The sequence below is a fragment of the Rhinatrema bivittatum genome, chromosome 12 (genome assembly GCF_901001135.1).
Source record: "Rhinatrema bivittatum chromosome 12, aRhiBiv1.1, whole genome shotgun sequence".
Taxonomy (NCBI): domain Eukaryota; kingdom Metazoa; phylum Chordata; class Amphibia; order Gymnophiona; family Rhinatrematidae; genus Rhinatrema; species Rhinatrema bivittatum.
In genome coordinates this window covers 20,639,912-20,700,859 of record NC_042626.1, presented here as the reverse complement: position 1 = coordinate 20,700,859, position 60,948 = coordinate 20,639,912, and the positions used below count along the sequence as shown (strand labels likewise).

The 60,948-nt window shown below is 44.9% G+C and overlaps 2 protein-coding genes across 2 annotated transcripts; both read left to right on the top strand.

The window, feature by feature from the left end:
• The first annotated feature begins 11,466 nt into the window (after positions 1–11,466).
• On the top strand, positions 11,467–34,904 carry TRIM29 (tripartite motif containing 29). The gene is made up of 10 exons (XM_029572812.1): positions 11,467–12,561; positions 14,924–15,019; positions 17,295–17,528; positions 18,101–18,290; positions 19,941–20,030; positions 22,067–22,150; positions 24,121–24,207; positions 28,988–29,077; positions 30,566–30,642; positions 31,444–34,904. The coding sequence occupies exons 1-10, from the start codon at positions 11,698–11,700 to the stop codon at positions 31,504–31,506; spliced, it is 1,875 nt and encodes a 624-aa protein (XP_029428672.1). The 5' UTR covers positions 11,467–11,697; the 3' UTR covers positions 31,507–34,904.
• On the top strand, positions 20,063–22,033 carry LOC115073883. Its single transcript, XM_029572813.1, has 2 exons — positions 20,063–20,184; positions 20,236–22,033. Exons 1-2 carry the CDS (start codon positions 20,098–20,100, stop codon positions 21,259–21,261), a joined length of 1,113 nt encoding a protein of 370 aa, XP_029428673.1. The 5' UTR covers positions 20,063–20,097; the 3' UTR covers positions 21,262–22,033.
• Positions 34,905–60,948: the final 26,044 nt, after the last annotated feature.

Genomic DNA, 60,948 nt, shown 5'->3' with positions numbered 1-60,948 from the left:
CACCTCAGTTATAAGCGCAAACTTGCAAGAGAATGAGTGTAAGATTATGATATTATGTGGGTAGTAGCTGCCAGCGGACAGGATTCCCCGTCTGCTCCCAGATGCTATGGACAAACCGGAGGAACGTTTAACTCCTAATTGATGGAAGTGCCCTAAATTAAATAAAGAATGAATGGATAAGTACACAGTTGTGATCCCCCTTAGCACGCCTGGTTCGTCGTAAGCAGAAAATAAGTGTGTTTAAATAAATAAATAAATACGGCCCTTTTGGGAAAAGAGAGTTAATTGAATTTTGACCATCATCGGCCTCCCCGTGCAGTGCAATGCTCCTGGTGTTGCAGAATCCTCTGCGTTAAAAGCAAGGGAAGCAAAGCACAGCAACGCAATAAAGCAGAAAGAAAAAGAGCAATCGGCCCTGCAGTCTGCCCAGGGACAGAGAAGTTTGACTGCCTGAGAGCTATTGCACCTTATCCAGGTCAGCTGCTTTTTTTTTTTTTTTTTCCTTATTGGTTCTCTACCCTCTCGAGTGGATGAGGGTATAAAATCCCATTGCTTAATCCAACAACCTGTCTCCCACCCACCGAGTCTGACCCACATGCTGTGCAACAATTGAATCAGCTACCAAAACCGGTGAGGCTGGGGGAAAGCGGTCAGAGAGCTGCTGAATGTCTTCTGCAGGCTCCCCTGTCAATAAATGATTGGGCTGCACAGAGGGGGGAAAACGCACCGCATTTCAAAATAATAGGCTCCAGGCTTTTGAAACAATTCAGAGTGCATTTATAATTAGGCCGATGCAGAAGGCATATTATTTATTAATCAGGAATGAAGGGGGGGAGGCACGCGACACTCTGAATAATGAGGCTGAGGACGAAAATCTCGGCACCTCAAAGTTTTCAGTCACAAGGCGCAGCATTCTCAAGTTCTTTTTGCTGAAAAAGCCACGACTTTTACGGTCCGGGGTACTGATACGTAGACATTAGGGGAAAAGTGCAGGACTGCTTCTACTGCCAAATCCGAGAGCAAAGCACGTTCAAGCAGCAGCAGCGTTGTACGAATTATCAGGAAGGCTGCTCACCCTGTAAAAAGGTTGCTGGCAGTAATTTTGCTATGGGTTTGAGAGTGCTTGGTTTTGAATGTTAATATTGCCAGCGTTGGGGGTAACCAGCACGGAGCAGCACTTACCGTCATAGGAAACTTGCTGGGCAGACTGGATGGACCGTTTGGTCTTTTTCTGCCGTCATTACTATGTTACTTTGTAAGGTGGTGGGCTTCATGAGGGTATTTGATAGTGCCGAGTATCCTGAGGGCGCAGTGCTGGCTCTGTATAGATATTTGAAGACACTACTTATTAAGCCGGTACATATACAGATTTGAATTACAAAATGTATATGTGAATGGCATGTTTTTCCGGATGTTCCGGCCTGGCTGTTTGTCCCGGGCCTTCTCCTCGGTTCCTCGGCAGAGACTTTCTGCTCTAGGACCTGACTGCCATGACCTTTCATCAAAGACCACAACCGCAGACACCACTAGGCTTTCCTACTCGGGAATCTTACTTCGAATGTGTTGGGTGCCTGCCTTATTGTAAAATGCATCTCTGCTCTTGCACCTGTCGCTAAATTTTTGAGCGCCACTCGCCACAATAGATCTTTGATTATCCACGCCGGGTACCACCAGTACCTATAGATAACTACGCACAATCTACCTCGCCCCCTTAACTTTTTCCACTGCTGCAACCCTGACTTCATTTTCACAAATGCCCATCCTTCGTATTCCAATTTCTTTGAAAATTGTAAGGCTGCTGTAGCTGTAATCTTGATTACAGTCCTTGTGGAGACTCATGTCACTGTAACTTTCGTTTCACTTTGATTGTAATCCGCCTTGAGGCTGATCCTGAGAAAAGGCAGAATATCAAATGTTTATAAATAATAAACACCTAACTGCTCATCCAATAGATTAATATTTCATGATTTCCATGTACTCTTTGTTTAAAAAAAAAAAAAGAATTACTGTAATGAGAAGATGTTTATGTAGGTTAGACTGTGGTCGTGGCAGTTCAATAATTCAATAAAATATATATTTAAAAAAAAAAAAAAAGGTATCACCTCATTTTCAGTTGATTTATGTCTGCCCATTTAACGTCTTGGGAAACCCAAAATAACATTCGGAGATCAATTTATCTGTGCAGTGCTGACATCTAGTGGCTGGAAAGGCAAATTATAGGTATGAATTTTCCGCTCGGGAAATCCAGTGCGAAGATCCCAGAGCCCTAGTTCTTAAGGAGAGAAATGATGCAGGTTCATGGCTTTTAGATCAGGGCAGAAACTCCTAAACCCCTGCACTACCCCATCCCCACGCAAACGAATTACCTCCTCAACCTGACGTGACTTGCGTCCAGCCTCCTCCATCGCAAAGGAAACTCTGTGACGCTCGTTTTCCACAATGCGTTGTGCGGTTAAGTCCCTACAGGTAACAGGAATGGTAACGGTAATTGCTCTGCACTTAAACAAAATATGCTTGCATAACTCCACAGTCAGGGAACCCCCCACCCCCGAAACTCACCTACTGTTTGTAGCAACAGGGCGCACCAAAGGCCGTGGAGCCTGAAGCACTGGCTGAGAGGAAATTATTGTGTTGGGGATGGAGTTACCATGGCGGTCACTCCTGGTTTGCACGTCCCCAAGGGCAGTCCTGCATGTCAGCCAGGATAACCCAACGTTTTACTCACTTTGAACTCCCTGGGTTTGAAAAGTGAGTGATAAATGTAAACAGAATTGATGATTACGATAATCAGAACCAAAATCACCCTCCACTGCTCAAGGTTTTCTCTCGTCTCCCATTTTCATTTTCATCCCCCTTTGCCTTTTTCCGTTTTCTTCTCTTGTTTTCTCTGCATGTTTTTCCAATATCACTCACTTTTCACTATCTTTATCTTTTTCCTTTTTTTTTTTTAGCCTGGCAGTTTTCTCTGCTTCCTTGGACTTCTGGCTACATCTCTGGCACCAGTCTCTGGCACCAGAAATCTTCCTCTGTAACTACCCAGGGTGTCTGCCCTGGTCTTATAACCTTCCATCGCAGAGATGTCACAGCGAGAGGCCTCATAGTGGCTCCTTCCAGAAATCGGTTTGTGCGCATCCTAGTACCGACCAGTAGAGGTCACCATTTAGAAATGGCTGAGACTCCCTCAGACCTGGCTGGCCTAGGGAGCAAAAACCAAGTACAGGAATCAACCCTGAGCCTTCTGAGATCTGAATGCATGGGGCCCTGCACGGTTCAGATCTGAAAGCGAGTTTGGCAGAGGAAGAGGCAGATGCAGGTAAGAAGCGCTGCGTTCCTCCTGCCAGTGGGAGGGGATTACTGGGTAAGCTAGGGGGAGGATCACACTGGGGCGGCAGGGGGGGTTGAGAAGATGGATGAGGCTGTTGGTCGCTGCAGACCTGCAGCACCACAAGGAAGTGTGTACAGGTTGCATATCCCAAAAGCTGGTCCTTTTCCCGAGTGATACATAAACATTTAAGTCCATATATTACAAAAATGGTGAATCTGCCTTCCAGCTTGCCTTAGGGTTGTCCCCTATTAAAAAAAACAACAAACATCTCTGGATATAAAATAATATAGCAACAGTAGGGCAATTTCTTCTCTGCCTCTTCTGGCAAAGGTTTTGGAATTTGTCGTCTTGAACCAGCTGGAAGACATTTTGCCACAGCATGAAGTTCTGGATCAATTTCAATTTTGATTCAGGAAATTGTTTAATATTGAATTACTTTTGTTATCTGGCATGAACATGATCCGGAGAGGTTTCAATAAGGGCACCAGTTACATAATGGTTTTATTAAACTTTATAAGCTGCATATGATATGATCAATCATAATATCCTGCTTCAACGTTTGAGGGACATCAGAATTTCTGGAGCTGTTTTTCAATGGTTCTCGTCATATTTCACCAATAGAGCCTAACAGGCCACCGTAGCAAATATCGCTTCAGGCTGGCAGGCGTTCCTCAAGGCTCGGCGTTATCTGTGCAACTTATTAACAAGATACATCGTATGTGGATGATATCCAGCTTTTTGTTTTTCTGTTTCAGATCCTTGGTCTGATATAAGAGAACTGTTGGGCATCTATCTGGCGACTACCAGAGCATGGCTTAATTACAACCGCCTTGCACTAAATGTTGAAAACACAGAAATTTTGATTTTGAGCAGATTACCCTTAGATAATGTTCCTCCACTGAGAATTTACAAATTCCAGTTTCCTCAAATGTCCATAATCTGGGAGTGATCCTTGATTCTGAACTTTCTATGAAATATCATGTAAAGATGGTACTTATATCTTCCTTTTTCAAACTCCATACGCTAGGTAGACTAAGGCCTTGGTTGCTGGATGAACATTTTTGCTCTGCTGTACAAGCTTTAATTTTACTGCAACGCTCAGTTAATTGTCTTACCAGCTAATACTTTGAGGGCTCTGCAGATGGTATAGAATTTGGCTGTTAGGGTTTTGACCAGGATTAGCATTCGAGAGCCTATATTACCAGTACTGCAAACTTTGTATTGGCTACCAATGCGCATTAGGTATAAGGTTTTAGTGATCGCTTTTAAATTAGTGAATAACCGGATCGCTCCATGGACCAAATCAATGCTATGCTTTTATATTCCAGCTCGCTTGCTGTGGCCGTCTAATGCTGGCCTCCTCCATATTCCATCGTTTCCAGTAGTTCATTTACATGAAACATGTGACCGAGCCTTCTCGATGGCCAGGCCTGACCTTTGGCATACTCTCCCTGGTTCTATTAGGATTTTGACTTGTACCACAACGTTCAGGAAGACAATAAAAACTTATTCATTTTGCCAGGCTTTTGGGGAGAGCTAAGTCAGGGTCCTCCATGGCGATTAGGGTTGAGATGTTTTGAAGAATAAGGATTACCATTTTCATCTTGAGATGAATTTATTTGTTTGTTCCAGATTGACGGTATATAAAACAATCTCGACGGTGTACACTCTATTATATAGTAAACACTATATAAGAACACAATAAAACTCAATAATAATACAATAAAAGCATAAAAAGCAAAAGCGTAATATAATAAAAGCATAAAATAGTGTATGACCAACATAATACAAAACAATCAAAATAACAAAATAAAGCAAGATGTTACAGCTTTAAAACAATAAGAAATAACCAGTAAAAGGATTGCACAGACACATTGAATTGTTTACCCAGCTTCCAAATCCTTGCATATGGCACTGATGATGAATGTCGATCTTTTTTTTATAGATCTGTTGTTGCTGTCAGTATTATATTTATTGGAATTTTAGTTTTTGTGTTGTTATTTTGTTGGGCTTTATGTATAATGCTTTAGTTGGTTATGTTTTATATATTACCCTGAATGATTTTATGTATGTTTTTAATGTAACCCGTCTGGAACACTTGGAGATGAGTGGGCTATAAATGTTGTAAATAGATAAATAATTGGATCTCAGCATCATGTGCAAGCAGTTGGGATTTTTTCCCCCTATGTGTGTCACTTTGCACATGTCCACATTAAAGTTCATCTGCCATTTAGATGCTCAGTTCCTCAGTTTCACAGTCTGCTTGTGTTTTAAGTGCTTTCAATAACTTTGTGTTGTTTGCAAATTAACCTGGTTTTCGGATCAAATATATGCAGATCTGCCTGATGAATATTCATTGTGGAAATTCTGCTGGCCACCCCCTGGAGGACTGGATTTATGCACCTCTAGGCTATTTGCTTGCAGTGGGGCTAAAATCATACCCGGATCAGCCTGGCCTGGGAACACGGAGGCGGTTGGTAATGACTTATGCTGCAGTGCATGGAGGCAAAATGCCGTCATAGCTGCAGATGCATGGTGTTTCCTACGTAAAGGAATCTTATTGCTGAAAACCATTTTGGAGGCGAGACCACTGGAATAAATATGGTCGGAATGCTGAGACGGGAAGGAAGCCTCAGGTGTGGGAGGTCGGTAGATGACTGAGTTAAGGGGAGAGGGCAGTGACTGACGCAATGCCGAAAAGAGAGGAGAACTGAGAGGATGGGGGAGGGGCAATGAATTGGAATACATCATACCATGGAGGCTGGGTTTACATTTCACACATTAAAATTATCTGGAGAGGCCCATAAAAAGGTATTTGGAGTGTGCAAGTGGCAGAGCCCACCTCTGCATTTCATTAACAGGATCTGCTCAGACTCCAGCTCCACCCCCAAAGGGTGATTTATCCATCTAGATATACAGGCTTTATTCATCCCCACTCTGTCAGAGCTGGAGTAAGTCTGTGGGGGCTTTCTTTATGGCTGTGTAGGGCCCCATTATTTCCTATAGAAGGAAAAATTAAATGTTTTGTTTCTTTTCCTCCTGATGGAAAATCATGGGAGCTATGTTGTGCCACCCTCTTTCCTTTTATTCTATTCAGTTCCTTGCTGAGGCTTTGGTGGGTTTTTTTCCTAGCGCGTAGACAGATGGACCCAAGACCAGTGGGTTTATGCTCCCCTGCCAGGAGATGGAGACGGAGCAAGCTGACGTCACAGTATTTATAGCCCTGCAGTGACCCCAGCCTGCCAGTGTTCTCCGTCTCCACACATGAGTGTGTCAGTTGTGGGGCTCTGGGTCCCAAGGGATTACTGGTAAGTGTTCAACCAGTCCCTAGCTTGGGGGACCTAGAATCTTATGTGAGTTCAGGGTTTATGGTTGGTTGAGTACAGTTCTAGTTACCTGTTTTTAATCAAGCTTTTTTTCTAGCCTGTTCACTGTTGCTTTTGAAGAGAATACTGGCAGGCTGGGGTCACTGCAGGAGTATATGTACTGTGACGTCAGCTTGCTCTGTCTCCATCTGCTGGAATAGGAGCATAAAGCCACTGGTCCTGAATCACAAAATGATCAGGTAAGTAATTTTTCCATTTTTCCTCACTGTAAGAAGCAGTTTATGATGTGTGGAAGCACTGAGGATTTCCCCATTAAGTCCTAAGGAGCTGGGGTGAATAAGTATTTCAGACAGCATGCAAGGATTATGCTGTGTACACTGAAGGGCAGGCTGGTGTTTTTGGCTTCTTGCTGTCGATTTGTGCTGAAGTCACTATCCATGCATGCTCAGTGTAGCTTTTTGTGCCTTTTTCTATAGCAGACTGCCATTATTTGGGCAAGTTTGCAGACCATAAAAGAAATAGTCAGGCTCATGCATTTTGTAAAGAAGCTGATGACGTATTCTGCTGTTTGGAGCCAAGTGGCCTCAAATGTTTCATTATATAGAAACATAGAAATGATGGCAGAAGAAGACCAAACGGCCCATCCAGTCTGCCCAGCAAGCTTTCACACTTTGTTTTTTTTCTCATACTTATCTGTTACTCTTGGCCCTTATTAGTAACTTTTTGGTTCTAGTTACCTTCCACCCCTGCCACTGATGTGGAGAGCAGTGCTGGAGCTGCATCTAAATGAAGTATCTAGCTTAATTGGTTAGGGGTAGTAACTGCTGCAATAAGCAAGCTACTCCCTTGCTTAATTGTTTACCCAGCCTGTGCCATTCAGTCCTTGTTGGTTGTTGTCTGAATATACATCCTCTTTTCTTTATCCCCCCCTGCCGTTGAAGCAGTGAGTTGTGCTGGATATGTATTCCAAGTGAAGTATCAGGCTTAATTGATTCGGGGTAGTAACCGCCATAACAAGCAAGCTATACCCATAATTATTTGTTTACCCAGACTATGTAATTCAGTCCTTGTTGGTTATTGCCTGAATATTTATTATTTATTTATTTATTTATTTAATGGTTTTTATATACTGCCACTCATCAGAGATATCATGTCGGTGTACATAGAACAAAAATCCGCAATTGCGTTGTACATAAAACAGTAAGAAAACAACTGAGAAACTATACATTAAAACAGTTAAATGCATTAACAAAAAACAGGTTATAAAGATATATATAGATATATAGCGATAATATTATATGGATTAGTTGTAATATTACAATTTATTATAGAATCAAGGGAGAATTGTCGGGGGGGAAAAGGAGTGAGGGGGTATGAGTTTAAATAGGGGAAAAAAGAGAATAAGGTAAAGGAGGAAGGGATTATATACATGTAAGGCTGTTAAATACAGCAAATATAAATCCTCTCTTCCTCTTCCCCCCCTGCCGTTGAAGCAGAGAGCTATGCTGGATATGCATTGAAAGTGAAGTATCAGACTTATTTGGTTTGGGGGAGTAACCGCCACAACAAGCAAGCTACTCCCCAGTTTTTTTTGTGAATGCATATCCTTTTTACCACATTTCCTCTTGCCACTGAAGCATAGAGCAATGCTGGAGTCGCATTGACAGTGAGTATGTTTATTGAATAACGGTATTAATCTCCAGGTAGTAGCTGTCATTCCCACAAGCCACCCCCATGCCTCTTCTCTTCGTTCACATCCTCTATATGCTAATTATCACCCAGGTCACTGCTATCCAGCCTATCACACAACTGTTCTGGCTTCAAATAGCAATTATTTTATTTGTGGGTCTTCTGGAACAGCTCTTTGCCACAGCTTCCCTTCCAGACTCAAAAACGGGAGAATTAAATCTGAAAACAATAGCTAGTTCCACATCACAAATTTTGGTAGCTGTCAATTCCTTTGGTTTTACCATGAACTACAATGATGGCTTTTCATGCCCATTGCTTACTACTCAGTCTTTTGGCTCACATCAAGAATGACCACTAAGTCATGATCTGAGGAAGGAGCAGCCTTCAAATCCCACTTAAAACTGGCTCTAGGCCGAGTGGTGCCTTCCTGTTCAGGAGTGGGGATTCCCCCTGGGAATTTATGCCTCGGGGGGGGGGGGGGAGTTTACTCAAAGAGCAGACGTTCCCCTCAGAACCCCTCCTAGAACGTGGGAACCAGTACCTGTTCAGCACGCTGGCACCCAGGCAGTACATCTCCAAGACCAGCTCTGCCCTCACTGACATTTTATGTGATTGTGGGCAAGTCATTTTATCTCTCATTGCCTCAGATACTCAGTTAAAGCTCTTTGGGACAGGGAATTGTCATAGCTGAATACGTATCATCATGTTATAGCACTACATATGTTCAATAGTACTATAAAAAGGATAAGCATTATTAATATTGGCCTTTTGACTGAGATTGAAAATCTGTATATGAGGGTTAACACCCTTCAGCTTGATTCCATTGTGGGCATTACAACTTTTTGGACCCTGCCCAAAAAAAAAAAGAATCTGACTGGAAGTTGGGTTGGGACTCAGCGCCATCCAGCACAGGTGTGAAAGGGAAGAGGTGATTGAAAGAGTTAACAGGTAAACTCTGCCTGCATAGATTCTCAGTGGGCATGCGTAGCAAAAGTCAAACAGAGGCCCACAAACACCGCTTCAGTGGCGGGGTCTGAGGCTTGTTTACCTGGCTTGCTCGGTTACATTTTGTGTGAGAACGTTACATAGAATATGATAGCAAACAAAAGATCGTACGGGCCATCTAGTCAACCCGATTTTATTCCTGGTGCAATGCCACAGACATAGGTTTGATCTCTGGTTTTCTCGGCCCTTCTTTGCAACCACTCTAAGGTTATCCCAGGCTTTCTTGAACTCTGTTACTGTTTTCACCTTCACCACCTCCACTGGGAGGCCCGTCCACCCATCCTCAATAAAACAACTTTCCCAAGGAGACCAAAATCAAGTAAAAAGCCAAATTATTGAACACCGATAGATAATACAAAACCTTTGGAAAAAAATAGCTTACTAATGAGAGCCCAAATATTCCAACAAACAAGGCAAAACATTTAGAGAAATGTTTGTGAAAAAAGGAAGGGAAGAACATCAGACAGCCCACACCAAAGTTTATTAATCATCAGGTGTTCCATACAGACTTACCATACCATCATAAGTAAAAAAAAAACAAAAAACCTGATGGCGTGGTAAACCTGTATTTGAACACCTGATGATTAATGATCTTTGGTGTGGGTTGTCTGAGGTTTTTCCTTCCTTTTTCATAAAAATGTCTCAGCGCATTTTTTTTGCCTTCCATCCACCCACTACGTTTTCCATGAAGACATTTTATCAGATGTTGCTCCTTTGACTTTGGTTCGCTTTACTTTGTGTGGGAATGATGAAGGCTCAGCCTGCTATATTTTGTCTGGGGGAAGGTTGTAGGCCCGGCCCACTGTACTTTGTATGGGAAGGTTTTAGGCTCGATCTGCTGTACTTTGTGTGGGAATGATGAAGCCTCAGGTTGCTGTATTTTGTGTGGGGATGGTTGTAGGCCTGGTCGCTGTACTTTGTGTGGGACTGTTGAAGGCTCAGCCTGCTGTATTTTGTCTGGGGGAAGGTTGTAGGCCCAGCCCACTGTACTTTGTGTGGGAAGGTTGTAGACCCGATTTGCTGTACTTTGTGTGGGAATGATGAAGCCTCAGGTTGCTGTATTTTGTGTGGGGATGGTTGTAGGCCTGGTCGCTGTACTTTGTGTGGGACTGTTGAAGGCTCAGCCTGCTGTATTTTGTCTGGGGAAGGTTGTAGGCCTGGCCCGCTGTGCTTCATTTGGGAATGTTATAGGCTCGGCCTGCTGCTTTTTGTGCAGGTATTGTTGTAGGCTTGGCCTGCTGTACGTTATGTGGGAGTGTTGTACTCCACCCAAGGAGGTGCTTTAATTACCTTCATGACGCAAAGTCGCTGAAGCTGATGTTGCAAATCATTATGTCCTTAACAATGAAAGCTTGAGGTGAAATCTCATCTCTCATCTTTAACAAGAAGAGACACAACAAAGAGATCAAAATCCAACAGGAGATCATTTTCAATATGTGATATTTTTAATCTAATAGAACTGATTGCACTTTATTTATTTCTTGATTTTCTGACACATCTTTCTAACTTACAGTCAAGATGGCTTACAAGGTTACACTGTAACAATAATACACTACTAGCATCCACAGGAAAACATATAGATAAACATATAGATAAAATCTGGCACTTCCCTCATTGATAGCAAGCTGCACACACTACTTCATGAGACAGCACTGTCACCACTGATTTTATGTTTATTTTACTCTGCATTTGTACTGCACTTTCAGATTTTTGAATTGCAATGTGCAACAAATAGATTGATAAACTTTCAATATATACATAACATCCAATAATATAAAATTTGGGCACCCAACCAGCTCTCATATTTTAGTTCCTCCTGTCACTTCGGAATACCCCCACCTAAACCCTTTCCTACAGATGCAGCAAATCCCCACGACTCTGCAGCCTAAGTGAATCAGTCAACTCCCTCCAATTAGCTCTGTAAGCGGCAAAGGAAAAAATGTTCCTGTCCTTGCTAAAGAAACTATTAGGTATGCTAAAATGTCAAGCAGAAAAACAGGTTTTCTGTGCCTCCAAAAATAATTAAAATAAATTTTCTGTTCGGCGTAAGTGGGCGAGGCAGGAATGTTCCTGAACTTCCTGGGTGTGGTGCTGCTTGTGCAATGTAAAATCTCTTTATCTGTCGCTGCAGTTTTCACTACCAGGAGTTAACCAGGTGTCCTCCCTAAAATCCCTGCAGGGCGCAGCTGAGCTGGATTTTCTCCGGGACTCTTGCCTTCATTCACGCCGAGGAAGCAACTGAGAAGGTTCCCTACAGCCAGAGGAGCTCTACCACCCACAGCAGCGCACGGAAGGCTATAGCCATAAGAGAGAGATTACAGAGAGAAAACCGTGTGCTTAGACTATTGCAGGATGGAGGCAGGAGATGTGAAGACAGCAATTGGGGCTCCCACAGAACCAGAGGCAACGAAGACACCAAACTGTGTTGTAACTGAGCCAGAGGATGGGAAGTTAGCCAATGGTTCTAGCAAAGAGTCAGGAGAGGTGAATGGCTCTGGTCCTGAAGCAGGGCACGAGAATTCAGAGAGCGCATCTTTGGAGTCGGGGGACGTGAAGGTCCAGCACGTTACCAACGAGCCTCAAGAGGCGACCAGAAGAAGTGTCTCTAGGTCAGAGTCAGAGGATGGCAAGTTGAACCGATTTACTCTGGACATAGATGCGAAGAGGCCGCTCCGCCCTGGTATAGAAACAGGAGACTTAAAGAAAATGAACCGTTTCAATATCGAGACGGGGAGTTTTAAGACAGCAACCCCTTCCAGGATAGAGCCAGGAGATGGAAAGGTAAAAGGCCTCTCTATCCTGGAGCCAGGGGGTACCAAGCTCACTAACCGTCCGGTCCTGGAGCCTGTTGATACCACGAAAGCAAATCGCTTTACCCTGGAGTCAGGAGGTTCTCCAAGACCCCAGATGGTTTCAGAGGATGTTCTGTGTGACTCCTGCATTGATGGCAAGAAGAAAGCTGTGAAGTCGTGCCTCGTCTGTCAGACATCGTTCTGTGACATCCACTTGAAGCCCCATCTGGAGGGAGCTGCTTTTCGAGACCACAAGTTGCTGGATCCCATCAGAGACTTTGAGGCAAGGAAGTGCCAGCTTCATTTCAAGACCATGGAGCTGTTCTGCCAGACGGACCAGAGCTGCATCTGCTATCTTTGCATGTTTCAGGAACACAAGAACCATAGCACCGTCACTGTGGAGGCCGAGAAATACATCAAAGAGGTGAGTCCCAAGCCCCGCTGACCCCCGGCTCTGGGTCATTTCCAGCACGTTGTACATGTAATGAGGCGGCATTTAGACGTAGCTGTACAGCCCTGAAAGGTCTAATCTGGTAGAGGAAAGGCACTGTTGGGAGGGAAGCTCACCCATTTGCAGTCCCTGTTAACATTAGAAACATAAAAGCACAGGAGAAGGTAATAAGTCTGCCCGGTTGTGCTTGCCCACTGCACGCAGATCCTACGGTTCTGGCTTCTATAATAAGCTCCATTGGAAGTCTGTCCCAGGGTCACTGCCTTCTCGATGGAGGAAAGGTTTTTTGAGCCACCCTCTTTCCTTCAGCTTCATATGAGCTTTTAACGCTATGGAAAATGCTTCCTTCTGGTGCTTGCTAGATATTTCAATGTTTATCATATTTCCCCTTTCTTTAGCCTTCAGTATCTGCCCCCTGCACTTGAACTGCTGCCGCCTTTTAATAGGGGAGGGCATCCATAAACAATTTTCTTTTAGTTTCATTGTGGTTTTCCTCCCCCGCCCCTTTTTGCTTTGTTTTTGTTAGATTTTCTATTGTTTTTTTATTTTTTGTTTACTGTGCTCCATTTTGATTTAATGCACAATTTGATTTAATGCACACTATTTGAATTGTAATAGTGCACACTCAACGGAAATGTAAAAAACGTGAACCTTTGTGAATTTTTTTTATTGCTTCAGTTTAAAAACAATATGAAACGAAATGGGCAATGCCGTTTAAAAACGAAAGCACATCCCTACCTTCTGACTGACTTTTTGTAGATGTGGTCTCCAGAACTGACTACAGTTCTGAAGGTGGGGGTCTTGCTAGAGACCTGTGCAGAGGTAAAAATAATTTCATTCTTTCTTCTAGGGCAGGGGTTTCAAACTATAGACCTCAAAGGCTGCAAACCTGGCTTTCAGGCTGTATCTGATGTCTCTGAATGAGATGTAATTGCATGCACTTGTATGGAACTATATCTCATGCATATTCATTAGGGGAATCCTGAAAACCAGGCCAGTTTGGCACCCTTGTGGTACCTCTCTTATGCACCCAGTCATAATATTGGCTTTGTAACACTGTCTGGCTAGCTTGAGATCATCAGAGATGATGACACCCAGGTCTCTTTCCTGTTTGGTGACTGCTAGTTTTTCCCCTCCCAAATGGTATTAAACTGGGTGCTGCTGGGAAAGGGGTGCAACCAGCTGCAGGCCTACTTTGCATTAGTGGGGCAGCATTAGGAGCAGCTCTTACGGAGGGTCCTAACTAGCAATAATACACACTGCTGAAGCGCTGCTCATTTTGCGCGTTGTCTTGTTGTTAAGAATGATCACCATGCAGTGAACAAAGTTATTCCCATTCCACAGTGGTTGGTTTGACGTGTAGCTGTTTAAACAAGAGCTTTCTTGTTTGTACAGATCTCCAGCTGCCAGTTCAGACTGGATACATACAAGAAATTTGATCTGAATGCCTATGCTGTATTACAGTCTGGATTCTGTGATGGGATCACACAAACAAGTAACAAGCCTGATATTTGTGACCTAAAACCAAAATAATGACCCAAACAGTAGAATAGACATTTACCGAACCTACAGGGGTCTGGTTCGGGCTTAAAAAATTCCCATGGCCTGCGCTTTAATGCTGTTGGACAACTTGTCCATCCAACTGGTAAAGCCTTTCCAACCTGCCAGAAGCTGGTTCAGTTGAGTAATTAAAAGAACTAAAAAGTAAACGTGCCAGCCCAATGGCCCAGTACAGGACTTTAGTGAATGTCCTGTAAACTTGGGTTTAAGTCCCAGACAAAGGCCCTCCTTAAAAATGGGGAACTACCCCAGGTAGCCATAAGGATAGGAAGAAATTGAGGCAGGCTGCTGGGCCAAGAAAAAAAAAAAAGTAAAATGAAAACGATTCTGCTTTCTTGTTTGAACACAGCCCAGGTGAGGGTGTCTCCCCTGTTCCAAGAGTTGAATGTCATTCCTCGGTAATATTAAATCTGTGATTGTTGGAGACACACCCTGGGCTGTGCCTGTGCAGCAGCGCTCACACAGGGCTTTCGCCTCCAGCTAACTACCACGATAGGATCAAAGAAGACAACGACCTCATTCGTAACGCCGCCCACCGCGCCAAGAGGAGACAGTTTTGCACATGTCGGCGGCGGGAGGGTGCCTCTTCTCCCTGCAGTGCATGCACCTGGAGGGAGAGAGGGAGGGGGGGGGGGGTAAGGCAGCAGGCTGGCAGGTGATGTCTGCTGCTGACAAGAGCATTAAAAAATAGGCCCTGAGCGGGCTCCTGGTACTCTGGGACTCAATGGAGCAGGCTGTGCAGGTAAATTCCCCATCTCTTCTTCTCCTGTGAAAGGCAGAGCTGTCCGAGCGGCAAGAGCAGCTGCACCTGGAGATTATGAACGTGGGAGATGAAATGGAGAAGTGGCAGAAAGAAAAGGATCGCATCAGGGTGAGAACAAACTCCAATCCCCTCTTTTCTCTTACTCCTTCCTGTCTTTCAGTTCCTTCTTCTCTCACTTCTCAGGGTTCCCTGCTGAGTCTCTCCTTTTAAGCCAAAACATTCAGGGAGCAGTTTTTTGTTACCTTTTTTTTTTTTTCCCCCTTTTTTTATCCACGGGCATCCTTTGGCTTTGAAATTTGCCATGGGAGCACAAAGTGCGCACCGTCGCGTGCACCTGTTTTTTGACACGGGCAAAATTTTGCTGGCAAAGCGCACGAAAAGATTTGAAAACGCCATCTATGTGCACACTTTTCCTCAGCCCGACCCTTGGGTACGCCTCCTCTGAACGTGGCTGATAGCATGCGCGTTGTGGAATACTGCGCTGACTCTTAGCCATTGGAGTTAATTTTCAAAGGAGTTACGTGCGTAAATGTAACCTACTATCGTGGCAATTTTCAAAAGCCATTTACTCGATTAAAGTGCACTTACTGGAGTAAAACCGAGTTTTATTCAAGTAAATGCTTTTTGAAATCAGGCCCTTATTGAGGGAAAGCGATGAATAGGGTAATAAGCCCTTCGTACATACAAATTGCGGTAAAAATTGCCCCCTCAGTGCAAACTTTGCAAATGTTCCAGCAGAGCAGATGGTGTCTTAACATCCAGGAAAGATGCAGCAGGTTCCCATTCAGAGCTGGGGAGGTGGGTGTGAGTCAAGGTTGCAAAATGGCGCTCCTTGGATATAGTCGTATGGACCATACTGGTGGGGCATGGAAGAGCAAATGTCCTCCCAGGCCTCTTCTGGAAGAGACAACCAAACTGTCCCTGGTTTTCAACCAAAAATTACATGTCTCAACATGCCCAAGGGGCGTTCGGATTGCCCAATCTCTTTGAGGGCAATGTTCAAAGCCAGTTGCCCAGATAAAGTGGCCTGTCCAAAACTTGCCGCCTTCTGCCGGGCTAAAATTATGTTTTGGCTTCTATAGTTGCGTGCACTTGTGGCCACCGTAAGAAGTGGCGCTCCCGTGGGCTTGTTTGAGTCGCAGGTTGAAAAAGGGCAGGTGCGCTGTGCTCACACCAACTTGGCCAGCCGCACAGATAGCAGGCGGGAAGAATGCGGGCGCTTTTGGCACACGATTCCTGGCTGCTGCTGTTCAGAGGGAAATAGTGCCCCATGCACACTGAGCAGAATGTGGGCTATTCAAAATGGCTCCTGTTAAGCCTAAAAGGGGAAGGTGGGCTATCAGAAGCTAGGCATCGGGAAACGTGGCACATTATGTTTTGGGGTTTTGGTTTTTTTTTTATTTGTGAATATTTGTAAAGATAGATCCAAATAAATCTCCAGAGCATTAAATGTAATAAAAGAGTTAAGATATTGCACTAGTATATACTCCAACTGTAGTTTTTATTTGCTTTATTTCATTCAGTGAATATCTCTCTAGAAAACCCACCCATTATTTAATTTAATGTAGCAAATCCTCTTGTTGAATCCCATACAACCTGCAAAGTTTTAGCAACCAACATGACACACACCTCAGAATCTAAAACCTTGAAATGTAAATTAAATAGCCTTATAAAATAATTGTTTCTGATTCATTCGAGATCCTGCTGCTGATCCCAGCTGCATAGTATCAGATCATATCATGTCGTAAGACGTGTGCCGAACCTCAGCAGGCATTTTCTTTACTCACACGCTAATGCAGTGGGAGTGTAATAAAAATAAAAAGCATGCCAGGCCAAAAATGTGTGCACAAAACATGATTTATGCTCATAAACTGTTTGCTGCACAGAAAGCATTGCACATAAATCCAGGTTCATCTTTATAGACTGACGCTGGCCCCAGAAACTTTACTCCACCTCTGACCAGGAGTTACATTTTGCAGTGTAAGCCTATGCACTTCTCTGCTCTGAGGAGTAATAGCTATTGCCTCGATTAACCTGGGATTTGCATGGAGGAGGGCTGTTTTGTGCACTAAACTCTGTTAAATCTGGAGTAAGGCTGTGCACATAAAAAAAAGGTGCACACAATTGTGCAGGAACCCATGTGCACAGCTTATTTACATCGGCTTTCTAGTAAAAGAGGGCAGATAAAGGGCAACCTGTCAACTCCCTCATGTGTCCCACGTATGCCCCAAATCAGTTACAATCATGGCCTGCCACAATGCGGTCATCCCACTGCTGTTTTGGGTTGAACTGCTGCTCTGTGCAGGTTACCCCAGTGCATCCTTTTGCCACTAGGGATCCTCTGGGCTTATTCTATACTCTTCCACCATCATCCCTTCCACAGAACTACACAACTAACCAGAAGGCAGCTGTGGACAGTGCCTTCAAAGACATAATAAATGAGCTGCAGCGACAGCGAGATGAGGTGAAGATGGGCTTAGAGCAGAAGGAGCGAGCAGCCATGGAGCAGGTCGAGCAAGCCCTGAAGGATCTGCAGGGGAGACGGGAAGAGCTGCAGGACCGGCAGCAAGATGGAGATAAGCTGCTGCACACTACCGATGCCGTGCTCTTCCTGCAGGTAATGCCACGCCGTCCTGTGGGGGAGGGGCCCCCTCCCCCCTGAAGTCACCAGTCATTCAGAGCCACAGTCCACGCAGGGCTCAGTGGAAGCAGAACTTTGCCCAAGCCACTGCATGAAGGGCCTGCCCAGACAAAGGAAATGTAGGGTAATGAGTGGAGTGGGTCATTAATGGTAGTGCCTAGAGGAACTGGGTGGAGTTTGGAGAGTCAGACCTAAGATTAGTGGATATAAGCTCAAGATCCGGCTTTAGTTTTTAAAATTATTAAGTACAATTCATGAGCTCTGTCTCAGATTCTGAAAAGTACTGCATGTAATACTTAAGAAGTGCCATGCTGGGTCAGCCCAAGGTCCATTGAGCCCAGCATCCTGTCTCAGACAATGGCCAGGTCGGGTCACTAGTACCCGGCCGATCCCCAATAATTGATGTGTTTCTTGTGTCTCACTCCCAGGTGTAAGCAGTGGCTTTCCCAAGGCTGCTTGGCTAGTAACTGTTTATTGACTCCAGTCCCAGGGATTTAACCGGATGAAATGAAAACAGTTTTTTAACTTTTGCAAATTATTTCCTGCAGGAATTTCAGGAAGTGATCAGAAATGCTCCTATTCTCCCTCCCCTCCCAAGCTACACTGTTACGCTGGAGGGCGAGAAGCTGACCCAAGCTATGATGAGCCTCAGGGATGATCTGGCAGGACTTTGCAAGAAACACGTGGAGAAAGTCTGCAGGAATGACTTCAGCAGGAATATTGTTGAGAGGGCTAATGGTATGCAACAGCCATTGCTGTCCCAACCTTAAAAATCACGCACTTCCATTTCCTACTCTTCCTAAATCTCAGCCCCAGAGAATTGAGAGAGAATGCCCAACCCACAAAGATAAGAGCTGCAGGGCTTAAATAGGGAGTGAGGGGATGGAGAGGGGAATAGACTGGCACTCCCTCCAGACCTTCATACAGAATTTGCAAACTGAATTGGCGAACATATACAACTTCTTTATGAGGTTACAGCATGATCTAATTTGCTTAGCTGGACTTTCTGCGTATGGTGCAAATTAAATTCACTTTCTCTGGCTTAATTCCTGAGGCACCTAGAGCTTCCACTTCTAAGAAAAGTTCTATATATGAGATACTGCTTTAAATAATGAACTGACAGACTCCGTGGGTGATTGGGCTCTGGAGGGTTATAGCATTTCAGTAGTTTTGCATTCCATGCCCTGAACTATAAACTGAGATATACGATGCTTGTGTAGGATTACCATATGGCTCCATGTCTGCACAGAGAAGCTGGATTGATTCTCATTGTGTGCATGGTTTGCAGTTCCAGAAACTGGAAATACAAATCGATGCATGCACAGGGTGGAAAACCAGGACTGGATTAGACCGTTCCTAAAGATATGCTGCTCCATGGTAATTGTATTTATGTCTGTGTTTATAGAGAGGTGTGATGGGTGGGTTTGCCCCCCCCCCCCCCCCCCCCCCCCGCCTGTGCTTCCATTAGGCAAACGAGGCGGTCACCTGGAGTGTCATACTTTTGGGGCTGACAAAATCCCACCAGAAAAAGGCCCAGAAGGGGAGAACCAATACTGCCAAAGCACAGTGCTGGAGCTACTGCCACTAGGTGGGAGGAGTAGGACTGAAGGTTTGCCGAGGGCGCCAAATACTCTTCTGCCAGACCTGGTTTGCCCAGATGTGTGATGGGTGGGTTTTGATTAAACATGTGTTGGTTGTCGTCATTAAGGTGTGCAGTAGGTGGGTTTTGTCAAGAAGTGTGTTGAATGTGCTTGCCCGGATATGTGGTAGGTATGGTTGCCAAAATGTGTGATGGGTAGCTTTTGCCCAGGTGAGTGCTGGATCTCTTTGCCAGGGTGTGCAATGGGTGGATTTTGCCCTGATGCGCATTAGGTGTGTTTGCCAAGATGTACGATGGGTGTGTTTGCTGAGATGTGTGTGGCAAGGGTTTTGCTGGGGTGAGCATTAGGTGAGTTTTGCCCGTATGTGCAATGGGTGAATTTATTTCCTTGCAATCTTTTCCTTCAAGTTTGTTGCAAACAGCTCTCGCTACTGGTGAGGGGGTGAACCATGAAATCTGCAGATCAAAGATAAGAGAGGTTGATTCCTAGCCAATAGGCAGAGCTACTAATGTCAGATCAGAAGGTTCCTAGCTCCATTGTGGTACTGGGGGCTGCATCCTCTGCATTCATGATCATTTAATCCCTAATCATTTTTCATTTCTCTTTGTGCCCCCCCCCTGTATGTATGGTTCCTTCTTTTCACATTATGTCAGTGATTCAATCTATGGGGAAAGGAAGAAGGGTTGAAATCTTCTATCCTGAGCTTAAACACTTGTCTTTCTCTACTGCCTCATGTAATTGCTTTAGCGTTCAGCTTCCCTGATCCTTCTCTTTCTTCACACCACAGCTGAAAACCGATTTATGATGAAAGATTACGCTTCCGAATGGAACCAGCCAGACAGCTTCAGAAGGTTTAGTTCTCTTCTGTCTGGGAAAGGTATGAAAGTTACTTCTGTCTCAGTAGGTTGGATGCACCCCCTCCTCTTCCTGTCCGTCTCCTCTAAATGTCTCAAACCTGCCCCTGCTGTGCTGGAATCAGGGGGCGTGAGAGGTGGGTGCTGGAATCTAGAGGAGTGGGAGATGAAACCCAGGTGATGATAACCTGGGTGCTGGAATCTAGAGGAGTGGGAGATGATACCCAGGTGATGATAACCTGGGTGCTGGAATCTAGAGGAGTGGGAGATGATACCCAGGTGGTGATAACCTGGGTGCTGGAATCTAGAGGAGTGGGAGATGAAACCCAGGTGGTGATAACCTGGGTGCTGGAATCTAGAGGAGTGGGAGATGAAACCCAGGTGATGATAACCTGGGTGCTGGAATCTAGAGGAGTGGGAGATGAAACCCAGGTGATGATAACCTGGGTGCTGGAATCTAGAGGAGTGGGAGATGATACCCAGGTGGTGATAACCTGGGTGCTGGAATCTAGAGGAGTGGGAGATGAAACCCAGGTGATGATAACCTGGGTGCTGGAATCTAGAGGAGTGGGAGATGATACCCAGGTGGTGATAACCTGGGTGCTGGAATCTAGAGGAGTGGGAGATGAAACCCAGGTGATGATAACCTGGGTGCTGGAATCTAGAGGAGTGGGAGATGAAACCCAGGTGATGATAACCTGGGTGCTGGAATCTAGAGGAGTGGGAGATGATACCCAGGTGGTGATAACCTGGGTGCTGGAATCTAGAGGAGTGGGAGATGAAACCCAGGTGATGATAACCTGGGTGCTGGAATCTAGAGGAGTGGGAGATGAAACCCAGGTGATGATAACCTGGGTGCTGGAATCTAGAGGAGTGGGAGATGATACCCAGGTGGTGATAACCTGGGTGCTGGAATCTAGAGGAGTGGGAGATGAAACCCAGGTGATGATAACCTGGGTGCTGGAATCTAGAGGAGTGGGAGATGAAACCCAGGTGATGATAACCTGGGTGCTGGAATCTAGAGGAGTGGGAGATGATACCCAGGTGGTGATAACCTGGGTGCTGGAATCTAGAGGAGTGGGAGATGATACCCAGGTGGTGATAACCTGGGTGCTGGAATCTAGAGGAGTGGGAGATGAAACCCAGGTGATGATAACCTGGGTGCTGGAATCTAGAGGAGTGGGAGATGATACCCAGGTGATGATAACCTGGGTCTGGAATCTAGAGGAGTGGGAGATGATACCCAGGTGGTGATAACCTGGGTGCTGGAATGCAGAGGAGTGGGAGATGATACCCAGGTGATGATAACCTGGGTGCTGGAATGCAGAGGAGTGGGAGATGATACCCAGGTGATGATAACCTGGGTGCTGGAATGCAGAGGAGTGGGAGATGAAACCCAGGTGGTGATAACCTGGGTGCTGGAACGCAGAGGAGTGGGAGATGAAACCCAGGTGATGATAACCTGGGTGCTGGAATGCAGAGGAGTGGGAGATGATACCCAGGTGGTGATAACCTGGGTGCTGGAATCTAGAGGAGTGGGAGATGATACCCAGGTGGTGATAACCTGGGTGCTGGAATGCAGAGGAGTGGGAGATGATACCCAGGTGATGATAACCTGGGTGCTGGAATGCAGAGGAGTGGGAGATGATACCCAGGTGGTGATAACCTGGGTGCTGGAACGCAGAGGAGTGGGAGATGATACCCAGGTGGTGATAACCTGGGTGCTGGAATCTAGAGGAGTGGGAGATGATACCCAGGTGATGATAACCTGGGTGCTGGAATCTAGAGGAGTGGGAGATGATACCCAGGTGGTGATAACCTGGGTGCTGGAACGCAGAGGAGTGGGAGATGATACCCAGGTGGTGATAACCTGGGTGCTGGAACGCAGAGGAGTGGGAAATGACTGCCTGTGTTGCTGAGCTGGATTTCCTTGCTTCTATGACTGTGGATGGATGGAGGCTGATTTCTCTTGCAGCCGAGCCAGAAAGGTTAGGGCTTGCTATTAAAAAAAAAAGAGTGCAATAAACTCAGTTGTGCAAAATGCCATCTTTCTTCCCAGGTGCTAACAGGACTTCATATCAAACTTCAGGTCGGCCAATGATGGACAGCACACAGAGTCTTAGCGGTCTCTATGGCACAAAAGGTATGAAGTGCACTTGCTCACGTTCTCACCAGAGAGAAAAGCTTTGTTACAGACCAGGAGAATCGTATGAGGTCAGCAGCCAGGCTGGAGCCCAGTGCTAGGCAATCGTCACAGGGTGGCTCATTATTACAGGTGCATGGCTTTGCATGTTAAACACGGGACAGGTATTGGTTTTATTTGCAAACTAAAAATCTGTGGCACTAATACGAAGGGCAATTTTCAGAGCGATTTGCACAGGTAAGAAAGGTTTCACCTCTGTAAATCGGACATCTGAAGATTGCCTCTCCCCGTATGCAGGCAAAAGTAAGCACCTAATTCCACAATCCCCATTCGGGGGGTAGGTCAGGGCTGCGGGGGTGTCAGGGGAGGGATGCAGATCCCTGCAGGTATGTGGGACAGTTTTCCAAGCTGATAAGTCACCCTGAACTTGGCATAAGCTGTTGATAATTTTAAGTGTTAAATAGAGGTCCAACGGCTGGGGCCCATGTCCTCCTGCATGATATTGCTTCAAAGGGTTTGGAAGGAGAACAAAGTCAAGGGGGTGTGAATATCAGTAGCAAGGACCCCTCTTTCTGGATCATCAGAGTCACTGACCCCCCACTGAGGGGCCGCTGCAATAAAGTGCGCTTAACCCAGCGCACAGGTTCAGGTGCGGTTGGACGCGCTAGCATAACACCCGACGCGATGAGGGGATTAGCGCATCCAAAATGCACGTCCAAGCAAATGCGTAGCCAGTAGCACTCATCACATATAAATTCCACGTAGATGAGGCTATTAAGCCATTTCCTCCACGATGCAGAAATTCCCTGGGCACCCAATGTACACTTTTTAACCCAGCAAATTTGGTTCCTCCACAGAGAACAGTAGATCTACTAAAGAAATAATGAAATGGATCGATTACAAAAAAAACATTTCTGGACGAGCAATATGCACGCTCCAGGCCAGTTTCGCTCTTGCTGTTGTGCATGTATATTGTGCATTCAGAAAAGCTTCTATTTCTTGAGCGCCCATAGCAATAAGCGCACAGCCATGTCTCCTGGGTGCTAGGGACGCACCATTTCTCCCTTTTAATGCACCGGCTCATTGAAATATAGCATCAGGTGCCCAGGAGAGGTGGCTGAGGGCATGTTAAAAAGACGGGCGCCCAGTTTGGACACATGATCTTATTGCATTGGCCTGTGAGGAGGAGTATCCCACGAAGCCCAGTATCCCGTTTCCAGCTGGGGCCAATCCAGGGTCACAAGTACCTGGCAGGATCCCGAAGGATTGACGGATTCCAAGCCGCTTACCTCAGGGTGAAGCAGTGGATTTCCCCAAGTCCACTTTAATAATGGTTTATGGACTTTTCCTCCGGGAACTCGTCCTAACATATTTAAAATCCACTTGCACGAACAGAAATCCCATTCCCAAATACACTTAGGTCCAGGCCCTGGACCAGTTGGGTGACTTTAGCTTAGACAAAACTTATGCCACTCCTGTGGATGCTGCACAGAGCATCTTGAACCCAGAGCTCAACTTAAAGCAGACCCAGAGGCCAATGTACTGAGGTGTGAATGGCTTTGCAAAAGCAAAATTCATTGCGGAAACTGGTCAAATAGCGCTCATAATTGTGCTGGCAAATTTTTATGCATCGCGTTTCCCATATGTCGGAATAGAATTTTCTGTCTGTAAAACTGTTCAAAAAATTATGCAAAATCTCTAATGAGCTGGACAACTATGCCAGCCGGCTCACTAGCGATTTTGCCATAGCAAAGGTCCACACGGACACTTCAGCAAGATGTTAGTTACTTTTTTTTTGTGATAAAAGCCCATGATTTCACGCAGACCTTGGCAAAAAAACAAAATCTCTGTGAATTTATTTGCATAACATTTACACGATCCATTATCACGAGAAAAACCTCTTGACAAAGAACTTTACCGGTCAGTCCATCGGCCTCCTAGTGACGATGCTCTGCACCTCTTTCCACTAGGAACTTACAATACCCGGATATGGGATCATTCTCTCCAGACTCAGGAGGAACCAGCTGGCCAAGGAAGCTCCGCCTATCCTCTGAAAGGTATCCTGGGGGCTGTCCTTTCTATTCCACTGGCTTCTCACTTTGGGCCTCACTTACAGAGAATGGGAGAAAAACTCATTTTTTTCTGCTATCTAATTTCCAAGAATTATTTGCCTGCCTTCCCTTCTTGCTCCCACCCTTCTATTTCTGTTTCAGTGCTCATGTGCGGCAGTTTTTCCCTTCTAGAATTATTAGCAAATAACAAATCCAGTCCTTCATATTTAGAAAACAATATGAGTGCAACAAACAATGTGCAGCTTACAGCTGAATTGTTGAGGGGTATTTTCAAAAGCCATGCAACCAGGGATTTGTTTTGAAAATTGACCACCCCTTAGGTGGGTAAAAGTAAGTGTACTGTTCCACAGCCCCTGCACTTTTTACCCACGTTTTCTTAGAAGCTTTCTCGGGGTGGAATTAGGTCTGGGGGAGGCAACAATGTGCACACAGTTTTGTATTTTCAAAACTGTGTGTGTTATTTGGGCTGGAAACAATACCTGTAGAGAAAAAAAAGGTGCAAATATCCCTGGAGGCACTTTTTTCCTCTGGAAATTTCTCAAAGAAAGACCCTGCGTACTTTTTCTTTGAAAATTGGCGCACCCTTGGCAGGCAGTTTGAAAATTGCCCTTCTAATGATTTTCAGAAGAGGTTGAGTGAGGGGCTGAGGGCAGAGGGCTGTGGAAGTTTGTGGGAGAGAGAAGGCAGTAAAGCAGAGGGAGGACGGCACCTGAGGCCAGAAAGGAATGCCGTTTATGTTACAGGGGGACCGACGACCCCTTTATCCTCACCTTAAAGTTTGAGCTGCCTAGCACCGGACACAGACCAGAGCACCCCCCCCCCCCCTCTCCCATGGATCAGACTGTGAAATGGTCGGTGCGGTGTCAGGCAGAGAGAAAGGCATTGATGGTCCCTCACTCAGCTTACGGGAACATTGGGAAGAAGTCCATGAAGGATAACTGTTTGGGAGGGTTAGATTTTAAATGGTATTTTGAGAATGAAGACAGCAGCCTCGGGAGGCCAAATAGCAGACAATGGGCTAATAACAAATGTATAATGATGTCTTTTGGGCCAAAAACCTCCCTAAGCTCCAGAATGCATTATCAGCCTCATTTAATGCCTTTGTAAACTTACCAGGGCTATCTGATGGAAGCACACAGAGCACGCTTAGGGCATGAGGTCAGCATGCTGTAAATGCAAGAAGCCAAAAATGCTTGCCCACACTCCAGCCACAGCCCTTCCTTACTTACATCCTCTCTCCAACACTTTGCTGACATTGGACAGATTGGGGTGAAAAGCAACAATCAGATGCATGTTTCTAAAGTATTTTACATTGTCAGACCCCCTAGTAATGCCATAACTAGTGCAGCTCCTCTCCTGGTTCTATCGGGGAAGGCAAGGGTCGCACTCAGTCCCAGCCCCCAGACTGTACCACCCCGAATGGAAGGGTAGGTTTCCAGAGCAAACAGGCTGGACATTCTGAACTTAAAACTTTACCGCTGAAAATCTTCAGATGAAATGAACTGGCACCAGAGACGTTTATTCCTGCTCTCTTCATCTATGCGAGCGTCTGCTGGTATTTGGGGTCCCAGAGATAGTTCACCCTCCGGGGGCTGGAAAAGTAAAAGTCTCAGGGGACAGGGCTCTCCTAGATGTGGGTGGAATTCATTTCCCCAAAATACCTGCGGTGCTGTTCGCTGGACAATCCAAACCTCTCAGCTTTTCTTTTCTCAGGGTGCAGACTCTGGTGGGGTCTCCAGAGAAAAGACAACTCTTACTCACAGTTCTCCTTTGCAGATCTGCTAGGACCTTTGGAAGGAAGGTTCCTTTGTAGAATAGCAGGGAGAACCTCCCGTCTTCTCCTCTCTTGGGCAGGAAGGGTGGAAGGCAAATCTTCCTTCCAGATCGAAAGGTTAAACTCACAAAAATGGCCTGAAACAGACTCTCCAAAAAGAAAAAAAAAAGCCTGCACAGTGGCCACTGTCCATACACTGGAACCAGCAGGTCTTCTCTCTTCCTATCCTGGATAGCCAGGTCCACCAGGAATATGGAAAACAGAGGAAAGAGACAGCTCCTTCTCCTTTGACTGCTCACTAAGACTTCCCTTCAGTAGGCTGAAGCCTTCCACTGCAGCAACAACAAAGGGGTGCGTAGCTAATGATTTGCTCCACTCCTGTACCCGAGTCTTTCACTTGGGCCATCCAGTGGAGAAACCAAAGAATGTCTGCCCTAGAAAAGCAGGAGTGGATATATTTGGGAGGGGCGGGCATAAGTGTGTGAGTGACTAAGCCCTGGTGATCTCGGTCGGAAGCAGCCTGGAAGGCATTAGAGACGTGTTTATGGTGGTTGTCCCTCCAATGTGTCCCATACTTCTTTTTTTTTTTTTCTGATATGCCAAATAAATAATTGCCTGACCCAGAATTTCTGTGATAAACTCTTTGACTACAGGAGTATTTGGGAAAACTCCAGTGTCCGGAGCTATTCTGCAAGTGTGGGTTCCAGGCAGAAGTGAATCAACCTCATAGGGGCCATCCTGAAAATGGAGTCAAATGCCGGGCTTCTAAGTTTAATTTTGATTTGCATGGTGGCTGTAGGCCAGGGCTGATCTCTGAACAGACTAGCTGATTAAAATTCACAAAGAATGGGTGGAACAGGAGCCTGGCTGCAAAATTCTGAACTGGTTGTGATGGTATGAAAGGAAGGTTTAGAAAAGCAGCTCCCAAGGAATTTTGACAGTCGACTTGCAGCAGTGCTAAAGTATGAATGAGCAAGTTACGCACTTCGAATGAGTGAAGTCATCACATTTTTTTTATATATAATTATAGTCTGTGAGATTTGTTTTATTCCATTATGGAAAAACTTGGATTCCTCCAAGCTTTCCATTTCAGCATGGAGGCTCTGCAAGTTTTAACTAGAGAGGACACAGGAAGAGAGCGAGTTTATTATCAGACTCCATGCCAAACCAGCATGGATCTTTCCAAGAAAATCTGACTTGGACATAACAGAGGGCAAGCTGAGGAATGTGGGAAATTAAACATCTCTGTGTTACTGCTATTTATGTTAAGTTGGGGAGTGGTCCATCTAGTCTGAGACTTCCTGAGAGGACCTTAGACAGCCCTTCATCCAGATAGAAACAGCCTTCAGACTACTCCCAGCCGGCCCTTCACCAAGATTTAGGTGACACTTCATGCAGACTGAGACAGTCCTAGACAGGCTTTCATCCAGACTGCGAGAGCTTTAAACGGCCCTGAAGTAAACCCGAGATGGTCCTTCATCCAGATTGAGACAGTCCTGGGACAGACCGAGAGCAGGGCGAGACAGTTTTGGAAAGGTGGCTTGATAAGAATCAGCTTTGCATTTCATCCGTATACAGGACAAAAGAACTGTTGACTGTGTAGGTGAAAACGAAGGTGTGGTGGTGAAAGGACAGACTCATGGGTATAGCAACCGTTCAAGGACGAGGAGAGACTAAGACTTATTTAGCAAACATGGAAGAAACCGTGAACACTGAATATGTGAAGGCTGATCCTGTTACACATGCCTGTGGTGCGGTGACACCTGCCAAACAGAGCCAATAGCTTTGAGCAATCTGAAGGCATTCCTTTTAAATGTTTGGGCCCCATGAATGTCGCTCATGATATCAGGCTTCGGTAACCTCTTCCCTTTCAACACTTCATCTGTTAGGATCTGTTTCTTGCCCGGTTTGCGGGTTTCTTCTTCAAACTTCAGTTCCACTTACCCTGAAACAAGGGAGAAATGTTTAGTGGTAAAACTTAAACAGCTGAAGCTCTGTTCTCGGCGACTTTTTTTTTGTTCTCCATATTTGCGGCCACCAGGATTTCTGGAAAGGCCAGGAAGGGCAGCACAGACATCCTAGAAAGCAAGGCTCACTGTATACATTTATTTGGTGATCACAGACCAGCCTTTGAGCTCCTTTATGCATGCAGTGGTGGAAACAGCAGGGGGCACTGTTTGATTCCGAGTGATCTTTAAACGGTAATATCGTGCTAGGGTTGTTCACTCTGAAGATTGTTTTATAATTGACAGCCAGAACGTTGGTCTGTAATGTTTCATATCCAAATAAATGCGTTCATTGTATCTGGGGGTGCCTGATGCGTTTGTTCCGTTGTTCGTTTTGCAGGATTATAGACTCTTTGCCCTCTTTAAGCACCTACATTAATTTTGTTGGTTACATTATTTGCTAGAGCTCTGTTAATATTACTTTCTGCAAAACCTTCCTGCTAGTACAGCCCCAATAGACTGCTCCCGCTGGTAGTGCATACTAAATCGGCAGTGCCTAGAACAAATATTTCCCCATTTGTTGACAAGGAAGCTAAAAATTGTACTATTTATACAATACTTTGATAAAAAAAAGTGCTTAATAAACAAGTAACAAAACGCACCAGATAAGAAGACTTGAGGTTGCTAGCACTACAGGGATGAGATATGAATCAGATACCTCCTGCCGTCTGCAACCATCCGAGCCCTACTTGATGTCTGTTCAGACAAGCAGGAAGTGATAAGACTTGGATTCTCTCACACTCTTGCCTGAGCTGCAGAATTTCAGTTCCCTTCCAGGGGTGGGCAAGCATGGCAACTGCACCAAGCTGGGGGCGGGGAACACTACACTGTCCTTTTGAGTTAGTCTGTGAGTCTGCAAGCACACCAGAATGGGAAGGGGGTGTTCAAAGCAGTCCTTCACTGGGGCATTGTTTTATACAGGGACTGCGCTGCCCAGCTGGGAAGCTTAGAAAGGTACTAAGACAATGTATGCATTTTTCAACAGCCAGCAGCCAACTCTCCTACTCATACTCCTCTATGGGACCAGCATCACCAGAACAAGCCAAGACTGACAGCAACCTCTTTAACATGAATGGTACGGCATTTGTATTGCAATCCACATCTTATTATTATTATTTATTAGTATGCATTTATATTCTGCTTGTCAGACACTTCAAAGCAGATTACATTCAGGTGCTGTAGGTATTTTTCTTTTCCCAGAGGGATCACAATCTAAGTTTCTGTATCTGAGGCAATGCAGGGTGAAGTGACTTGCCCAAGGTCACAAGGAGCAGGATGTGGGATTTGAACTCTGGCTTTCCTGGTTCATAGCCCACTGCTGTGACCACTAGGCTACTCCTCCACAGTCTTCTCGTTCATTGTCACCCTCTATTAAATTGCCCAGGATTATATTCTGCAATGTTCTACCGCCTGTTTTTAGCAAATACAGTTTTCTGCTGCGGTGGCTTGCCCTATATAGAGAAAGAGGTCTTGTGTTTATCTGGAGAGTGGGAACATATATGGACTCTGAACACCTAATGCCCCTATGACAGGCCCTCTCTGGCACATGTTCAACAGTCAGACCTGGATGAGTATTAATTGTCTTAATTTAAAACATAAGAATTCAATATCCTTTGGATGACTGTTTTTAGGATTAGAGTTATGTCTTCCATACAGCTTAGAAATGGTATATGTAGTGGGAGATGAGAGTAAGTGTATTTTAATTTTTGTGACTGATCCATTCAGTTCAAAGGCCAAGTATTCATTTTTAGATCCACAACCCTAAAAACCTGCATGGGATCATTTGCAAAAGGTTGTGCTGGGTTCAAAGTCTGCAGGCTATTTTAGGCAGTTCTGAAAGGGAATCAACCCATGCCGTTGCTTTTTGTCAATGGGCCGATGCAAATTATGTGCATCAAAAGTTAATTGTAGCTGAGTGGGGTCAAGGTAGCATGCGGACTTTTGGAAATCACATATGTGCATGCTAGTTTCCTCCCTCTTGACCTACGAGTGGTCACGGAAATGCTTCCTTTTCTCTGGACACTATGGAATGGGGGTGTGGTTTTTTGAAGGAGCAGTTTTCAGTCTGGCCATTTACTGGGAAAATACCTTTTTTGAAAAATTGCCCTCATGGATGATAGTTTTCAAAGCCATTTACACGAGTAAATAGCAATTCATGCACGCAGATTGTCTGTCTGAACTTTGCCCTCCCCTCAACTGGACTAAAAAGCCGCACGTTGTGGAACGTTTAGCCGCATATAGGGGAAGGTGTTCCCGGGGGGTGCGTTTCAGGCAGACTTGGAAAATAATGCGCGCCGCTTCCATTTTCAGCTCCTCGCACATTAGTTCCCCTAGAAACTTTTCCTGCACAAAAAGTGACAAAGATTTCAAAGAGAAAGTGTGTGCATATCTTCTGTGCAAAACCAGCTGCAAAGTCTGTGGGCAAAATACATAAAAGAGCCGTCGTGGACCCAGAGCGGATAATCTGACCTTCGCCCCTCTTCCCCCACAAGACTTTTCCATTTGGTTGATCTTCATGTCTGAGGAGTGTTTTAGTGAAAAGCTGTTCTTATTCTCCACCCAGCTTATCCTATGTTCACCAGGCAGCAGTCCCCCAAACCCCAGCCACAGACGTGGAAATCGTCCAAGCAGAGTTTGCTGGTATGTAAAACCCAGGAGTTCCCATACATTGTAATACAATGAGAGGAAAGGTCAACTCTTTCATCCCAGTAAGAGTTTGGGATTTGAGATGGTTTGCACATTACAGCAACACTGGATGTATTTATTTTCATGTTTTTATATTCCGCTACATTCCAGTATACATGGATCGTGTATATTGGTGTTTAGGTAATAGGGGTGGGTGCACGCATGAGAGCACAGGGGAAGACAAACCCGCTGGAATGTGGGGGCTGATATGCCCTTTGAGATGCAGGGTTGGGTGTATACATTTATTTATTTAGAGTTTTTATATACCGATAATCGTTTGGAACATCTAATCGGTTTACAGAAAACGTAATGTAGCAACAGGCTTTACAGAAAAATCATAGAACATTGGATAATAATACAAATGCGAGAAGAAAAAAGAGCAAGGGGAGGAATTAACTGTGGGTAAAATTATAATCATAGTTAACTAAAGGAAAATCATAATTATATTTGTATACAGAATTAGGTACACACATTTGGGATGCAGGATTGGATGTGTACGCAAGGAGATGTGGTATTGTAGAGATAAAGGACAGAGAGCAGATGCTTTTCTATGTAGGTTCTAGTCAGATATATATAAATATATAAATATATATATATATATATATATATATATATATATATATATATATATATATGGTTTGGTAGGTAGGGCTGCTGTTATGTAGTTTGATATCTATAGATGAGTGCTCAGGTGTTAGCTATTCTTACAGAAATCTTCATGACACAATTCAAATACCTGTAACTCATCTCTTGCAGTCCCATCAACGTCCCTTTTATGTCAACAAAGGAAAAATGGCAAACTCCAACGAGTCGCCGTGAAAATAGCAAAGAGGAGCGAGGGATGATGGGGAGGAGAGAAGACCAGTTTTTTTTCCTTGGATCTGTCTTGAAATACCAATCCACTGCTCTTTCTCTGGGGGACGATGCAGGAACAAGGAAGAAGGCATTCAGCGGCTCCATTCTCCCTGCAGCGATGCGTGGATATTCTCAGGCCATCCCAGATTCCCTTCATCCGACCTCCCAGTCTCCTGCAGAATTGGCCATTCTGCCTCCTTATTTTTTTTTCTCTCTCTCCCCCAGTAAAATTCCACAGCAATTTCAACGGGGCCTCCAGTTTTCTTCCCTCAGTTCAACTCACCTCTTCAAATCATGGATATGAAAAATCGATTCAGCTGCTATAAGACATTGGATGCTCCATCTTTGTACACAGTAAATTAATTTATATGCAATTTCACTGCTAGCTCTGGAAAAGAAATTGATAATATTTTCGTTTGGGCTGTTTGGCAGGGCCTGTACCAACCAGGACTGAATTAAGAGCAGGCCCGGACCTCCAGTTACTACTTAATTAGATGTAATGTCATGCAAACGGTTATTAGACCATTCCTGTTTGATTGTTTTAATACGTAACGCTGAGTCAGAAAAACCTGAAAGCTCAATGTGGGAACAAACCGATGCCTTCCATTCAGCAATGGGCGCTAGAGAGCAGAGCCATAGAGCCGGCCCACTGCACTGGGTAGCGCGGTCTGGCGTCTCATGATTTTTTTATTTTTTGCTGCGTACCTGCATGAGCCGGAGGCCGTGCATCTTTCTCTCGTTGGAAACTCCTGTACGAGCGCATCTGCCTGCCACTACTCTTGTTGCCCCTGCTGAGCTTTGCACTGCTAGCTGCCTAAGATGCATGGATTTTTTTTTTTTTGGGGGGGGTGGGGAGGAAGGAGGAGGGGATTTTGAAGGAAAGGTATAGAATGGTAACCATTTCTCGGCTTGTTGTAACTGGGTGTCATTGCTTCTAATAACAATATACACATTTTTATTTTTTTTGGCTGTAATCAGCTGGTCTTGGTTCTTCATGCGTACTTTAAACCTCTCCAGGGAAAACCATGTTACATAAGAACATAAAAAACCTCTATCAAGCCCCATATCCTGTCTCTGACGGTGGCCAATCCAGGTCACAAGTCCCTGGTAGAATTCCAAAGAATAGGCCCAGCCCTGTTTGCTCATAATCAGGATAAGTGTTTGAGCCTGAAAAGTGAATAACAGGAACGCCTCCCTTTTGCTCCAGGAAGACGTCTGCCACTTTAGGGCTGTTTGCATAATTCCTTTTCTGCTTGGCAGAGTCGAATCTTTGCTAAGAACATGTTTCCGAAGAATATTCTCTCAACATCTCCCCCCCCCCCCCCTCCTGTGGTCAGTGCTGTTGGTGCATCTGTGAAGTAAACCATGCTCGCAGGGCTGTCTTTAGACAGGCGTGAACGGTGTCACTGCGCCATGCTTGGCCAGTAGTCACTCACCTGCGAAGGCCAGCTCCCTATGATAATGGGACCATCCACGCTCGTGTCCTAGCTTCCTGCATGGGAATGCCCCTCTCCCTCCCATTTCACAAGGGTCCAGCTTCAGCCAGAACACTGAGTGCCCCGTAGACTGCAGCTTCCGCCAGTGGCTGTAGGGGAAGGGTTCTAGGTGTTGCTCTAAGCCGTGTGGAATGGGAGGCCTGGGATGGTCGGGTCGCAGGGCTCACAATCTGGCGGATAAACACCTCTCCTAGGTGAATGGTGCATTTTTTTTTTTTCCTAATGACAAATGACATTATACTTCTTAGAGAAGCGAATAAATTTCCCCCATGTACAGCATCACAAACGTTTGCCTCTTAGGGAAGTAGGCTAACGACTTCAATCGTATTTACACTGCGTTATCTGCAATATCACAGTTATTACTGTGATTAAAATGCAATCAAAAATCGTTTCTGGTATTGAAATAACACAAAATCATCTCTGTGATGCAGGATCAGAATAATTAGTCATAAATAGCTGGCAGAGACCCAGCAGCCTAATAGTGGGATAAAATGAAAACATCATGAATGCACTGTCCCATCTCCAGCCTCGCACTGTACCCTATGGATAGAGTAATGAACCGCTCAGCATGAACACACAGTCCCTGTGCAGAAGATCATGTCAGATGCTGCTCAGAATATTAGACGTTAAATTATTCAGGTGCTCTGTTGTAATGATTGGAAATGAGCAATTTCACCCACTAGCTTGCTTTAGGTGTTTGTTCCTCTGTTACACTCATAGAGGTATAAATATTCTCTTCCCTTCCTCACTTAGGTCACTCACAGTGAGAAAGAGAGGATGGTACGAGGATAAAGGGAGTAATCTCAGCATAGCCTCATGAATGCAGAAGTATCCTCTAAGAAACAACCGCTAGGACCGTGAATTCATGTATAATTGTTTTGGTTTTTTTTAATAGTTGGCCACTTGTCCAGAGACATCCGAACAATGACATGACAAGCATTGAGAGGTCATTTCGCTTCCCTCCCCAGATAAACGGCTTTTTATTTGCCTGCCAGAGGCATCTAACCCTGACAGGCATCGGTTTGTGTCTGGCCTCTCATTTCCCTGCCTGATTCCCAATATATCCTAGGGGAAGCATAAAAAAATTTTTGTTTTTCTTTTCCTCCCAGAGAAAATTCTGGAAGCTGGGCCATGACTCCCTTTTTCATTCTGTCCAATTCATTTGGAATGGCTCAGGAAAAAAAATGTTGAAGAAAAGATCCATTTGCAGTAATTTCTGGCCCTTTTTTTTAAAAAAGAGACAGCACGCAGTCTCTGCGGCACGTCACGTAAGCTGGAAATCCGTGTTGACAGTCCTTGCCTACTGCACAAACATCTCCACACACATCCTCCCAGACCCACCCAGTCCTACCTCTTTCTCACAATTGCTCTCTCAGGGAGGCATTACTGGGTTCTACCCAGTGGTGATTTTCTTCCAGGTCACACCAGCTCTTTGACCTGCAATCTTTTGGATCTCGCTTCCTTTTCCCTTCTGGGAAAACAGGAAGGCGGAGACTGCTGTTTATCCTGACCTGGCACTTTTTTTATTTTTTTTAAAGAAAATTATCACTGGATTTACTTTGTTACATAAGTGCCGGCACTCTTTCATTCACTCCCAGCATTCAGGCACTCTAACACACCACTAAACTTGAAAAAAAAAAAAACAAAACACCAGGAGATCCATATTTGAAGCCATTCGTCCAGCCAAGTTCAAACTTATCTGGATAAACCCTGAATAAATAAAATAATGTGTTTTATTGTGTGTAATTGCCAGTTAAAATGTGATTGATGTTTTTTGATTGTTGTAATCCGCACCGAACAGTCTGTTGACTGGAGGGAGCAGGCTATAAACGCTTGAATAAATAAAGAAAGAAAGAAAGACTTGAATTTCTCTCTGTACTGACTTTATCCAGGTAGGTTTTTAACTAGATAAAACTTACTGGGATAAACTGCAGGTGTTCCAGGGTGTTGTGGTTCAAGAAATGCTTAGAGCCAACAGCTGTGGAGAAAAACTTATTTTTATTACATGCTACAAATAATATAATAAGGCATACCTTATGGAGAGAGAGGGACAGAGTGCCATGCAAGGCAGCAATAAAAAAAACCCCAAAACTGATAATAAGGCATTATATAGGATTTACACTTCATACATTTCCAACCCCTAAATTTGTCAAAATATTTATATGATTGGCCATTTATTATAAACAATCCAAATGGCTATATGTAAATTCATTCTCACATGCAGACGCTATCTATGGGCCTGCAACTAGTTATAGTGACAACATGACCTTGATGTGTTTCTAAACATAACTCGGTAACATCGTGGCTCAGTAACCTTTCAGCCTAGGCAGCATTTCTATTTGGCATCTCCCTTTCTGTGGTGTCTGCCTGTCTAGCAAAAGCAAAGCACAAAACTGAAGCATACATGCTATAAGAATACTTTCTGAGTAATTATAAAGCTACTTGTGATCAAACATTTAAAAAAAACTTAGGGGAACAAAAATAATGACTTCTTGTGTGAAATGTCAAAAAGTGTTTCACTGCCTCTTCACCACGCTCCATCACAAGCCATGACTGTGATAGGGCTCCAAGCAGGGCACATTATCTGGATAAACTTAGCCGGATAATGCTGATATTATCCAGGTGGGTCTGATTGTGCCAGAGAGCAGTCCTAAAGTTATCAGGAGAACTCTGACTTTATTGTCCAGGTATATTCAGCAGAACGCATAACTGGCTGTGCTCTGCGGAACATGGGCCCCCAAAATCCTAATGAAAAGAGCAACAAACATCAAAAGGGGGGGGGGAAGGGTTACATTTTGTTGCCCCTTCCCAAGGGCTAAAGAAGAATAATAATTTTCTAAGAGGTGGGGGCGAGCCCTGATCCCTTGTCCTACACCTGGAGGTGGAGGCGGAGCATTCCTGGGTGAGACTGAAGAGAGGAAAGGGGAAAGTCACCCCCGATGCTTCCCAGGCAAAGCCAGAAAGAAGGCAAAATGGTGAAATCGACTCCTTAAGATTGTTGAGGGCAGCAAAAAAAAAAAAAAAAAGTTCCTGCTGCTATTTACTGTTTTTGTTTTATAAAGGAGGACTTCTAAACCCCTGTAAGCTAACCTTGAATTACAATTTCAGCTTTGTTTAGCACACAACTTTCACGGAACTTAACTTTATCTTTGTTTATATTTATAAAAATTCTCAGATCAGATCGTATACTTGCTTAAATAGAGACAAGAATAATATTGAACATGAACACAAAATGCTGCATTTAGAGTAATGGCAATGCCTGCAGCATTTTCCACTCCTCGTTTTCCTCTCTCCTTCAGCGTTGAACAGAAAAACTCTTACCCTGGGGCTTCATCCTTCCATGCGCTGCAGCCTCTCTGTAAATTCAGGCGGTGCTGAGGACAGGGTTTCTGTAGATCTCTCACAACACAAGACTGGCACCTCCCAATCAGAGAAAACTTGTGCTTTCCATCTGCACTGAGCACTCAAATGGGACGTCTGTGCTGCTGAAAATACGAAACCTCTTATGGCCTTACATTCTCACTAGGAGGGATATGCAGCCCCCCTGTAAAACTGGAAAAATACCCACAAAACAAAAAATCCCCTCAAACTGCAAAAACTTGCCACCCTCAAAAACACAGGCCTCTGCTGGGGCCTGGCCTGAGTCCCGCTCCCATCACCAAGGCATATGCCTGGAGCTAGGGCCCAGCCAGAAGCCTGGTGCTATTGCAGAGGCCTAGACCCGTTGCTGGAGTCTGGCCCGAGGCCTGGCCCCGTCACTGAGGCCCAAGCCTAGAGCAAGGCCCGACCTGGAGTCCTAGAACCAGGCCTCCCAAGGCTGTCTTTTGTCATTGATCTTCTTAAAAGTGATGTTTGCTTGAAGGATACAGTGGTGTGATGCCACCGTGGCGCCTTCCTCCGGAGCACATGGTGCCATTTTGATGTACGGCCATTTAAATGTCCAGCTGTACATCAAAATGGCGCCGTCTGCTCCGGAGGAAGGCGCCACGGTGACATTACTGCAGTGTGTCCTTCAAGCGGATAGCGTTATTTTAAGAACAGCGAAGGAAGAACCGTGGGGCCTCCGGACCTAGGCCTCAGCGATTGGGACTAGGTGTCGGGCTGCGCCTTGGTGCCAGGCCTAGACTAGACCTCGGCAATGAGATCGGGTTTTCAGGACATCCACAATGATTATACATGAGGTATAAGTGTGTGCACTGCCTCTATTACATGTAAATATACCTCATGCCCGACTTCATATCCTGAAAACCAGACCTGTTTGAGGCTCTCCAGGACCAGATTTGCCTAACCCTGATTTACAGCAATGGGCTCAGAACCAGGGAACCCAGGGTCCAAAGTCCACTTTCCCCCACATATCCCTTGTGGCTGTGAACAAGCCATTTTATCTCCTTTTGCCTCCGGACCCACTTAGCTTATAAGTTATCTGGCACAGGGACTTACTGTACATGAAAATGAACCTGCCTTGAGCATCATTTTAGAAAGGCAGGCAAAAATCCAAATATTATTAGATTCAGGGAATATTTTCTTCTATTTTGTGCCTATGGAAAATATCATCAAATAGGACTGCCAGGGGGCAAGGTGGTAGATTTTTTTTGTCTCTCTCGGAGCCTGATGGAATAGGAATCAGAATCTCTCTCTGCGGCCTCCTATTTAAGGATTCCATCGGTGTTCCTGTGTTGTAAATCCAATGCGTTTAATATCCACTATGTAATCTACTGGCACCCACAGGTATTATCTTGCTAAACCTTAAATTGAAAATGCCAGTCTTACTTATGCTGAAGCAGTGGGAAGAGAACCAGGGGAGGGGGGAGGGTGTGAAGGCTCCGGAGGCCCCACTGTGTAAATTACTCATTTTAAATTAACATTAGTTACTCAGTGGCGCCTGGGGATCACTCCAGGTTATTGATGTTGTGGGTGCTGAAAGGAGCCTGGGAGGGTGCAGGGCTTTCATGGGTCTGACAGGAGACGGTATTTTCTCAGCAGCATTTCCCAGGTTCTCTTCCTGCATTTTAACTGAATGCCTTTCAGCAATAAGGCAGTGATGGCAACCTCACATAGGGTTGCCAACTCTTGAGAGAAATGGCCCATGGTCCCCACCACACGCATCTGTTCTCTGTCCTTGCTAATATCGCCATCCGTCTTGCTCTGTGCCACCTCCCCCCTCACCCACCTCCAAGATTCATCTCCTCTTCCTTGGTTCCCCAGCATTCACCCCTTCCTCATGCTTTCACGTGCTCCTCGCCTCCCCCTCAGCAGTTATCCCTCCTCCTGCCTCACTCTGACCCTAGCATTCATCCACCTTTCTCAGTCCCCTGATCCCCCTAGCATTCACCTCCTCCTCTCTCCCCCAGGATTCATCCCTCCTCCTCATCCCCCCCAGCATTCACTTCCTCCCCCCCCCCAAAGCAATCCATCTGTATCACTGCCGCACTCATTGGCCACCTCCTCACCTCACCACTTAACAATATTAAGCTCCTCTCCCTCACCTCTTGTCGTTCGCAGTTTGGCTGGTGCCCTCCCCCTTCCAGGGAAGGGAGGAACTTCAGAGAGATCAGCAGGCCCTTGCTTCTTCCTGCCTCTGAGCCGGCCTGCTGCTATCCTCCTACCTTCTGGCCATGTGTTGTTTAACCAAGGCTGCTACTAGTACTTCCCCTTACATTATCTAGAAAAGACATCTATTTTTTTGGGTTGCCTGAAGAATGGCCAACCTAAGCCAAAGTGAATAGAAACTGGTGAACCCAAGGAGGCATAGCTACAGCCGGTCCAGTCCATCACCTGATGTGACAGAACACCACCCGTGTCCTGCCCTGGGCAACTCCCAGATCAATGGAAGCCATGGCACAGCCGGGCACGGGCAGTAAAATAATGCCTTTATTTCCTCATGTGGTCTGTTCCTGCTCAGGCAGCACAGCCTTTCCATCCCCTGCAACAACAGGGCCTTCCAAATAGCACAACAGGCATTTCGTGTACAGGCTGGCAATCAAAGACCCTCTTCTGTTTGTAGCACCCCCTCAAGTATTATGCTGCCAAGGGAGAGGGGCTGCACAAGAAGAATAACCCCCACCTGCACCCGTGGGTATGAGTATCAGAGTGGGGGGTTGCGGGTTATATTAGCGCCTCTGGGATAAATGATCTAAATGCCCAGACCCATCTCTTCTAGGATCCTCTGTGGTTCTCATCCCCCCCCCCCCCTCTGGGAACAGTGTACAGCACAAAAATCACCACTTTACTGTAAATATTAACTTCTTTTACTGTTAACAGGTACACAGAACACTGCAGAAATGATAAAGCAAACAAAGTGAAAATAATTAGTAATAGCACGCATCCATAAACATATAAATCACAATTTGGCCAAATATTGTTCTGGTACATTAATCAACCTGCCCAGTAAACCAGGGCTATGAGCAACTTGAATTTTCAGTAACAGCCCGAGGATTCTCCTGTTCAGACTGCCCTCTGGCAAACCTTATGGTTACCCAAGACCTTAAGGGTAAATGTCATACCAGTGCACAAAATAAATGTTATACGGTTACTCTCATTAGTCCCCAGTCCAAGAAGTGTACACCCCCAAAAAAAGGAAAATCCCAAGAATGCTGGGCACGAGTATCAGTAAGAAAGTGGTTGTTATATCCTCATCAATGCAGGCTGTCTAAGTTGAGAATGTATTAGCACTCTCTGGAAACTCCAGTCTTATAGAGGCTCCCAAAACAGAGGAAACCAGCTGGTTCCCTGCCCTGATGCAGGGATTTAGAAAGTCTGGGCCGGCCTCTAATTTATAGCAAACAGCAGGGGTTTATCTTGCAACTCACTGATGCAACTGTCTGGGGCCCAGAACGACAAAGGAATCTCTGTACTGCTGCTGAGAAAATTAGGATTACTTAGCTGAACTTTATCCTGCAGGAGGGGGAAGTCAGCTCTCAGCTCCTGGAATCTCCTTCTGCTGTGCTCTGTATCCTGGTAGCCATGGGCGAAGGGCAAGGAGGGATCCTAGCCCAAGCACAGCTCTCTCCTTCCTTCCCCTGCTGCTCCCTCTCCCAGATCTCACACGCAGCCTCGTGCCTTTGTTAGCTTGCTCTGCACGGTCTCTCCTCTCTCCGGGTAGTAAGCTGGCTCAACATTGGCTCATTGTAGTAACTGAACCCCCCTGTGCCTCTTGTAATCCGATACCGCTGCTTTTTGCAACAGCACAAGTCTCATGCTAGAGCTAAACTGAAAGAGTTTTATTATGACCTCTCTGCTCCACAGGGAAAAACAGTGCCCAGTTGCCCCCTTGCTGCAATTCTGAGATACAGTTGTCACCAGTCCAGTTATTCTCTGTTGTCCTTTTATTTTTCTTGTCCCTGGGCTATAACATACCTCTCTGCCCAGGTAAGGTCTGGGGGGCAGGGACTCAAATCAGGCAGTCCGGCCACATATTGTACCCTGCTCAGCCCTTGGCTTATTTGGGCACCATCCAGTCAGGCCAGTGCCCTCCCTGGCAACCTCCTGGCCCTTTGGCATCTGGCTCTTACAGTCTCTTCAGGAGACTTTTCTTCCTGTACAAAACAACACCCCCAATAGCCTTACCTGGTTTGTCAGGATCAGTCTCGCTGGGACTAAATTACCCAGTAGATCTTTCCATAAAGTAGCGTTGGCACTTTTCTCGCTTGAATCGCAGCAACTTAACTGAAATGATGAGTTCCACCTACCTTGCCCTTAAAGCAGTATTAGCTCGGTCCACGCTTTTTCTTCCGAAATGTGCTCCATCTCTCTGACAGGCTAATCGCTGTGCATCCCTGGGCTGCTTCAGGGCCAATTTAGGGATAGGTGACATAGCCATATGCCTAAGGTGCCCAAAAACTGGGACTCCCCCTGCTGCTCTGTGATTTCTGGGAATGCAACCCTCATACCCCTAGTTCTCTGTCTATGGGAGGCATAATTTTAATTTCAGCCCTGGGCTGCTTCTGACTGTGAGGAATCCCTGCTCTGTCATATCTGTCTAGTCTTCAAAAACATGGAAAAAGCTGCCCTGTCTGAGCTATACCTAAACCAAGACCCTCTGATCTCTAATGTCTGCAGATTGGCCAGTTGTCCCCCAGTTTCATCCAGCCAACAAAATGCTTAACGTCTACCAATCAGTCTGAATCAAACCCCCTATGGATTAATCAATCTGGGTTAAACTGTCCAAGGAAATTGACTATAATGTGCCAATGTGAACTAAACTTGTTCCAGTTCTTCCAACCTGAGCCATACTGACTACCGACTGTACAACAGGGTCAAATAGCAACCGGCTGGTCAACCTGCACTAAAAGATAGAGCGGGTTTCAGCTTTCTCGGAATTAAATAGGAGCAAAATGATATTTTATGTTATTTTCTGACTTGTGCATAGGCATCCTTAAATTCTGTAATCTCTCCGCTGCAGGTGTGTTTAAAATTGATATCTCTGCTTATGTAGTACAGTAAAATAAAAAAAGCTGAAGCACCGGTTGCAAGCTGAGGACAATCTCTCTTCCAGCCGTGCATGAGAGAGGGAGAAGAGCCCTAGAAAGTGTCTGGGAGATTAATTCTTTTCCTCCAAGAGCCTGGAGGCAGTCAGCTTTAGCAGAGTGTAAAGGAAGATTGCTTGCACCGTAGAATTTGAGTTTACATGCTTTTGATGTTCCAATACTGACGCTCGCTCGCTCTCTTCTCCATCTCTGCCACCTCCCCTCCCCATCAGCATCTGCTCCTTGTACTTCAATATCTATCTCTGCTTCCCCTCCTTCTGCGGTCTCTTTCCAAGCCTCTCGGTTTCAGCCTCATGTCCTTCCTCCTCTCTTCCCTTTGACTGACTTCTCACAGTGAGCTCATCTGTAATAGATTTCTTCCTTCCACTCCTCCAGGTTCTCATCTAAGTTTCAGTGACTTCATTCTGTGTCAGGTGAAGTTTTCACAAACAGCAACATAGTATTGTGTTTTCTGTGTGAGTCCACCTGAATGTGTAGAAATAAGGGTCGGTGAACAAGCTGCAGGTGAGACCTTTTCATTGAACTAGCCCAATATACCTATGATTGGCTTTCAAGAGAGCACTCGAAAACTAGTCACAGAATTATTGAGCTAAGCTTCAATACATAACTCAAATTCTGGTCTACAGAAGAAGGTTTTGGATATATTGGGCCTGGGGCCATGTCTGGAGCAGTAAAAGGCTAAATGGTAAAGATGGCCTATATCTGTCCATGGCAGGAAAAAGGATCCTAAGTGCCAAATTCAGATCATGCGTCATCAGGCGTTTAAACTAGAGGACAATGGAATTAGAATGTTACCCCTGACAGGTATAGGAAATGGGTGGAGCTAGAAACAAAATGAATCAGCTCTAGAGTCCACTCTTAAGCAAAAGGGCAGAAAAGGTGACCAGGAAGAGGAAGAAAGCTGGAAAGTTATAAGCACAAATGCTCGTAGTCCGGCAACAATATTTCAGATCTGCAAGCCCTAATGGAAGAAGCAGATTTGGACATTGCTATTACAGAGAAAAGGTTCAATGAATAGGATATGGCCAAATCAGGCTGCAACCTGTTGAGGAAGGACAGGGATGACAGAAAAGGGGGAGGAGTAACCCTTTATGTCAAAAACAACATCCAAGCAAATGAAATGCAGGGAGCATGGGAAAAGGAAGAAGCGCTGTGGACTATCTTAAAAATCTGTGATGGCACTACCATTTACGGTGGTGTGGTCTGCAGACCTCTGAATCAAGTCAAACTGGAGAGAGATCTGGCCAAAGACATCCAGAAGGTAGGAAGGAATGCTTGTTGGAGATTTTAATGTGCCGACTGTGGATTGGAGCATCCCTACTGCAGAATCTGTAAGAAGTAGAGAGACTGTGGATGGCTCTTCAAGGGGCTGACAAAACCCACGAGGGGACGAGTGATGCTGGCCCTGGTACTCACAAATGGAGCCAGTATCTCTATCCTCTGAATAGGTACCCACTTGAGCACCAGTGACCATCAGCTAGCATGGCTTGATATAACGACCGAGAGAGAGAGAGAGAGGTCACATGAAGATCAAAGTTCTGGATTTCAAAAATACAGACTTTGGAAAACTGGTGATATTCCATGAGGAGGGGGCTAGAAAGCTGGGAGGAAAGGAGTGAAGTGGAACAATAGTGGGCCAGATTAAAAGGCAACAAAGCTATGTCATGATAATGTTTGTTTTTGCCAATAAAAATATAAATTAAAAAAAAAAAGGCAACAAAGCTTTATGTAAAAAAAAGTTCAAAAACATAAGATAGAAAGGAAAGCGATACGGCTCTCCAAAGAGATGGCCGATAACATAAAATCAAAAAAGAGCAGCATTCAAAAAGTATACAGGAACTTAAAAAGAGGAAGACGGGGAAGATTATCTGGTGAAGCTGAAGGAAACAAGGAAAGAAATCAGGAGAGCAAAAGCTCAAGTGGAAAAAGAATTGGCAAAGAGGCAAAATAAAATAAGAAACTATATTTTTCAGCTCTATCGGAGAAAGGAGGAAGGGCAGTGGTGGTATTGTGAGACTGAAAGGAGACGAGGAGCAAGCTGTGGGGAAAGGGGAGGAAACAGCGGAAATATCCAACATTCACTAAAGAAGACCTTGGAGAAAGATTGTTGCAAGAAGTACTTCTGGGAGGGGGGTACATGCAACCCCTTTTACTGAGGAAAGTGTTTGGGGGGCACTAGCAAAACTGAATCAGGCTGCAGGACCAGATTTGGTTCTTGATTTATATTCTGCCTTTCAGGTGCTTCAAAGTGGCTTATATCCAGGTACAGTCAGTATTTCCCTGTCCCAAGAAGAACTACAATTTAAGACCTAGATTCATCGTTTTGCTATAAATTTCACGAGAATAGCGCCCGCGATAAAAAAAAAATAAAGGGGTGTGGTTAGGGTAATTTTCCAGATACCGCAACACAGTATATTGCAAGCTGAGAAGTGCCCAGACAGAGGTTTATCGCAAGTAAACTATTTATACCACTGTAAGAGGGCCAACTAGTAACTCGGGTGAGGTTTTGGTGGTGTACATTGTACTTTTTATACCTTTCCTCACTCCAAATCGCATGAAAGCTTCACTGATGTCTACTGTGCATGTAAAACTGCCCCCCCAAAACCTCAGCCACCACCAAAACCTGATCCCGAGTTCAGAATGGCCCCTCTTACAGAGGTATAAAAAGTTGACTAATGTGTGTGCCTCCCCAGAGGCGCTCTTTCTCTCTCTCCACCCTCTAAATGGGATTTGGGATATTTATCGCTAATCCCGTTTCAAGCATAACAGCATAACACCCAGAAAAAAAGGTGTAGTTATTTCTGGCGTTAAATCGTACGATTGCACGCAACATTAAACACCCTCATTTTCATAAACTCCACCCACACGCCTCCCTTTTGACTACATTTTTAAAACCTGATATGCATCTCATGATGCGTTATGGCCCCCGCAATAATGCAGTTTGATGAATGACCCTGTAAGTTTGTTTCTGAGACAATGGAAGGTGAAAGGACTTACCCAAGGTCACAAAGAGCAGCAGTGGGATTTAAACCTTAGCTTCCATGGTTTACAGCTTGCTGCTCTAACCACTAGGCTATGCCCCCAGGATACTAAGGGAGCTCACAGAAGCTCTGACGGGTCCCATAGATCCTTAGAGACTGGCCTGGGGCTTCACAAAAGCAGTAGCAGGGAGGAGGCTGGAAATTACAGACTGGTTAGCCTTTCCTAGGTAGTGGGAAAATTAATGGAGACTCTGCTGAAGGAAAGAATAATGGACTTTTCTACAATCCAGTGGGTTGCAGGATCTGAAGCAACATGTTTTTATCATAGGAATGTCCTGTCAAATGAATCTGACTGATATTTTGATTGGGCGACTAGAGAATTAGACCTAATAAGAGCACTTGATGTGGTTTACTTAGATTTCAGCAAAGACCTGCATAGGAAATGGATGAATAAAATGAGAAGCCTGGGAGTGAGTCCCAAGGTGGTGGAATGGACTACAAAGTGGCTGATTGACAGATGTCAGCGAGTAGTGGTAAATGGAACCTACTCTGAAGAAAGAACAGTGATGTGGCGTCCCTTAAGCACTGCCTCTGTTTAATATCTTTGAAAGTGATAGTGTGGAGAGAATGGAAGGTAAAGTTTGTCTTTCTGCAGATGACACTAAAATCTGCAACAGGGCGGACACACCTGAAGGAGTAGAAAGAATGAGAAGAAAGCCGAGGAGTGGCTGAAGGTTTGGCAACTGATATTCAGTGCCAAGACGTGCAGAGTCGTGCGTCTGGGATACAGCCATCCACATGAATTGTACCTGACGGGGGATGAACGGCTGAGGTGCATGCACCAGGAGAGAAACCTCGGGATGATGGTGGCCATTGATCTAAAAGCACTTAAGCAATGTGACAAGATGATGGCTAAGGCCAGAGGAATGTCGGGCTGCACAGAGAGAGGTGGAGCTGGCAGGTAAAAGGAATTGATAATGTCCTTGGCCAAGCCTCAGCGGGAGTACTGTGTTCAGTTCTGGAGGCCATATCTCGAAAAGGACAGGGACAGGACGGAGGCGGTCCAGAGGAAGACGATCAAAATGGTGTGGGGTCTTCACCAGAACACTCATGAGGTGAGACTAAAGGACCGTGCCATGTATACCCTGAAAGAGAAGAGAGACAGGGGAGATATGATACAGACTTTCAGATACCTGAAAGGAATCAAAATACACACAAATCTAATCTTTTCCAATGGAAAGGACGTTGTAAAACTAGGGGTCGTGATATGAAACCCCAAGGGGGAAGAAAGAGGAACAATGTCATGAAATATTTCTTCATGGAAAGGGTGGTGGATGCGTGGAATGCCCTCCTGGAAAAGAACGGTAATGGAATTCAAAATGGTGTGGGAGAAAACCAGAGGATCCCTAGTGGCTAGAGAATGGAAATAACGAAATAGGAAAGCCTCTGTTACTCTTGAAACTTACATTTTTGCATTGGGGCGGGGGGGGGGAGGTAATCTGCCTGGAGTTTCACTTACAAACCCTTTGGTCTTTATCTGTTGTCAATTGTGATGTTGCTAAGTCCAATGAATGGTATCACCTACAACTTGTTCGTTGACCCTTATTTCTACAAATTGCAGCAGCAATCTTAGTCTTATAGGGTGGGGTTGAAGGAGGTTATGGAATTAAAGATCCCTTCACTATTGCCATCTTCCAAGATCATGATATGCTTAATTTCTTGGTTCCTTACTGCCTCTCTTATTTTTCTAATTATCAGTTTTATGGCCTTGTCCTTAGTCTCCTTCTTAGCTGCTACAAGTGGTCACACTTCTACAGTTGGCAACTGGGATTGATCTTCAGCAGCATAGACCAAAATAACTGGACAGAGTGACTGGACTAACTGGTCTTAGAAACATAGAACCATGATGGCAGAAAAAGACCATATGGCTCATCCAGTCTGCCCAAACTCCAATTAATTTAGCATTATAATTCCCATTACTTCTTTAGAGATCCCTCGTATCATTGTTTGTCATCAATTTCAGCCCCACCTCCCCACCCCTGCAAAAAAAATGAGGAAACCTTTGGGGAGTTTTTTCCAAATGAGACTAAGCACGGGTCATTGAGATAACAGGCACAAACAAGACAACAACAGACATGAGATGATTTTTTTTTTAATTTAGTTCTGGTGCTTTCCTTGATTATCATCCCTGGTAGTCAGAAAAGAAAACTCCAAAGTCATTGACTGTCCGGTGACACCAAGAAACACAAAAGTGAGACCTGCTTCTTTGTGTGACAATCAGTTAACATTTCCTGTGACTACTTCACATCTCTTTTCACTCTAACATCAAGACAGAGTGTATAATACATTGTTTTAATCTTGATGTAGCAGTAGGGACCTACATTTTTAGTTTCTATTCTATTTTTCCTAGGAATTTACTGATGTTTTTTGTTTTTTTTACAAGAACAAAACAAGAAAAATCAGTGTAAAAAAAAATGTCGGTCATTTTTCCAGGTAAATATTTTTCTTCTTATGGCAACCAACACCGATAAATTCCTGGGGGGAAAAAAATTAAATAAAAACTGAAGATGAAAATGAAGGCCCCTGTGCCTAAGCTCTGAGATTTCTCCTTTCTCAGCGTCGGCAGTTATTGAGGGAGAAGAGTTTAAAGAAGGGCGGCTTTTCAAGGTATTTACGGTGGCTTAAAAACCGCAACGCGGCGCCGCTTCTTGTGAGCAGCCAGCCAGTCGCCTCACCTGTTCGCAGCCTGTTATCCAATCAGAGCATTCCCGAGAGGCCCGGGCTCTGGGCAGTCGTACCCCGCTTACCAGTGCAACTGGCATGCCGCTCTGAATACCTTCCACCGGTGGGTGGGATAGGGAGGATCGGCGGAATAGCCTGACATTCTATCATTTCTCCATGGTCCGGATTCCTGCTGCTCCTTTTCCACAGTCCATGTGGTCATCACACGGAAAGCAGGAGGTTAATGGAAATATAGAAATTCTGTCCTTGGAAGAACAATGCCCCGGGAGGGCTTTAACATTTCAGAAAAATCCAGTTAATGTCTCCCTTAAACTGTAATGAGCTCTGTCCTCCTTCTGTCGGAAACACGCCCAGCTCTCCCTGGCTGCATGCGAGTGAGAATGGAAGAGGGAGAACCACTTCCTTCTGGTTTGTTCCTGGCAGCAAGAGAGGTTGTTAAGGTTTACTGTCTCGGAGATGGGTACTGCAGGCTGCACGGCGCAATTATGAGGCTGCATGTTTGCAGGCAGCCCTAGCGTTATGTGCTGCCTGGGAGCAGAAAGCAGAACGATTAGGGCGTTCAGGGCCTGTCTGTGATCACTGCCCAGGACGCTGAGCAGAGCTACGACAAAGGGCTGTACCTAGGCTTTGAGGCATTACCATTAGAATTAAATTACTGGATAAGACTTTTATTACTTTCTATATAAAAGCCTGAACTTTTTTTTTTTTTTCTGTAGGAAAAGAGGAACCTGAAGCATTTATTGATTTAATCAGATGAGTTAGATGAGAATCAAACTGCTTCTCGGAGACTCTGAAAAAGTAATCATGGGAGTCTCCAGGCCAGGACCATCCTACCTGGTGTTGCTACATTTACCCTATCCTTCTTTGTGCCCGTGCGGAAACTGGGAGTCTCCTAGAAAGTCAAAAGATTTCAAAACTGTTTCATCCGAGAACTCGAGGAATATCTGTGTCCAAACTGACTGTTTCCTTTAAACTGCAAAATGCTGGAAAGCAAGTTTGACAATCACTGCTCAAAGACTGTGAAACTCAGACTACATCTTTCTGCCAACTGTGCCACTTTCATCTCTAATATTTGCGTTAGCTGTCTGAAAAGAAATCCCTCTGATCTAAACTTTCTAAAGCCGGTTGGTTTCACTTGTTCCCATCCTTTGACAATATTCCAGAGCCTTATTTTCCGCCATCTCTTCACCTCTGCCAGTGTTCCTTAGGCCCCCGGTCTTGCTGCGTGCAAGTTACTAACATTATTGTGACTGAAAAATAAGGGACAGGGTCAACACAAAGTGAAAACAGATAGGCAAATGGAATTGAAACATCCCTTTTAATGAGGGGCGGTTTCACTGAAGCCTAGAATATGATAGCAGAGAAGGATTATAAAGCCCATCCTGTCTGCCCAATGTACTTCTAGGCACAATGGGCATCTGCCATTAGCTCGATCTGAATTGCCTCCTGCTGAAACTAGGCGACCATGACCCTTCATTTACAAGGGAGGGGGTTCTCTGCCTATTTTTACTCCCTTTCCCCAACAGCCCAACATTTTAGTAACAATCCTCAGCAATACCAAGTGAAAAAGGATAAGCCATGATATGGGATGTCACTATAATAAGGGATTGGGGGTAGCGTGAACCACTGGAGCCTTTTTACTCAAGAATCTGTTATGAATACATTTCTTGGTCATCATGGCCAACTGGAGTAAACAGAAACTGACTGAGCTGATCGGCCTGCAGACGCTCACAGGCATTGCGTATTAGCTTGTTGATGTACAAATGCCCACGCACTGCAAATCTTTAAATGTATCCAGCTGAAATTTGTACCACATGGATAGTAGGGGGAGAGGCAGGGGAGGGAGAAAAGCATCTCCTCAGACAGGCCCTATGCAGTTCAGATCTAGCGCACCCATTTTCATGCTGGTCAGAGAGATGGCTAAAGGAATGGGCTTCCCAGAATCAAACCTAGGTCTATCTAGACATAGAACTTTATCCAGACTTATATGAAATCATAATTTGTTGCTATTGAAAATCTCCCCGTGGCTTCCTGTGCTGGACTTGGCTTGGACTCTGCTAGCTGGGATTTATATATTGCCCTGATCTTTCTTATTTTTGGCACTTTCAAGTCATGGTAACTGCAGGCAACCAACTATTTGATCTAATTCTTAGGGGTTTTTTTTATATCTCTTCCTTCGTTAGGTTGGAATGTTTTGTCTAATGTTCAGCCAAAATGCATCCGTTTTTTCATTCTTTGTTGAGACTTGTATGTTACCCCATACCTGTCATAATGTTAATTGTTTCCTAGCTTCTCACAGTTTATTAGGAGAACTCTGGCAAACCCTCAGAGAAATCCCTGATGAGTCTGCTTGTGAGGGAGTCTATAGAAAACTCCCTCAGATTACCTTAAGGGACTGGGCACAGATGTCTCGCCTGGTCCGCCTTAAGATCCAGACCTACAGGGAATCCTGGGTGAAGGGAGGAGCCCCTCGCCAGAGTATAAGAACTCAGGGCCTGGAAGGGTTAAATAGGCCCTGGGGAACAGGCAGAGACCCACTGTATGCTAATGCCTGTGGCACCTGAAGGTGAGCTACAGTGACTGTTGATTTTTCTACCATAAATAAACTTCACCTAAGGAACAGCCAGAATCTGTCTCCTTATTTCTCTGGCTGTTTCCAAGCCGCTATCACCCAAGTTACCACACTGCTACCTTATCCTCCCCCAGCATTTGTGTGTTCCGGTTTCCTTATGAAAATTCTCAGAACCCTCTCAAACATTCAGGCAGATGCAATTAATGCTCAACCCACGATTGGATGCGCATTTTGGATGCATGTCCATAACCCCCAATGCATTTGATGAGGTTATTATCTATTCCCCCCATGCAAAAAAAAAAAAATGTGCACCCAAAGATTAATGTCTGCCTGGAGCAGACATTCATTTTGGAGGAGCCCAAAAAGTTACAGAAAAGCAGAAAAAACTGCCATGTTAATCTATTTGAAGCAAAGGTTGGCAAACAAGTTATAGGTGATGCCTTTTTATCAGGGATGGATTTTATCTACCGCTGTCCCTAGGCACTGATTCAGAGCCATGGCATGTGTCCCCGCCACCCCCCCGGCAAAGCTCCAAGCAGATGTACTGTCACCGGGGCTCCAGCAGTGATCTTCCTAGATCAGCGAGTGCAGGGACTATGCTCACAGGTGCCCTCCCCATAGAAGCCCCAGGCTTAGTGGAGGTGTTCACTGACCTATGAAGATCACTGCTTGAGCCAAGGTTTGGGGATTGGGGCACTTTCAGAAATCCAGAGCAGCACTGTTGGGCAGCAGGGGTGGGGGAGGACATTTGCAGGCTCCCCCAGATTTTGTTACCCTAGGCACTGGCTTATATAAATCCAGTCCTGCTTTTTATTGGAGTAACTCATTACATCTGTGAATAGCTTTTGAGAACCCTGCTCCCTTCATTGACTTTTGAAAGCCAATCACAGATGTATTGAGTTAGTCCAATAACAAGATGTCACCTACAAATGTTTTCATGGCCCTTATTTCTACGCCAGCAGGACAGAAGAATCTGATCACCTCCACTGAGCGTTCTGACTTCATAGCCCTAGTGCCATGTGCTAAGTCTGCTTTGTCTTGGAATATGCTGGGGAAGGCAAGTGAAATACCTCTGGAGTATCCCACTGCCTTGGTTCCCAAATCAGGTCTCCTTTCTCAAAAGAATAAGGCAAGGCGAAAAGGGTGGGAGGCTCGGGGTCCGCGAGAAGCTAGGGACACCCTGCGCCGTATCAGCAAAGCGCGCTCGCGCACCTGCTCCCAGGAATTTTGGCTACTCTGATAACATCGCAAAGCGAGTCAAGCATTATTTGTAAGGGGATGCACGTGGTCACATTTCACAACACATTGCCGGCTGTTTGCTATTCTACCCCCATATCGGATTCATGTCATTTTGTTTGAAGCTAACGCTGCCCCCTCAGCTTCTGCACAGTGCATTGCAAACCAAGGCACAAAAAGACATCAAAGCTGCGCTGACCTGCACCGCTCTTCCGAAAATGAATAAATAGAATTTCCTCGGGGACTGCACAGGTCCAACACACCTTGGCGTCAGACGTAATGGGGAAAGGCCCTGAGCAACCCTGTCTCAAGCTGAAGTTGATGAAGTGCGTGCCACTGTATCTAAATGTTAGGTGCACTCAGAATACATATTTATAAGGTGGCGAACCCTGCCTGCCTGGGCTAATCAGCAAGGGGAGATGAATCCAGGCTGAAATGACTGCCTGTAACACGGGTCTGCTTCCTTCCACCTCTCTCTGGAGTAATGAAAGGCCTTACAGATCCTTTTCGGTGCTGGCAGGTTATTTATATGCAAATTTCTCGTTTGTAGTTTGTGCATGTAAACATGATAACAGCGCCTGCCTTCCCCAGCAAGGAGACTGGCTGAGGCGCAAGGCTGCCCTTTGAACTTACTGGGAGAGTTAATATGCTATTACCCATAAGGAATTAGGCATTATCGGAGAGACGCAGTGCAGCTGGTACTAATGTATGGATTGTTAATAGCGAGACAGGTTGTCCCGAAATGACACCAGGGACTCGCTCCAGACACCGAACGCCTCCGGTAAGGGGCAACGTGGATGATCGTGACTTGTTACTTTTAAATATAAATTTGGCTCTGGCTGCCACCAGCCAGTTCTTCCTGGAGGGCCTGGCACACGCTTGTCAGGCCTGTACCTGCCTGCCTTGGCATTTACAAGGCACGGGTGAGCAGCTACCAGCGCACAACTTCGCTCATTCACTAAAAAGCAAATCTGTGGTAAATGAGTCTGAGATTGAAGAACAAGGTAGAACAGAATTAATTTGTGTTTCATTTCTAATTACAGTACTAAAGAGGGTGTTATTCACAATTAAGTTCTAAGACAATAATACTTACAAACAGAATAGAGAAAACGAGATAGAACAAAACAATAGTACTGTTAGGGTGAAATGGGTGAATAGGGGGTGGTTATTTACTAAAACAAGGAAATGCTCCGTGAAACTAACAGCCGGCAGATTTATAACAAATTGCAGAAAGTATTTTATCAAACTGTGGAATTTGCAGCCAGAGGACATGGTGAAGGTGACTAGCTAACAAGGTTTAAAAGAGGGTTGGATACATTCCTGGAGGAACAGTCCATAAACCATAAACCCTGGCAGTAAACAAGAGGGATGTGCATTCGTCACATCCATTTTGGCAGGGACTTCCTAATACACGTGGGAAATGGAGAGCATGTGTGTATTTTTAGCAATCAGATACACGCACACTCTCCGTTTCCCTGCTTGTACTGGAAAGTCGGCGAGGCATGCATGTACCCGCCGAAACAGATGTAACAAATGCACAACCCTAGTAAACAAGAAATTCATCTGCTTTTTGGGATCTACCAGGTACTTTTGACCCAAAATAGCCACAGAGAGAATGCTAGGCCTAGGCCCAATTACTTTTTTGTACTGGAAGTGGGGAAGGCCCAGCCAGGCAGGCCTGGTCCTTGGATTAAATTGTGGTAGGACAGGAGGGTGTTGAGCACTGTGGGAGTCCCAGTTTTTTTTTTTTAATGCCACAAATATGAAAATACCCAAACATTTAGGGGTATTTTTGTATGAGGCCATTTTCTATTTGTTCCATTCAGAATGAACTGAAAATGACCTCATTCATTTCATTTTTTGCATTTGTTTAAACTGAATGCTACAAATCTCTAGTGGATACCCGGTGAATATCCATTGTCTCTATCTGGTAAGGTCTTGATCTTAAATATTAGTTAACTTTACTAAGCTGTTTGTGAAGATTCATTTTACTCATTATACAATACCTGCACTATTATTGTCAGAACTGCTTCCCCAGAGAAGAAGGTGCAAGAGAGTTGTTGATATTTGACTCATCTGATATCAGTGCTTAAGTTGCTTTGATGCTACAACTACCTCAAGTGCTGCTAACTTTTATGAGAGGATTTGTGATAAAGAGTGAGTGTGTGTGTGTGTGTGTGTGAAGAAGTGGATTTTACTTCATTTATTTTTATTTTATTTATTTATTCATTCTTATATTTTGCCACTTCTACATTGTATGCAGGGTGGATTACACTTTTAACATTCATAAATAATAACAGAAAACAACATAAATAAAACAGACTAAAATAGGTCAGCAAAATGTGTCAACAAAAAACACTGCTTTAAGCATTTTTCTGAACACCTTCAGCTGTCTTGTCTGTGAACTAAAGTGTTTTTTATGTTTGCACCAGCACAGCTCTGTCTGTTCAGTGATTTTTTACTGAAAGGATATAGTTATTGCTGCATTATTTTTTTATTCACTCATGGTCAGACCTCTTTGAAGAGTCCAAATCATTCCTTGCTGCCTGTCTCTAGTGCGATAACCCTGACGTTGGAAGTCTATGCAAGCTCCAGTTCTCATAGGGCAGTGGTCATAAGAACATAAGATATACCATACTGGGTCAGACCAGTGGTCCATCAAGCCCAGTATCCTGTTTCCAGCAGTGACCAATCCCCAAATTTGGTCCTCAGAGGGTATGGCAAAAACTGGTCTGGTTCTCAGGATTTCCACAATGAATATGGATAAGACATATTTGCATAGGCAAGACTTGCAAATAGATCTCATGCTTCTTCACTGTGGAAATCTTGTAAACCAGACTGGTTTGCAGATCCTGAGGACTGGATTTGGGGACCTCTACAGTAGGGGAAGGATAATTAGTGATAGAAAGACCAAGTTGCCCACATCACCATCTTTCCCTATCTTTCAAGAGGATATGCAAAGCAGACAATTACCAAATGACATACAGTAGTTTGCTGATATACTGGTCTGGCAAGTTTCCCCTTCAGACCAGCTATCTCCATTGCTAGGGCTGTGTAGTAAACAGGCAAAAGGGGAGAGCCCATCCATTCACATTTCAGCTTTCCCCCATTGCAGGATGAAAGACTGTTTAGTATCTTCTGCCTTCACCCAGCCAACCTCTTGAGTTAGGCTAATAGGAAAACACATAGAAGGACATATTTACAGAGAAAAACTATACCCAAGACAAGATCAATGTAAAAGGCCGGCCCGTCCTTCAGTCCCTGCCAATAATAAACATGCAGGAAATCACCACCTCATCCGAGGCCGCAACGCTCTCACTTGGGAAGCTTTTGAGTGTGAAAATCAATAGAACAGCAGGGGTATTACTCCATTCTTATGACTAAACTCTACGCAGCCCTAAAAGGAACAGAAAAGCTGATAATCCCTCCTGCCTCATGCTTAGCATACCTTAAGTCTGACCAAACTGTGCAGGAAAAAGCTGAAATCTGGGTTTCCTCATTTAATCTCAGTTTTATAGAAGTTTTGTTTCCATTCAGCTAAATTGTTTAATTTTGTTTCACTTCTGGAATCTTCCTCACGTTCCTTCTGTTGCTGTTTCCTTAACATCCTCACTGACCCCCATGATGCACCCGGACATGGCAGCTCCCCGTGCACTCATCGGGCTATGATGTACTGCATCAGGGAGGTGCCAGGGACAGATTAAGGAAGTGTTGCGCCCCAGGTACTACCCCAGCTAAATGCCCCCCCCCCCCCCCCATTCCTATTCCCCTTTCCCCTTAATCCACACTTGAATGGATCCTCCCCAGGGCGTGGGTTCTGGGTGATTGGGGTCACCTACCTCACCCCATTTAATCCATTACTGCTTAGGGCCTGCCCCACATCTCCATGAGTGACCCCCACTTTCCCCTAATCTCACCTCCATTCCTTGAGCTGGAATTCAGATCATCATCAGGTGCCGTCTGTCATACAAAGGTTGGCAACTATGGAGTGCCAATTGCCTCTATACTCAGTTTTCCACTTGATTCCCTTGAGAGGAAAGCGGCAAAGTGCCTTGGAGCAATGAAATAAAAATTAATTGTTATCTGGAAACCTGGGTGAAACCCCTCCCCCCTCAGAAATAGACTATGATGGCAGATAAAGACCGTGAAGCCCGTTGGACAGGCTTGATCTTAATGAGCTTTTTTTTTTTTTTAATCTGCTGTCATTCTGTTTCTAAATTTCATTCATGTTTCCAGATCTTGAATGCTTTTTAATGTCATCTCTCCAGACTGTTCTCTGCTTACCTATCTCTCTTTTGCCCTTCTCCAGTACAAGATTATGTAACCTCCATCCCTGGGTGTGGACTGCACACTGATGGCGCCATAAAAGATTTTAATGTCTCTCTGGGGTTGGAACCACTCCTGGCCAGCTGATACACACCGTCTCTTTTCCCCAGGGTCTGCACACTTTGTTGGTGGGGGGAGGACTTAACTTCCAGGGCCCGGAGTGCTAAGGGTTTGTTTCTTTCTCGTCCCTGGGAGAGGGCTGTGCGCTATACTGGAGCCACTGGGTTAGTGTCCAAAATTAAAGTCTTTACTGATGGAGAATCAGATGAAATATGGCACAATAACTTTGTCCTCAGCACCACAGAATTCCTCTTTAACCCCCCTAACTGTGCATGAGGGAAAGCGCCCACCCCCCAGGGCTTGGATAGGTGGAGTTCCCAGGTGGGCAGGGAATTCCCTAGGTTGGACAGAAAACCCCTTCCAAACTGGTAAAAGGTAAACATGCTGTCTCTGCACAGAGAGTCACTAATCCTCTCTCTCCCCAGATGGGGGTCCTCAATGGTCTCAGAGTTCTTACTCAAGTAGGATCTTTCTCCTGTTGTGTTACTCTCTCAATTGAAACCCTTGTGGTGGGGGGTCCTCTCAGGAACACTGGATGTCAATATCCCTGGTTCCAGGCAGGGAAGGGGCAATCCTGCTGCGTAGCCAATACAAACCTCTCTGTCCCCAGAACAGATGCAAACACCAGAGGACACTGTAGCGGGTCACAGCGGGGCAGATCGTCCCTACCCAGAGTCCCACAGAGACCTCTCCCTGAGCGACACCAGAGGGTCTCGCAGTCCTCTTAAAAAAAAAGGTAAACATTCCCCCCCAAAAAACAACCCGGGATAACCACCCTGCACCAACCCCAAAGGTCCCAGGCTAGGTGGAGTCCAAGCCTCCAGTTAGGCCAAAACCTCCAAAACTCCAACCTTATACTGCCCCTCTTCACCCCCAAGCTCTCAGGATGGAGCAGCTTAAAAAACCCTAAGAAGGGGACGACCATTCCAGCACCCTGAAAGGGAGGGGCCTGAAACACATGGGACCACCCCTAATTATTCCACACTATCGCTAGCTCATAAGAGATCACCCAGTGCTCTGCTGGTAATGTGCCCGGAGGGGCCATTCCAACCAGTGCAGGGATTCCTACATGCGTCTCTGCGCAAAAGAGAGAAGGTAAAACTGGGTCAGGCAGAAGTTAAGATGGCTGCTCCAGGGAACTACATTTCCCAGTATTTCCAGGGAACAGCTGACCAGGGAGGAGCCAACGCCTTGCAGCTAGGGGCTGCCAGACTCCATAAAAGGGCAGCAAAGTAAGGGAATAAGAGGCGTGCAGATCAGTCTGCCATGGAGAAAGCCTTAGAGGATGAGGAAACTGAGCCAGATGAGCTCGCCAGCTGTTAAGCTAAGTTTGTGTTTGGAGTTATTAAGGGAACAGGCAGGCTGTATAGTTAAAATGCTTTAGATATATCCTGTGGGAGGCTGGACTTGTAAAAGTAAAGGAAGTGTAAGGAGCCACTGAGTCCCTTTAAAGATAAGATCATTATAAGACATTGGCTACATTTAAAAACTAAAGAATTAAACCCAGAGTGTTTGTTAATTAAGGCTAAGTTTGGTGTGTAAATGCAGTAGTGTTATGGTAGGGTGTAAACTAAAGAATTAAACCCAGTGCATGTCTGTTAATTAAGGTCAAATTGGGCTGGGCAAGGGCAGCAGTGTTACTGAGGAAGCTTGGCATTTTGCACCCTAGTATTTGGTTCCCAATTAAGTGGAATGTGAAACCAGAAGGAGCAGCACGTTAACTGCTAGGTTTAATTTGTATTGTGAGACCTAAAGCCTTGTATTTTTAGGGAAACAATTTTTAGGGAAACAAATTAAAAACATGGTTCTTTAAACAAGCCTTCGACTAAAACCTCCCACCCTTTTCCTCCTGCGAATCCATCTCTATACTATTTCCCACCTCCTTCCTTTGCCGCCACTTTGTTCCTCTCTGACATGTCATTCGTACGTGTCCACCTCCCGTCTGGCAAGAATTTTAATTTAACTAGCTCTCTTCTCTGGCCCCACCCCCCCTCACGCCCTGTTCTATTACTCCTGAACCTAATTTCCCATCTGTTTTAATTTTCCCTCTGACTTTCCCCTTTCCAACCGCTCCTTGGGACTTTTATACCTCATTATAATAAGCTCAATGCTCCTGGTTAACCGCCGAGGTGTACATAGCTCTTAACTTGATTGTCTTAAATACTTCTTACCTATATTATAAATATACGATGTCTATTTGCTCTGTGTAACTGTTATGCCTCATGCTATAATCGCCATGATGTTGTTTGTAAACAGATATGATGCTTGCATCTGTTATGCTCCATTTTATTTGCACTGTTTTCTTTGTAAACCGATACGATGTGCAAACAGCAGTCGGTATATAAAAATCCCTAAATAAAATAAATAAGATCACTGACTGATTAAATGCCTGGTGGCCTGTGCAGAGATGAATCCTGGCTAAGAATGGGCATTATAACAAACAGGAATGGCGTACTTAAATGCTGGCAGGTAAGACTGAAGTTGGCGCTAAGAGCTAGGGAGCAGGGAAATAATAGAATTTTACAAAGGTAGCAGGTATCTGATCTCTGTTTTGGGAAATTGCTAACTTTGAAGTTCCTGTAAAGCAGTGTACAGTTTAAAACTCTTGAGTGATGAGTTGGTGAAGCTTATTGGGACTGGTACAAGGAAAGAGCTGAGCCAGGGGAAACTAAGGTGTGTCTAGCTCGCAGGAGCCTATATTCTGACATGGCACGCTGCAGGCCAACACCAACTTTTCTGTCCCATGCTCTCACAGTTCACAGGTTCCATGACACCTAACTAGGAGGAGCCAGGCAGAAGAAAAGCAGAGTGTCAAACCTCCTACCCAGACTGGCCACCTTACCGCTCCAAGGTCAGGCATCTATACCTTACAATAGTTTGCCACCCGAGTCACATAATAATCCCACTGTGCTCTGTGAAACAATTACTTTGCATATTGCAGAAAAGTGGAATGTTTAGGGGTCTGCAAGAGAACCATAATAAAGCTCCTTATATATGGAGGTTACCTTGGCTGACCCAGGCAGTGGTGGGTTAAGATCTTCTGGGTTCTCTGACACCTTTAGGCACCAAGATGAGTGGAGCCAGTTTTTGTTTTATTTCAAACAAAAAAGAATTTTTCATTTTTCGGTAATACTGCAGACTGCAAATAGCAGACACTCAGGGTCATTTTATCATTTCGTGTTAGGGCGCTAGCGCATGTTTAATGGCTGTAGCGCATGTGCTATGTTGAGAGAGAGACTCTGTATGGAGTCAGTATGACATGCTAGATATGTACTGTAAGAGAGGACATTTTTCACCTATGGGTGGGTCTGGGGGGGTGGGGAGGGATTACATACACAGTCGGGAATTAACTGCAAATGTGAACTCACTGAATTTATATCATTTGAATCGATGAAAGGTACCAACAAGAGGAGTTGATTTGTACAATGTAGCTTCAAACAAGCTAGAGACTGCATTGTACAAATCGACTCCTATACAGAGGTTCTCTCTCAAACTCAAAGTATTGCAAGGTGCGAGAATGCATCACGCTTTGCGGAAATTACTTATGCAATGCGGGAGCTGGGAAATTAGCCTAACTGTGCCCATTTTTTTTTTTTTTATTGTGGGTGCTATTTTTGCTTTATTTAATAGCATTTTGAAAGATGTACCAGACTGTTAATAGTGCACTTTATTTCCCAAAATGTAAAAAAAAACCCCAACCCCTGAAAATGAAAAACAAAAACATCCCTGAAAATGAAATGAAGACCAAAAAAAAAATAAAAATTGTGCACATCCCTATCCGGCATTGGAACCAGGGTTGCACCCAACCAAGCTGGAAGGGAATCTATAGGAATAGGAACAGGCCAGTCAGCACTCAGCAAGGTCACATGACTCTGTTTATACTGCGAGGCCGAACAGTGCGACTGTCCCTGCTGACTGGTACAGACCAGCCATTCATAGTTAAGTAAAAATAGGGAATCTATAGGAACAGACCAATCAGCACTCAGCAAGGTCACATGACTCTATTTATACTGCGAGGCCGAACAGTGCGACTGTCCCTGCTGACTGGTACAGACCAGCCACCAACGCTTCTCACCTCTCTCAGCAATATGGGCTTCAGACAGATTGTGACGGAACCAACCCACAAAGCTGGTCATACGTTGGACCTCATCTTCATAAATGAGGGAATCGCAACACATACCATCCCAACTTGCCTCCCAGTACCGTGGTCAGACCATTGTATCATATCTTCGGTATTAGATATAAAAAAAACTCCCTACGACAGCCACACAACCAATAACTATATCTGTCCGGAAACAGTGCTCAGGAGACCAACTAAGCGAACACCTCGCCAAGGAACTAGTGCACCTAGACCTCTCCAACGCCAACTCTGCAACTTTATCATGGATCAACATCACCAAAAAGGTTGCAGATCAAATATGCCCCATGACGACCAAATATATCAACCCTAACAAAGACAACAGGAAACCCTGGTTCACCCAGGAACTGAAAAAACGTAAACAAGAACTGAGATGCAAGGAACAAAATTGGCGAAAAAACCCATCTTCAACCACCTGCCTCACCTACAAAACATGCCTCAACTCTTACACAAACGACATTAACAAAACCAAAAGAGAATTCTTCTCCAAAAAAATCCACCACCTCATCTTTGATTCAAGGGCACTGTTCTCATATGTTTCAACTCTTACTAAACCCCCTGCGCCTTCCATTCCAGACGATCAAGCTCTCAACAAAGCGAATGAACTAGCTGACTTCTTCGATAACAAAATCACAGCTCTCCTAGCCCCTCTCAAAGGAGCAGCTACTCTTCCAAACCACCTTCAACAATCATCACAATCAACCAGCCAACAATCTTTGCACGCAACAGATCAACAAACCTCGCACTCTACCGTCCAGCAATCTTCACCTTCACACATGCAACAAACATCGCACCCAACCACTTTACAACTTAACACAACTCCAATAAAGCTCGACAAGTTTGAGCCTACATCCACACTAGAAATAGAGAATATCCTCAAGAAGATAAAACCATCCTCTCACCCTGCAGACCATATTCCATCAAACACCCTGAGTCTGATCACCAACACTATAACCAAACCTGTCACAGACATCATTAACTGTTCTCTCATCCAAGGCCATGTACCTAACCAACTCAAGTTAGCCATGCTCAAACTGCTTCTGAAAAAACCCAACCTTCCCACCTCAGACCCAGCTAACTTCAGACCCATAGCAAACCTCCCCATGTTAGCCAAAACCATGGAGAAAGTTGTTAACAAACAACTCACAGAATTTCTTGAAGAAAACAACATCCTCACCCCAAACCAATTTGGTTTTCGCAAGACGAGGAATACCGAATCATTATTAGCCACTCTATCAGACACTATCATCTTTAACCTAGAAAAAGGCCATCCTTGCCTCCTCGCTCTCCTGGATCTCTCATCAGCGTTCGATACTGTTAACCACCAGTGCCTCCTACAACGACTAACGGACATTGGCATTACAGGAGC

Excerpts from the sequence above, each read along its gene's own strand:
- TRIM29 (XM_029572812.1), top strand. The coding sequence starts at position 11,698 with ATGGAGGCAGGAGATGTGAAGACAGCAATTGGGGCTCCCACAGAACCA. Across the intron at positions 12,562-14,923 it reads CCGAGAAATACATCAAAGAG|GCAGAGCTGTCCGAGCGGCA; the intron begins GTGAGTCCCAAG and ends CTCCTGTGAAAG. Across the intron at positions 29,078-30,565 it reads CAACCTCTTTAACATGAATG|CTTATCCTATGTTCACCAGG; the intron begins GTACGGCATTTG and ends TTCTCCACCCAG.
- LOC115073883 (XM_029572813.1), top strand. The coding sequence starts at position 20,098 with ATGTCTCAAACCTGCCCCTGCTGTGCTGGAATCAGGGGGCGTGAGAGG. Across the intron at positions 20,185-20,235 it reads GAGTGGGAGATGAAACCCAG|GTGATGATAACCTGGGTGCT; the intron begins GTGATGATAACC and ends GATGATACCCAG.